This window comes from Neomonachus schauinslandi, chromosome 4 (genome assembly GCF_002201575.2).
Source record: "Neomonachus schauinslandi chromosome 4, ASM220157v2, whole genome shotgun sequence".
Classification (NCBI taxonomy): Eukaryota; Metazoa; Chordata; class Mammalia; order Carnivora; family Phocidae; genus Neomonachus; species Neomonachus schauinslandi.
The window spans coordinates 128,025,539-128,097,627 of record NC_058406.1 but is presented as its reverse complement, the minus strand read 5'-3'; the positions used below and the strand labels follow the sequence as shown (position 1 = coordinate 128,097,627).

At 37.9% G+C, this 72,089-nt stretch overlaps 1 protein-coding gene across 1 annotated transcript; it reads left to right on the top strand.

Moving 5' to 3' along the window:
• Nucleotides 1–14,275: 14,275 nt before the first annotated feature.
• On the top strand, nucleotides 14,276–66,719 carry TRPA1 (transient receptor potential cation channel subfamily A member 1). The gene is made up of 27 exons (XM_021688375.1): nucleotides 14,276–14,386; nucleotides 20,214–20,373; nucleotides 22,987–23,162; nucleotides 28,224–28,331; nucleotides 31,649–31,757; nucleotides 31,930–32,075; nucleotides 32,492–32,628; nucleotides 35,319–35,367; nucleotides 37,311–37,410; nucleotides 38,069–38,169; nucleotides 39,167–39,336; nucleotides 39,422–39,586; nucleotides 41,405–41,519; nucleotides 42,399–42,565; nucleotides 43,941–44,034; nucleotides 47,613–47,672; nucleotides 48,611–48,709; nucleotides 51,401–51,471; nucleotides 51,993–52,155; nucleotides 52,950–53,039; nucleotides 54,561–54,730; nucleotides 56,494–56,623; nucleotides 57,021–57,203; nucleotides 60,107–60,175; nucleotides 64,055–64,165; nucleotides 65,767–65,864; nucleotides 66,509–66,719. The coding sequence occupies exons 1-27, from the start codon at nucleotides 14,276–14,278 to the stop codon at nucleotides 66,717–66,719; spliced, it is 3,363 nt and encodes a 1,120-aa protein (XP_021544050.1).
• Nucleotides 66,720–72,089: the final 5,370 nt, after the last annotated feature.

Below are 72,089 nucleotides of genomic sequence, written 5' to 3'. Positions count from 1 at the left end.
CTTGGGCAGGCAATCTGCCTGGAAGCATTTATTGAGCACAGTGAGGATGAATCAGACTATCAGGTCTCATTGTTTACAGATAAAAATAACTTCCATGAGTAGAGCAATAGAGGGAGTATTTGAGACTTGGTGATGCATAGAGATCATTAAATGTTAGAACTGACAACCAAAGATGCTACAGAATCTCTATCTGTGGCAGTCCTTAAAAGCCCTATACATTGACTTGGGAAAGTCACTCCACCATTCCATGACTTTATTGCCTGATTTGTAAAATGGACAAAATAAAGGACCTACTTCATAAGTTGTCATGAGAATTCACTGAAGTAATAAATGTGAAGCACTTAAATGAGATAATAAGTATAAAACCTGGCTCACTGTGTTCATTAATAAATGTTACTATCAATTTAGTAAACAGTGTCCAGTAATTATTGTAAGTATCTTGGTGACTCTGGAATAAAGAAGCATAAAGCATTATTTCCCTTTTATTACAATGACTCAATTAAAGAATCACTCTATAGTCATTTCCCCAAAGGCTCATCTTATTCCCAAGAACCACAAAGAAGCACCTTTGACTTTTGAAAAGTCCCAAGGTTTAATGTTTCTCCACCTGAATGGCTCATAAATGTTTTGTCTTGCATTGTGCTCCTAATGCAGTCTCCTATTACTGATCATCAGCATAATAAATAAGCATTTTGTAATGGTGCTCAAAAACCCCAGATGATTATGCTGCACTTTACAGTTTAATCAACATTTTCTCATACACTGCCTAATTTGCTTGTAACAACCCTAAGGAGGCTGGTTTTACTATTTCCATTTTGTGCATGAGAGATGAGAAATTCAGAGAAATTACATGACCAACCTAAGGTCACAAAATTGCCAGATGGCCAGTTGGGACTCAAACCTTGGTTTTCTTACTTCAAATTCCATGTCATTGCATGAACTTTGGGTCTCTTGGCCTGGAAAAGATCGGTTTAGCAGAGCATTTGTGGAATCTTGTGTGAGTAGATGGTACTTTGGGCATGGGTTTGCTGATTTCCTACTGGGATGACAACCAACATTTGTAGTGTCCTCTATATTAGTCCATAGCTGTTTTACTTTCCATTATGGAATTACTGCATTTACTTCATCCCTGGTGAGTCCACAGAAAAACAAAACCAAAAATAACCAAATGTAAAAGGCAGGTTATTTATTTGGTTTTTTTTTTGTAAGAACTCATCATATTGTAAGTTTAAAATAAATACAGGTCATTCACCACTTAATTAAGTTTTTGAGCTTCGCATAGAATATATAGAGAAAAGCGTGCTCCATCTCAGTTTTTAAGAGTATGTGATTGTATAACCAAATACATTTTATAGGTCAATTCCACACTTTTATTTCTTTGAGACTTTGTTATTTCAGATAATGCAGTATTGCATTCTCAGTTTTGAGAGATTTTCCATTCTACCAACTCCAGTTTTGCTAATTTCTATAAGCTATTTTTTTTTATCCTTCAGAGATCTGGTATTGCATTGAAATGTCTGTTGTTAAAATGTTTATCTTTGATAATAAATAATAACTAAAGCATATTATTGGCTATAAGGATTTGAAAAAAATAATTTTTGATTCTGCATACCTTGAAATTTTGTTGTCATAAGTTCCAGAAGTCATCATTCTTGCTAATAGCATGATCTTCTATCATTTTTATATTGAACTTAAAAAAAAATATTGTAAGTTACAACACTCAGCATGACACTTTAGTAATAATAATCACATGCATTATCATCATCAAATTTCCCAGCAAATTTAAGCAGAGATGAAAGTCTTCCATATGGAGACAGGCCAGGGTTGGAACTACAGTAATTCTGTATAGAAATAATCTCTTTTATGTTCAAAGCATAATCATTCATTTTAAAATTTGTCCAATATCATTGTGATAAATATCAAAACCCCTTCCTATCTATAATTGAATCACTTAAACACTAAACTAAGCTGTACTATTATTTATCATAACAAATGTGATGTTATTTCCAAAGTTTTATTAAAATGCTTAGTATTAACCAATAAATTTAAATGTTCATACTGCTGTTAGCAAGGTCACCAGTGAGAATCTAGTTTCCACACTGAAAAATTACCCTTTGATTCTCATTTTACCATTTGCAGATTTTGCAAAATTAAATTTTTCTAACATTTTGAAATCTCTCATCTCATGGCCTTCTGGATGGCAGGATTTTTTCTCTCTCTCCTCTCTGAACATATCTCACTTTTTCCTTTCTCTGTCTCCATCTCAAGGAAACCAGAAACCCTGAAGCCATTCTCACTCTACTTTCACACATCTCACCCTCAAATTGTCCTCCAATGTCTGTAGTGTCTATGTCCCAGACATCTAATAAATCCTGCCCCCTCTTTATTTCCATTGCCGTGACTCAGGACTTCTTCCTTCTCAACTTTATGGCCACTATGCCATCTTTACTGATTTTACTTTCTCTACTCTTATCCTGCTTGCTTTATCCCTATAATATTGTTAGAGAGACACACAAAAAAATGGTTTTATACCCTACAAAGTGGACAACCATACTACAAAAACCATCCAAGGCCCCTCATGCTCTCTTTTCCTCCTATTCCTTCACAGGAACCCATGTTCTTGAAATATGATCTTGCTCACATGCCTCTTCCTTCACCACTCCAATTTTCTCCTGGTTAGCTGCTACTCATCAAATCAGATGGGCTTTGCTTCCTTCAGAGAGCCATCTTTGACCAACCTTCCACCAAGCTGCAGTCCCAGAGCACCTGCAGAAGGGACTATCAAGAAACAAACTCCCTCTTTCTCCTCAGCACCACCTTTCCCAGCCTCCTTTGCAGTTATTACGGTCATATAACCACAAAGGACCTAGCCCAAAACAATACCCCTGGAGCTGCTCCATGCTTTTTTTGTCTTCCATGGCTGGATACAAATAAACAAGGCAACATGGGAAGCCCTGAGATGAAGATGGCAGAGTCACTATATGAGATACATGAGTCACTATCCTTGGTTTCTTAACTATCACTTGAAGAAAAGTTTCTGGCTGATTAGGAATACCTATCTTGGACTTTGATTAAAGTACCAACTTTTATTACCACAGGTAGTTTATGCTAATACACTTTGTACACTCTAGTGAAAACGTCTACTTGTCTAAGCGGGCAGCTCTCAGGGAAAGCCTAATACACTACCTATTATACTTACTACTCAATGAGTGTTTCTAAATAATAATTAAATGAGTGAATAAAAATGCTTTCGGGACAGAAAACAGAATACATCAGACGGGACATTTTTTTTTTTAAGATTTTATTTATTTATTTGACAGAGAGAGTGCATGAGCACAAGCAGGGGGAGCAGCAGGCAGAGGGAGAAGCAGGTTCCCCACTGAGCAAAGAGCCCAATGTGGGACTCGATCCCAGGACCCTGGGATCATGACCTGAGCCGAAGGTAGATGCTTAACCAACTGAGCCACCCAGGCGTCCCCAGATGGGACATCTTTAATCAAGTTGTCATAGTTGATGTGCAAAGTTAACTTAATTTTTAAATATTACAGCTTTTTTTTTTTTAAAGATTTTATTTATTTATTTGACAGAGAGACACAGCAAGAGAGGGAACACAAGCAGGGGGAGTGGGAGAGTGAGAAGCAGGCTTCCTGCGGAGCAGGGAGCACGATGTAGGGCTTGATCCCAGGACCATGGGATCATGACCTGAGCTGAAGGCAGATGCTTAATGACTGAGCCACCCAGGCGCCCCAATATTACAGCTTTCATAAGGTAACTACAGAAATGCATTTAGAAATGCATTTTTCTTCAAATCGTATCTATGATAGACACAGATATATGCTTATAGTATGAGGTATCTATCATATTTTATTTTAGATAATTCTCCTTGGATAGGCCAGTTTTATCCCCAATTTACTGGTATGTAGCAGATTTTAACAAGTAAGTGATAATGCTACGATCTTTTATTTACTTTTCTTAATAATCTTTTATTCAGTAGGAAGATGGTAATTAGTTTTCTAAAAAAGCTGGATAATTCTCCTAAGCCTACCATTGTTAACTATTTTGATTTGTGGTACTGCATTATAAAGGGGTCATGGCAGGTGAGATAAACCTACAAGCAATAATTAGGTGATTTTTTTTCAGTAGCTAATAATCAAATTTTAAAGCTGAAATTCTGCAATCTTAGTGTTTACCCATCATTTATATAAGATAGTCTAATAAAAAGGCATAATATTGACTCTTAGAACGAACCACCCTTTGTATAATTATATGGAACTATAAAAGTGGGTGCAACCTATTGACTCTGTCAGGAAAAGAACAATTCTTTACTTGGACATTTATACTTGTGTAACATCAGAAACAGGATGTCAATTTCTGTGAATGAAGGTAAGCATAATTCTTACTATCTTGTAACTTTCATATTTTTAAAGGATAATGCATAGATTCAGATGTTAGATGAGTCGAGTATTCCCATGTAAGAAATTAGTAAAATTTTAATACTAATTATATATCTGAAATGCCAGTTTGGGTTTCAACTGAAAGGAATGTAGGCTCTCATTTTACATTTGATGTTATTTAGTTTTAATCTGACCTACTTCCCATCATGCACTGGATAAAATAAAAACTTTATTTTACAACTAATTCAATTCAAATTGTTTAAGCTATTGTCCAGAATTTGTTAAGAAGCTTAAGACTTGGGATCCTAAAAACTTTTTCTCTTCACAGACTGAGATAAGTTAATACGTCCTTGAAACAGTAAACAATATCTCTAAATACTAAAGACAGACTTTGAACTACAGACATTATTAGTGTTAGCTACTTAGGAGAAATTTGATAAAATGTTTTCATATTTTAAATACTTTAAAATTTAAATAATTTAAAATATCCTTGGACTAAAAACATTCCATATATAATAAAGTTAAGGTAAATAGCAGAGGTGCTAAAGAAAAAAGAGCTTTCTTTTGTATTCTTACTGCCCTAGTCTAAAATGATCTACATATAAATTGGTTAAGTGCATATCAAGTAAAGTTGTAACCTACAGGCCTTTTATAATCAGTAGGAAGCTTCAATTGTACTTTCAAATCCTATAAAGGAATACTACTACTATGAGAAATCTGCCATTATCTCTCATTCACTGGCAGATATCATGGCAACATTTTAAATTTTGTCTGTTGCCTCAGGTTAAATAGTTAGAAATAAAAATACACAATGGAAAGGTTAATCCCATCATAAAATTTTGGCTATCACTTCAGGTTAAATAGTTAGAAATAAAAATTCACAACATAAAGATTAATTCCATCATCTGACTAAGTTATGGAATAAAAGTTTATAAGAATACAAATAAATTTTGGGGCACCTGGGTGCTTAATCAGTCGATTAAGCGTCTGCCTTCAGCTCAGGTCATGATCCCAGGGTCCTGGGATCAAGCCCCACGTCGGGCTCCCTGCTTGGCGGGAAGCCTGCTTTTCCCTCTCCCACTCCTGCTTGTGTTCCCTTTCTTGCTATGTCTCTGTCAAATAAGTAAGTAAAATCTTTTTTTTCAAAAAAAGGAATACAAATAAATTTATATACCTAATTTTATTCCAAAATTTGAAATATTATTTGGCGTGAGCCAATTAACTTTTAGCAAGGTGTTCCTTGTCTAGAAGGCCAATTTAATTAGCTTTTTAAATATCTCACATTTTAAATAATCTTATCAGATTTGCATTTTTATTAACTGCTTCAATAATTTCTTTAGACTCTGGTTGCTAAGGGCCCTGGGAATGGTGCTGGTTTAGATCATCTATGTACAGCAATTAGTCTTCAGGGAAGTAGACAGAGCAGAATTTGCTTCAGGTTTCTCTGTAACAAAGCACACAGAGTTTCTCTGATTCCCTGGTAGAAAAGAGCATTTCATAGGTGTCCACAGTAGAGTGTGTGTGTGTTTGTGTGTGTGTGTGATTTATGTCACTATTTATCAATACTGAGCAGAGTTTTCCATGTGAGACTGGCTGTCACTCGACTAATGACACAGCCTGGTGAGTAGGAGCTCATGAATATTAGTTCCCTCCCTCCTCGCCTTACCCCGATCCTTTTCTAATGTAACTTAAACATTTCAACACATGCTCTATGAAACATTTCTCCTTTCCACACAATTTGGCAGAAACAGGGTAGAATTTTTAAAAATTATGTAAAAAATAAGAGAAAGCAATTGAAATAAGATAGTTGTCTGAGTACACATATTTATTTTCCTTTCCATCTGAAAACCTATGAAATGACAAAAAAAATTTTAATAAGGAGTAAAATACAAACAAAGGTATGAAAACAAAAAAGCAATGCCCGGTGATGCGTATTAAGGAGGGCACATATTGCACGGAGCACTGGGTGTTATACGCAAACAATGAATCATAGAGCACTACATCCAAAACTAATGATGAAGTATGGTGACTAACACTAAAAAAAAAAAAAAAAAAAAAGCAATGCCACCTACAGTCTAGAAATGTTAAAGAATTCTGGAAAGATAGAAGGTGGGCAAGATCACATCTATAGAGATACAAATAAAGGAAAACATTGTGATGGGAAAATGACAGGGGAGCCAGGCCACAGGATAAAAGAGGTGGTTTTTAAGCATTCCTCAGAGCAGTTGCTAAAGGGGGAGAAATGGTCAGAGTAAGCCTAGTCAATACATCTCCCCTCTCTAATTTGTAGTAAGCAGTGGACAGCAATGGTGTTTCCCAAAGCTGAAAGTGGAGTGTGGGCAATGCGGCCCAGGGAGGCAGAACAATGTTCAAAAAATAAAAATTTCTTCATTGGGGTGCCTGGGTGTCTCAGTCGGTTGGCTCAGGTGGTGATCTCAGGGTCCTGGGATGAGTCCTGCATAGGGCTTCCTGCTCAGCAGGGAGCCTGCTTCTCCCTCTCCCTCTGCCCCCCACCCTCACCCCTGCTTGTGCGCAATTGCTCTCTATCTACTCTCTCTCTCTCAAATAAATAAAATCTTTTAATAAATAAAAATAAAAATTTCTTCATGAAATTAAAAAAATATATTTGAATGATAGACATTACTGGAGAGCAAAATAGTGAACTGGAAGATGAAGTCAAAGAATTTTCCCGTGATACAGTGTAAAAGAAAAAATTATATATATGTGTGTGTGTATATATATATATATATATGCATACCCATATATATGTATGAGTATGAATTCATACATATAAATGAGTGACAGTAAGCTTAAGATGCAGGGAAAGATGGATCAGGAAATGTTAATATGTAGCCAGAAAAATTAAACAGAAAGAAGATATATAAACATCTACACATCCAGCTGGAAATAGACACTTAGCATCAATTCCTCCTTCTTTTGCCAAGTGTACTCCAATTGGTGTGGTGGAAATGATCCTTCCCCCATTCTCAGTCCATGCAATTCAGTTGACTCCAAGTATGACTTTGACAAAAGGCATGTAACTCAGATCTGAATAATCCGATCATTATTTTTCTGGCTATGGTGACTAAGATATTGAATTTATAACTTAATTAGAGCCAGTGGTACATCATGAAATTTTGTAGAGCTGGTAGAAAATTCAGTGATTATACCCATAGATATAAATTTGAAAGATTTCAGCCAGGTGCTGCTGTAGGTGAGCCTTCAAAGAAGTGGAGAAATCTCTTGCTCTTGATGTAAAAAAGAGAAAGAGAGGAACAGCTTAAAAAAAAGATTTTATTGGTTTATCTGAGAGAGAGAGAGAGTGAGAGAACACAAGACAGGGAAAGGAGAAGCAGACTCCCCACTGAACAGGGAGCCTGACTCAGGGCTTGATCTCAGGATCCCAGGATCATGACCTGAGCCAAGGCAGACGCTTAACTGACTGAGCCACCCAGGTGCCCCAAGAAACAGCTTTGATGACATTAAGTCCCGGATCCATCTGGGTCTTAAGCTAGTTCTACAACAGACCTTTTTAGTTTTGGAGCCAATTAATTCTAGTTTGGGTTAAGCCAGTTCTGGTTGTGTTTTTCTATTAGTTGCCATGAAAAGATGCTTAACCTATGTAGAAATAAATAATGATAGGGGCGCCTGGGTGGCTCAGTCGTTAAGCGTCTGCCTTCGGCTCAAGTCATGATCCCAGGGTCCTGGGATCAAGCCCCGCATCGGGCTCCCTGCTCAGTGGGAAGCCTGCTTCTCCCTCTCCCACTCCCACTGCTTGTGTTCCCTCTCTTGCTGTGTCTCTCTCTGTCAAATAAATAAATAAAATCTTTAAAAAAAAAAAAAAAAGAAAGAATGATAACAAAAGAGAAGAAAATTTCCCAGAGTCCAAGAAAGATAATCACTAGATTAGAAGTGACCACAGAGTACAGCACAAGATAAACAACAGAAAATCCCCACTGAGTTACATGATGGTGAAATTTCAGAACACAAAGAATATAAGTCCTAAAGGTTTCTGAGAAAAAAGTGAAGTACCAAGAAATGAATGAGAAATAGCTTGACATAAGACACTTTATCTGCAAATATTGGATGGAAAAAGGGAACAATAAAGTTAAAATTTCTGAGGGAAAATGACTTTGAAAGAGTTTTGTATCTATTAAACTGCTATCTAATAGGAAGCCAAAATAAGGAGATTTTTGGACATGCAAGGACCTAGGCATGTTACCACCAAATAATACTTTTCTGGCAAAATTACTTACATATAGAATCTAGAAAAATTAATATGAATCCAAGAAAAAGAATTACAAAGATTGTGAGAAACAACAATTTACAGTTGTCTAAATATTTTATAAAGTTTAATTTCTTAAAAATCAGAAACTAAAATACTGGGTGTATTAATATGGATAGAAGAGACACTCAGGGAGGAGAGAAATGCAAGCATGCTAAGCTTATTATATTGTAAATGGGGAAGATATAGACAATCATTAACTTTTGAGGTTAACAAAAATCTTAAGTCATTTAAACAAGTAACAACAATATGATATTTTGATGACTTCTCATCAGAAACAATGGAGGACAGAATAATATTTGAAGTCCTTAAAAAAAAAATAACTGTTAAACAGAAGTTCTCCATCCAGCAAAAGTGTGCCTTAACATATTTTTCAAGCAGAACTGCCTTACAAAAAATTCCAAAAAAGTCCTCCAGATTGAAAAGAGAGGACACTATACAGTAACTCAAATCTATAGGAAGAAATGAGTAGTGGATATGGTAAATACAACACTATATTTTGGAGTGCATAACATAAGAAAATAACATTTTAAAAACCTACCAATAAATGAGAATGGTTTTCTAAAAGAATTGTTGGACACAAAAGAAGGCAGTAAAGAAAGAACAGATGGTAGAAAAAGATAGGAGACGTAGAAAACAAGTAACAAAATATAAATATCATAGCAACAATTACATTAAATGTCAAAGGCTAAACATTAATTAAAAGGCAGAGACTATCAAGCTGGATAAAAGAGCAATATCTAATTCTACTATATACAGGAAACACACTTTAAAGACACAAATAGGTTAAAAGTAAAAGGATGGAAAAAGATTTACTATGGAAACAATAAATATGTGATATCTGCAATAGCTATCTCAGACAAAATCGACTTTAACAGGAAATATTACTAAAGACAAAAAAATCTTGGAATGATAAAGGAAAAATACAACAGGAAACCAATAATTACAAATATGCATACATCTAAGAACAGAAAATCCCCAAAATGAAGTAAATACTGAACAGAATGAAGAGACTAGACAATTTAACAATTATAATTGAAATGTTAATACGCCTCTCTCAGTATCTGATAGAAGAATAGACAGAAAATCACTAAGAATATAGAAGGCTTGAGCAGCACTATTAACTAACTGGACCTAATAACCTATTGAGAAATTTGACCAAACCACAGAAGAATACACTTTCTTTTCAAGTGATAATCTCCAGGATAGACCACATGACAGTCATAAAACATGTTTCAACAAGTCTACATTTGAATTTAGACAGACTACAATCATACAAAGTATGTTTCCTGACCACAACCAGATTGGATTAGAATTCAACAACTGAAAGAAATTTGGGGAAACCCCACATATTTGGAAATTAAACATTATGCTTCCAAAAAATAACTTATGAGTAAAAGCAGCAGCTACAAATGAAAACAACAACAAATTAGAGTTTATGGGATGCCACTAACACAATGTTTAAAAGTATCTTGTAGCTTTAAATGCTTACAGTAGAAGGATGAAAGATCTAAAATCAATAACCTAAGGTTACATACCAAGGAAGTAGAGAAAGAAGAGCATATCAAACCCAAAGTAATTAGGAAGAAAAATCAGAGAAAAAAAAACAATGAAAACAATGAAACCTAAAGTAGAAAGACAACAGAGAAAAACCAATAAAATTAAAAACTGGTTCTTTGTAAATATCAAGAAATTTGATAAACCATTAGCCAGGAAAGAGAGATGACACGAATTATCAAAATCAGGAATGAAAGAGGGGACATTACTGCAGGTCCTATAAGAATTAAAAGGATTATAAGGGAATTTTATGAATAAACTTATGCCAAAAATAGACAAATTAGATGAATAGATAAATTTATTGAAAGGTACAAATTACCCAAATTTACTCAAGAAAAGTATAAATTCAGAAAAGACCTATAAAAAGATAAGAAAAGTGAATTGGTAATTAAATATATTCCCAGAAAGAAAACAGAAAGCCCAGACAACCCAATTTATCAGGCTGCACTGGTGACTTGTAACAGAAATCTTAGAAAGAAATAACAATATTATGTGTACTACTTCAGGAAATAGAAGGGAACAGTTCTCAACTCCATCAGTGAGGCCACTTACACTGATACCAAAGCCATACAGAGACATTACACAGAAGAAAAGCTACAGACCAATATTCTTCATGAATGTAAACACCAAAATCCTTAACAAAATATTAGCAAACTGAATTCAGCAATATATAAAATGTTGACTTAATATTAGAAAATCAATTAATGTAAAATAATAGAATAAATGAGAAAAAGCACACAATCACCTCAATAGCTGTAGAGAAAGCATCAGATAAAATTTAACACCCCCTCATGATTAAAAACTCTTAACAAAGTCATCATGGAAGATATGTTCCTCAACCTAATAATAGGTAATTATGAAAATTCTAATATTAACATCATACTCAATGGTGAAAAACAATGCATTTCCCCTAAGACTGGGAAAGAGGCAAGATGCCCACTCTCTGGACATCTATTCAACAATGTGCTGGAGCTTCTAACCAGTGCATTATGGTGGAAAAAAAGAAGTTAAAGGCATATAGTTGGGAAAGAAAGAAGCAAACTGTCCTATTAGAGCAAAAGACATGATCTTATATGTATAAGTTTCTAAGAAATCCAGAAAAAAAAAACTATTAAAGTTAATGAGCAAGATTAACAAGGTTATAGGTTATAAGAGCAATATAAAAATTCAAATTTTATTTTTATATTTATTTTTTAAAGATTTATTTATTTGACACAGAGAGAGACACAGTGAGAGAGGGAACACAAGCAGGGGGAGTGGGAGAGGGAGAAGCAGGCTTCCCGCTGAGCAGGGAGCCCTATGTGGGGCTCGATCCCAGGATCCTGGGATCATGACCTGAGCCGAAGGCAGATGCTTAACCGATTGAGCCACCCAGGTACCCCTATCTTTATACTTTAACAACAGATAATCTGAAAGTGAAATTAAGAAAACAATTCTGTTCAAAATACCTTAAAACTAATAAAATTCTTAGGAATACATTTAACAACAACAAAGTATATGACCTGTCCATGGAAAACTGTAAAACCCTGCTGAGAGAAATCAAGAAACATCTACATAATAGAGAAAAATGCCATGTTTCTGGATTAGGAGACTTGATATTGTTAAGATGGCACTTCTGCCAAACTGATATATAGACTAAATGCAATTCCTCTCAAAATCCTTGCAAGCTTTTCCATGGAAATTGACAAGCTGATCCTAAAATTTATAGTGCAAAGAACTTAGAATAGCCAAACCAATTTGGAAAAAGAAGAACAAATTTGGAGGATTTACACTATCTGATTTCAAAATTTACCATGAAGCTACAAAATCAAGACTGTGTGGTATTGACTTACTTATGCACAGACTTATCAATCAATGGAATCGAATATGAAGTCTAGAAACAAACCCATATATTTATGGTCATTTGATTTTTGACCATGGTCCCAAGGCAAGTCTATGAAGAAAGCATAGTTTTATTTAACAAATGGTAACAAGTGAATATCCATATGCAATAAAAATGAACTTATACCTCTACCTCACACCCTTACAAAAATTAACTCAAAATGAACGTAAGAGAATAAAATCATAAGCCTTTTTATTGTGAACATAAGCAAAAATTGCTGTATATGACACCCAAAGCACAATCCATAAAAACTAATTAGACGCTTACCAAAATTAAGTTTCACTTCTCAAAAGACACCATTAAGAAAATAAAGAGAAGCCACAGACTGCAAAAATTTGTGAATCATTCATCTGACACAAGACTTGCATCCAGAATAAAGAACTCTTACAACCTAATATTAAGAAGACAACTCAATTTAAATAAGCAAAATAATTTAGTAAGCATTTTGTTAAGAAGATGTATGAATGGCTAATAAGAAACAAGAAACAAAAAACAGTATCATTAGCCATTAGGGAAATGCCAATTAAAACCATAATGATATACCACTATATACACACTAGAATGATTATAATCAAAAAGATTGCTGACACCAAGTTTTTGTGAGGATACAGAGAAACTGGAATCCTCATACAGTGCTGGTGGCCATGTAAAATGGCCCAGCAACTTTGGAAAATGGTTTGGCAGTTTCATACAAAGCCAAACACATACTTACCATATGACCCAGCAATTCACTGCCAGGTATTTAACCAAGAGAAATGAAAATACGTGTCCACAGAAAGATTTGTATGAAAAACTTCATAGCAGCATTACTTATGATAAACTAAAATTAAAAATAATCCAAATACACATCAACTGGTAAACGGTGATAAACTTCAGTATTATCCTTCTAGGGAATTCCATTCCATGGGTGGAATTGATGGCAATCTGCAAAATCTATTGATAGATTTTTTTTTGGGGGGGGAGCTTCCATAGTCCCAAAATATAATCATGCCACATTACCTGCCCTTATGTTCAACCCAGTAGCCCCTAGGTCAAGTAGTCCACAAACCTTTATTTAGCACAGGATGTATGCCAGGTCCTGGAGCCATGAGGGTCTTAAAACAGGTGCTGGAGATTGCCAGGTGATTATGACCATCCAGGGCCTTAAAGAAGCACACAGATTGTCCCAACAACAGACCGCTGAAGCTAAGTTTTGGCCTGTGCAAAGTGTAATCAGTTTTTGAAAGAAGTTTTTTTTCTTTCTAACCTTGTAGCCTAAACATAGTTGCTACAGTTTCAAAGCCTCCACTGAATGAAAAGAGAGAAGCAGCCTCTTCAGCTGAGAGGAGACACCTTCCACTCCACAACTTACACCCATGCTGTTGATTAATAGATGCAGGGCAGGCCCATGAAGATAAGCCTTTCACAAACAAAGCTGAGGGTAAACAAGCCGGCCGCAGTCAATATGATTTAACCTTTAACCTAACAGTCATTTTTTTAGCCATTCTGAAACACCAAATCGTGAGATTAGTATTGGCATCCACAGGAAATGGGACCTGAGGTTCAAAGGGACCTGATCTAGTTGCTCAAATCAGTGCTAGGATTTAATCTCTCTCCCTATTCTTCTGGAAAGAGAAGTTTTCATTAAAATCTTATTTCCAACTCAAAGAGTCTAAAATGAAAAGGGAAATCCAACCTCAGAAGCTTTTGGGGGGGGGGAAAATCCTAAAAAAGAAAAATCTTCCCAACGGACTCAGTTATTCTCTCATTCTCAATTCCCCCCTCCCTTCCCTCCCCTCCCCTCCACCGCCCGCCCCGGTCCTGCAGGTGGGCGGTTCTTACTGTTTTTATTATAAAAGATTCCAGAGTCCTTGGATCCACCCAGACCTGACACCTTGACTCAGGGGGTGCGCAGCCGAGCCAGGCAAGTCGCGCGTGCTCTGGGCCCGAAGCGGCGAACGGGGGACGGTCTCGGCGCGGCCACGAGGTCTGCGTCCCTGCCTCCTCCCCGCGCCCCTCTTGCTTCCTACGCTGCCTCCAGCCCCGGACGCGGAACCCCTTCCAGAAGTTCTCTCGGCCTGGGGGAGAGCGAGTTGCCGGCAGCTCTCCGCGCTCCCTCGCCTCAGGTGCCCGCGCTCGTGGGGAGCAGCTGGTGCAGGTGGCGTCGGGGTGCGGTCGATGAGGCGCAGCCTGAGGAAGATGCTGAGCCTTGGGGAGCAGGAGGAGCCCCAGGGCGCAGTCTACCAGGGCGTGGAGAACGACATGGACGACTCCAAGGACTCGCTTAAGGTACCCCGGGCGATGGGCGGTGGGGACGGGTCCGGAGCCCGGGCGGGGGCGGCAGTGCCGGCTGCTCGCCGGCAGCCCCGGGACGGGAGGACGCCGGGCACTGGGGACCTTCTCAGAATTGGGGGGGGGGGGTGGCGGTGGGCGCGAGGGGCCGCGTTAGTGAGGCGCCCCAGCAGCGCCTGCTGTGTCCTTTCTGTTTGCCTGTGGGTTTGCTCAACCTGCCCTTACCCCTGCGGGGGCACCTGCAGTCTGAGGAGACTTACCCCAGAGTACTGGGACTGGCGGGACTGGCGAGTTCCTCCAGGGAGGGGGGCGTCAGGAAGGACTGTGGAAGAGGAGGCCCTCTGACGTTGGCTAGGTGGTCTTCGCGAGGCGCCGAGGGCTAGGGTGGGCTTGAGTCGTTTGAGCGGTTCCTGGGACACCCTGGCGTCCGGAGAGGCACAGTGGCCCCAGAGGGCACGGTCAGGGCACAGAGGCTGTTGAGGGCTCAGCAAACCCGCCCCTGGCTTTTCTCACACGGTCAGCGGGAGGAAGGGTCTCTTTTTAAACGTTAAAATATCACGTCTTTCCAACCTCCCCCCTCCCCCCCCCTCAAATCCATTTCCTGAAGTGGAATCAAGTTAACAGTGCCTCATGTATTTTCCAGAGCGCGGGGGAGGGGGAGTTTGCACAAATACACGTGACTTACAAAATTATATTTTAGAGTACTTTAAAATTCACCTGGAGATGTACCTCACTCTTTTTTGCAGCTTTATAGTATTCCCTTGTGTGAATGTATCATGATTTACCTAATTAGTTCAGCATGAGTAGACACTTAGGTTGTTTTTATTTTGCTATCACACATGTGATTGTGTTTGTGAATGTGAGTACAGCTGATTCTGTTAGTATATTAGTGAATATGTATGCATGTCAAAGTCTTAGCAGGACCAAGAGGTATGTACAGCTTTAATTTTGATAGAAATCACCAGATTGACCTCTAAATAGGTTGCACAAATTGACACTGTTGCCAGTAGTGTGAGTCAGGCATGTGTAGTAAATCACACAAACTGACAAACCAGACTTCTATTTGCGCATACAGATTAAACACTGGCTTTTTTTTTTTTCCCTCCCCCTTAATAATAGCATATTAACTAGGGTCTTTTGGCTTAATCCAAAGAACTGAGATCATGAGTTGACTTCAAGTGCCAGGATAGTGTCTTTGGAATTAATATTATGGACTGTAAGAAAATTTTACATTTCAAAAATCTCATCAGAAATACTTCACTTACCGGGGCGCCTGGGTGGCTCAGTCGGTTAAGCGACTGCCTTCGGCTCGGGTCATGATCCTGGAGTCCCAGGATCGAGTCCCGCATCGGGCTCCCTGCTCGGCAGGGAGTCTGCTTCTCCCTCTGACCCTCCTCCCTCTCATGCTCTCTGTCTCTCATTCTCTCTCTCTCAAATAAATAAATAAATAAATCTTTAAAAAAAAAAATACTTCACTTACCAATGTGGTTTTGTTTTCAAGAGATATTTGCTGAAGGATTTCTGTAACACAGAGTCTCAAACTTTGTTTTTAATTGTCTTCATTTAGTTTTATGGCCTAAGTCAAGTAGAGCTATTTGTTATTTAAGGCTTTTAGAAGCTACAATAGAGCTTGTAGTTGGAAGGGTTTATGTATTTTATTACCTACAGTAATTATAGATCATTCTGTAGGAATGTCAGTGGTGAGACTAATTACAAATCAGTACCATAATACTGTGGAGAGTTCTGATTCTAAGGATTTCCTGATTAAAAACATATGGTATATAGTATTTTCTCCAGCATACACACACCATGTCAGGAATACTAACAAAATCAAAGAATGAAAGAAACCTTAGAAGATGAGAAATGTGGAAAAAGAACCATCTGACTGAGGCCTTTACCTTTTTCCATGACTTTCTTTCAAGAGTTAATACTTTAGCATTTGACTCTTCATTTGTTACAATCTTTCACCTAGCTTCCCTCTTTTTTTTTTTACCTCCTTACTGCTTATATGTATTTCATTAAAGCAACCTAGAACAAATGTATTTGATATGTTTTAAAGTGCTTAGAATTAGCTTCTTTAAAAGTGATCTAGTCTGTTATGTTCTGTATCTAGTCATATAGTTTGGAATCCAAAAGAATCTGAAGTAACCCTGTGACAATAAAAAACTATATTGAATGAATATATAATAATTTTGTCTAAATGACATCCTTGGATTACTTTCAGAACTTTAAGAAGTCTCTTCAAGGGGCGCCTGGGTGGCTCAGTCATTAAGCGTCTGCCTTCAGCTCAGGTCATGATCTCAGGGTCCTGGGATCAAGCCCCGCATTGGGTTCCCTGCTTGCCAGGAAGCCTGCTTCTCCCTCTCCCACTCCCCCTGCTGTGTTCCTGCTCTTGCTGTCTCTCTGTCAAATAAATAAATAAAAATCTTTAAAAAAAAAAAAAAAAAAAATCTCTTCAAAATCTGACTTAACATGTCATGTACTGAATTCAGACTGTTTAACACATCCGATGAGCTTATATAAAGTACTTAGAGGCTCTTTTGTCATTGTGAATTCAGCAGTACCTTATGAGCATCTGAACCTAGTACTTGTTCTCAAGAGTGTGTAATTGGGTTTGTGTTGACAGCATATCACTGAACAGACCTGTAAATTGTTCTCTCTGGCACTGTGGGGTGGGCAGTGTAATCCCTTTCTTATCACTGGGAGAACATCAAATTCAAGTGCTAAAATACTTCCAAATGTAATTAGACACTTTCTTTGATAGAGTGAGACATTGAGAAATAGCTTATTTCTGTAAGAACCTCTTTTTTTTTTTTTATTTTTATTTGACAGAGAGCGAGAGAGTGAGAGCAGGAACACAAGCAGGGGGAGTGGGAGAGGGAGAAGCAGGCTTCCTGCTGAGCAGGGAGCCCGATGTGGGACTCGATCCCAGGACCCTGGGATCATGACCTGAGCTGAAGGCAGACGCTTAACGACTAAGCCACCCAGGCGCCCAAGAACCTCATTTTTAATTTATTACTGAATCTGTTTAAGTTTGGAAATGGTTGCATGCTCATTGTTCTATCCTTCATTCACTAAAATTATGTGTAGTTACAAAGAATTTTGTAGTTGAAAAGTGATACATGTGTATTTAAAGACTCATAGAAAAATGATTTCTTTGGTACTATTCTGTGATAACAGCAAAAACCAAAGTTCAAACTTCTAAGGGATTTTGTTTTATTTATTTCAACCTGGTATTTATTGAATGAATCCTTTTTGTTGTTGAGTAAATCCTAATATGCTCCATGTTTATTAACTATATTAAAACACATTAAGTACTTTAACACTTAATTTTATTTCATATGTGTCAAACATGACCAGTCACAGCCAAAGGTAGAATTAAAGCAAGTACCTGGATCATTTGTTTGGAGGAGGTTTCTGTATTTTCAGGAAGTAGTTATTTTACGGTGGTTTCTATGAAAAGCTACTGTCTTGTAAAATGTTTTTGTTTCATGTAATGAAATATTTGATAAGAAATACCTTCAGAAAAAAATCAGATGTATTATTTGGTCACATACTTGCAAAGCTGGGGGCAACACTGAGAAATAATTTTAGTCTGTATATTAGCATAGCCCTGGAATGATGTTCCATTCCTTTTTCCCACTGATTTTTAAAAAGGTAGTCTGGGGAAATTCTAGTGTGTCCATATGGCCCAACTGTTGCTCTGTAAGAGCTCTGGATTTTCCTTATTTCTCTCTTTCCTTCACTCTCTCTTTTTGGAAAACCTATTTACATATACAAGTATCATGCAAAACAAGTATCCAAATGTGTAGCACATATTTCAGCACAGTGTGAGGAATGAATTAGAGAGTGTTTCTCAAACTTTTTCTGTGTCTTAGAATCCCTTTAAACTTAAAATTGGTGATTCCAAAGAATGCTTGTTTATGGGGTTAAAGCTAGAGACAGAAAGGCTAGGCTAGAGAATGGCATCTTGTAGCTCTCGTGAAAGCCTCAAGGAGGAGGGTGAATTTAGGAGGGCATCAGGAAGGTGGATTGGAAAGGAAAGAGAGCAGGGCACACTTCATTCAGGTAGACAGCCTGGTATAGCTCAAGCTAAGCACTACATGAACATGGCACAGCATGGTGCTAGAAGAGGCTGGCTTCTGGAATAGAACACTTGTGTGCAATTCAGGGACATGTCAGAGTTTGGCTACAGCCTCAGTTTTGGCCCAAACTCTGCAATTCAGCTTTGGCTTTGCCTTTGGCAATCAAATATCAAAATATCTAATTCAATGCCATTTCTGGTGTCTTTGGACTAGTGTGTTATCAGTGATACCGTCTTATCTAAACAATATAAAAATGTTAGCAATAGAATAAGGTATGTTGTTCATATTTGTTGATAATACCTAAATACTCCCTTTCAAATATAAGGAATTCTAGAAGCAACTTTTGAATAACACTCTTGTCAGTCAATTGAAGTGTAATTAATAAATATGATTATAATTACTTTGAAGATTTTTTTTTTTCTTTTTAAAGATTTTATTTGAGAGCGAGAATGAGAGAGCGCACGAGAGTGGGGTGAGGGGCAGAGGGAGAAGCAGACTCCCCCCTGAGCAGGGAGTCCAATGAGGGGCTTGATCCCTGGACTCTGGGATCATGACCTGAGCCGAAGGCAGACGCTTAAGTGACTGAGCCACCCAGGTGCCCCCAATTTTGAAAAGTCTTAATTTTTTGTATAAAACAGATACTAAGAATTTTCAAGTAGGGAACTAGAATAGATTATCAGTTAATATAGATACTAAAAGAGAATACTTAATTTTTAGAAAAACAGTATACTTTTGATCTAAAATGTTTATGAAAATTTAAATGATGCAAGGCAGGATAATAGAAGCAAGTTCATCACATGAAGATTTTTATAAAATTTTGTTTGCAATAGTAACATTAATATCAAATAAAATTATTTTTAAAGATTTATTTAATTTTTAGTAAGTTTATTCTGTTTAGGCCATGAGACTTTCTAGAAAAAGTTCTGTTTGGGAATTTTTCATATCTTGTGAGAATGAATCAAAAGCAAAATGTCAATATTGTCACCACAAAATTTTACAAGGAAAAGACACAATGTCATTTATGATAAATCATCCTCAGTCCAGTCATAATAAAGAATATAAAAAGCATGAGGAAGAAAAGAGAGTATTAGAGAAAAATAAGGTATTCAAAAAAAGCTCTCACTTCTCCCCTGACATCAGTGGAAATGAGCATGTGTTTGGAGCTACACTTTCACAGGCCAGTGACAACAGCCAACTGTGCCAAAAACTTACTGAACTGGCTTTCCAAAGGCTATTCTTATGGTTTAAAATATTTTAGTCTGTCACACAACTCATTCTATGATAATGGTTTTTACCTCCGCTTCAGTTTCTCTCGTATGTTGGTTTTTCCATCATTGACCAGTCAGCCAAAATACATATTCCATGCATCTCCTGTTCAAGTTCTGACTTTGCCATTTACTGGGTGCCTTTGGGCAAATTGTGTAACCTCTCCGTGTCCTTGTGTCCTAGTCCTATTTACTTTATCATAAGCATGATAAATAGTTTTGGATGATAGTAACCTTTTAACAATTAACTTGTATTGAGGTGACTGGGCAGCTCAGTTGGTTAAGCGTCTGACTCTTGATTTTGGTTCAAGTCATGATCTCAGGGTTGTGGTATTGAGTCCCCACATTGGGCTCCACCCTCACCAGATTCTCTCTCTCTCCTTCTCCCTCTGCCCCTCCCAACTTAAAAATTACCTTATATTATTAAGTTTTACATATGCTCGTTGGAGGTAACAATTTTTTATATACTTCCAGGTGGTTTTTGAAGGAAGTACATGTAGATTTAAAAACCTTATGAAGAAACGAAAGAAATTAAGCAAATATGATGATATGAATGCATCCCCTTTGCACCATGCTGCGGAAGAAGGTCAAGTGGAGCTGTTGGAGATGATCATCAATGACTCCTCTTTCGAAGGTCACAGGATGTTACAATGAGTGCATTATAAGTCCATCATCCCATTAGATTCATTGGGAAGAGTGGTATGAAGTAATTTTGAAGGGCAGATTAGTTCCAGATTATAAAGGGCTTGAATATCTCACTCAGGAGTGTGACTTTTCCCTTCAGGCCAGTTTCCACTGAAATACTGCAAAGGATGGTTCAGGGATTTGGGACATTGCACAACATGCAGAGATTTTGTTTATATACATTTTATGTATTCTTCTTTACTATTTCCACTGAGGTCATTCTGTACTTAAATTGCATCATTGAACAAAATCAAGGCTCCTATCCAGTTTCGTGCACACACAGCCATGTTTGAGAAACTCAGCTGTAGTCACATAAGGAAGGGCGATGCCACAGATTTAAGCAGTGAGATATTGTGATAAGACCTTTATTATTTAAGATGATTCCATCAGTATTGTGGGAGATGGATTGGAAGTGGAAGCCCAGTTGAAAAGCTACTTTAGTAGCAAAGAGTCCATGAGGGTTTTGAGATTGCAATAGGGAGAAAGGGAGAGAATCAAGAGCTATTTTGCATGTAGAATGGACAGTGCTTGATAAGAGATTGAGTGTGAGGAGTAAGCAGGAAGCAGTTGAACTGACTTTGAGATTTCTAATTTAGGAGATTAGGCTAATAGTGTAGCTATCCAGAAAAGAAGGCATATAAAAAGAACAGAAGAAAAGTGAGAGTGAGGTGTGAATAATAATGAATTTGGTTTGGTCATACTAAGTCTGAAAGGTCCAGAGGACCTCTACTTGGAAATATCCAGTAGACTAGTAGACTAATAGCTAGTGTTCTAGTAGACTAGAACTCTAGAAGGAAGAGAGCTGCCCCCACAGGGCCATTGTTCATAGAAAGTATCTGAAGCTATGGAAGTACATGGAAATCCTTTAGGGGACCGTGAAATTGACAGCAAAGGTAGCTTAAGGGTAAGGCACTGACATTAAGGATCAGATGGCAGAGGAAAAGCCGGCAAGAGAGTGGTGAAGAAGGCGGTGGATAAGAGATTGATGGTATAGAAGCCCGGGGAAGAGTTATCAGATAGATGCATAATAAGGGTAACTGCACCCAAGAGCTCAAGTAGGAAGATCACAATAACCCTTGTGTTAAAGGGCCTCACTGACCTTTGTAAAAATGATTTCTGAAAACTGATAGAGATAAAAGTCAAATTCAAGTTATTTAATTAGTGAACGGGAATTTATTATTGTAGGCCCCTGCTTAAGTTTGGTGCTGAATGAAATGCTTGGAGTGACTTGATCAGACAGAATGGTCAAAGGATGTGTATGAGTATGAGAGAGTGGGAGTGTGTGTGTGTGGGGGGGGTGTATTGCTGAGAATGAGGTACTTGGATGAATGAAAGGAGAGTGGAAAGATAAATTTTAAAAGGAGGAAAATGGTCAGGTGGCGCCTGGGTGGCTCAGTCGTTTAGCATCTGCCTTCAGCTCAGGTCATGATCCCAGGGTCTTGGGATCGAGCCTCGCATCAGGCTTCCTACTCAGCGGTAAACCTTCTTCTCCCTCTCCCACTCCCTGCTTGTGTTCCCTCTCTCACTGTGTCTCTCTCTGTCAAATAAACAAAATCTTTAAAAAAAAAAAAAGGAAAATGGGCAGTGTGCCTGCGGCATGGTTGCACATGGTCCCCAAATCCTATTCATGACTAAATACTTCCCCCTCCTCAGACATAATAATATCCTGCCACTGATTAAAAAGGCTGATAAAGCAGTCATGTATATTTTAGAATAGATATAAGACACTGCTGTATAAAAGGTTATATTCTTATGCTGAGCTCACAGGGTAAATAGTACAATATGGTGCTTTATAGAAAGAAGTGGAAACTGTGTAGCAGTAGGGGCACCAGCTCTAATTCCAGTCTTAATGGTTTATTAGTGGTGTGTCTTTTTTCTCATTAACATTTTTTTGAACCATTGCTATGGGCCACTATACTAAGATCTTTGAAGACATGATTTGATATTCTCCCCCCCCCCACCCGAAGCGTTGTGAAGTATTTATGTATTTTAAGCTTTCCCCTCCCTCTCCCCCACCCCTTCCTACCAGATTTGAATATAATAACGCTGAGGTTCAAAGAGTAAGGCAGTTTTCAGAACTCCATACTGCTTGTGTAACACTGGCAAAGCTTTGAACCTCTAGGCCTCATTTTTCTTTATTTTTCTGAAAAAACTGGTCATGGTTCCTTGTGGGCTGTTGAAGGGTTGAGTGCAATAATGGTCGTATGGAACTTAGTGTTTCTGGCATATAGTTACGGCTTTTACATAAGCTCAGTATTTTATAACTATCCTCAAAGTCATAGTGCAGATAAAAACATAGAGCAACAGGAGAGTCTGTTTCTTGTGGATGCTATAGACAGACATCTAACTCATTTGACAAAGTCCGTGCCGTACTTCAGCATATCCCCTGTAGGTGTCCATTAGACATTTCCTGAGAACTGAAGCTATATTTTAATGTTTTTATAAAGAAGGTGAAGCCTATGTCCGCAGCACTTGGCACTGAGCTTTGAAGTGAACAGGCATGCAATAGGTGTTGAATATAGTGCAAGCAAAATCTAACTCTTATTTCGGTGTATTTTTCTAGTGCTGAATGTGATGGATGATTATGGAAATACCCCTCTGCACTGGGCCGCAGAAAAAAACCAGGTTGAAAGTGTTAAGTTTCTTCTTAGTAAAGGAGCTAACCCAAACCTCCGAAACAGCAACATGATGGCACCCCTTCACATAGCTGTGCAGAGCTTGCACAACGAGGTGATGAAGGTAAGGCTGCTCCCTGCTCCCCATCATAGCATGGGCCAGGACTCAGGTCCAGTGGTCTCTGCCTGAGCCACTGAGCCAGAGTGGCCAACCTAGCCTACCAGGATGGACGAAATATAGTGATTATAACATTGGTTTTGCTTTTGACCAACCAATGATGATTGATGATGATAGTCTTATCTTTAAGACTAGAGATAGAAGATTTCTTATAGGGCGCCTGGGTGGCTCAGTTGGTTAAGCGACTGCCTTTGGCTCAGGTCATGATCCTGGAGTCCTGGGATCGAGTCCTGCATCAGGCTCCCTGCTCGGCGGGGAGTCTGCTTCTCCCTCTGACCTTCCCCCTTCTCATGTGCTCTCTCTCTCTCTCTCACTCTCTCAAATAAATGAATAAATAAAATCTTTAAAAAAAAAATCTTATATATCAGCATTTTAAGAAAAGTTTTATATGTTTCAATTTCTTAATCCTCATTAAAAGAAACAGAACTATGTACTAAGACTATTACCACTATTTCATAGCTGACGGAACTGAGGCACAGAGAGAATGAAATAATTTGCCTAATGTCGTATAACTGGTTGAAAGCAAAAATTAGGAATTTTGTTCTCATCTTTATGTTTGTGAGTTAATGCTTTACTTTTTTTTACCTGACTGATAACATGATAAAAAGGAAGATAGTGATGAATGAACGCCTCAGTGAAGACAGAAAACATAATTGTGACTTAACTATTTTTGTTAGACAACATGCCTTAGTGGATGGCATGTCTTGGCAGAAGACATAATGATACTTTTGGGGGAATTTCTTAATTTTTTCAAGGCTTCAGAGTGTTGTCAAATAAAGGAAATGCTGGTGAATGCCAAAAGGGTGAGTTTTAGGCCAAGGCTTTTAAACTGCATTGCAGAGTCTCTCAGACATATGGGAAGACACACATGGTTACTTAAAGAGCACTGAAACTTACAAATGGATCAGGTTCCACATATTCATTTCTGAGAGAGGCAATTTGGAACTTACAATAAGTTTTCCTGAGGTAATTACATTGCAAATAATGACTTGGATATTATGCTAAGCCACATATCTTAATTAGTTCGAGTTGCTCTAACAAAATACCATAGATTGTGGGCCTAAAGCAAGAACATTTATTTTTCATGGTTCTGGAGGCTGGGAAGTCCAAAATCAAGGCACTTGCCAATTTGGTGTCTGGTGGGAGCCTGCTTCCTGTTTCACATATCTGTCATTGCACTGTGTCCTTATAAAGCAGAAGGGCGAGAGAGATTTTGGGGTTTCTTTTATATTCTTCATCACCTTCAGAAGGCCCCACCTCCCAGTACCATCACATTGGGGATTAAGATTTCAGCATGGATTTTGGAGGGACAAAATTAGCTGGCCCATCACACCATACCCAAACCTACTTTGTCTGTAAATCACCCAAAAAAATCCCAGGGGTGTTCTTGAGCTCCATGCTCCTTTAGCCCAGACACCTTCCTCTCAGCTCCCTGGGTCCTTGGTTCCTTGAAGCCAGGCATAGAGGGTGTTAGAGGGGCCTGCTTTCTGCTTTCCCACTGTAACTTGTATAGATAGAGTATAGCTCTGTCATTAATACCTAGCACATGGTATTGTAACCAAAATTCATGTGCTCCAGGAAACAAACTGAGGGTTACGGAAGGGGAGGGGGCTGGGGGGATGGGATAGCTGGGTGATGGGTATTAAGGAGGGCACGTGTTGTGATGAGTACTGGGTGTTATACACAACTAATGAATCATTTAACACTACATCAAAAACTGATGATGTATGATACAGTGGCTAACTGAACATAAAAATGAAAAAAATATTTAAAAAGATTTATTAAAAAAAAAAAAAAGTTTATGTGGTTTTCTCCGGCTCTGGCTGGTTATCTTTGAAGGAGGGACTGTGTGCAACTAATCTAAATACCTCCATTCCTCACCACTATGGCTCCTGAATAAATGAATGAGTAATGGGCATTTTGCCTGAAGGAGAAGGGATGAGCTTAAGTGTCCGCCCCTAAGAAGATGGTTCAGGACTGAAAAGGCCTTTGGCAGCAGGCTATTTGTTTTTTAAATGTCTGCATTGTTTGTGACCCAGATGCTTATTCTGTACCGTTTGCATTGGACCACTAGTGACCCTGGGGACCCCTTTCCAACCAAAGAGGCCTCTTATTTCCTCAAGGAACTCTTGTGCTTCCTCTGAAGGCTCTTTTCAGAAGCAAATGCCCATCGACTTAATTAACCTTGACTCTGAAAGTGTGATTTGGGAATTCAAAGGCAGGTAATGGTTGAAAGGCTATCTTTAATTAGGAATCAGGAATGTTAAGATTAACAAGTACAGAAAGATACCACATAGAAATAGAAAAGAAAGTTTAGAAATAAGCCCATAGCTGATTTATAAAGTAGATGGGGGGTATAACAAAGAATTTCCTGGTAACACCAGAACAAGGGGAAAAAAAAAAAGGGCAGGGTTATAAGAGATTTGAAATTAGTTGCCTCTCCTTTGCTTGACCTTACCAGCCATAACTTCATCTAAAAATATTTCTAAACCCCTCCACTTCATCGGAGATGAAGTGAATGGAAGGAGGAGGAATTTTGGGGTGTTTCTCTGTGCACTTGCAAGCCCCTCTAGGGCTGCCTCTCCCAGTTACGCCCATGGGTCCGGCCTGTACCCCACCAGCCTTTGCTGAATGTAGAATGCTTCTCCATTGTCTACTTGGCCAGCCTTCCCCCAGACCTTCTACCGCTGCCTGTATGCTTGTAAAGTAAGAAACTGTTGCATGTTCCCTCAAGTTCTTGTTACAGATACCAGTAGTGTTTCCTGGGACACTTGGCCTAGGGTTAGTGGGTGGCCTTGTTTCTCTATAGCCTGTAAGCCTTAGTCCTTAGGGCTTACCCCATAGGTATCCAGTGGTTTGACCCTCCCGTGAGGCTTCCTGGATTTTTACCAAAGGGACCACTGGAGGCCACACCTGCAAACTTCCAGACTTGCCTGGTCATGAGTGAATCTGGAGTAGGCACAGTTTAGTTGCTCTCTCTGGGATCTCTGCCACATAAAATTTTACACAGCTTTATGAAAAATTGTGCTTACGGTAGCAAGCAGTAACACCCTAATAAGTACAGTAAATCTATGATCTCTGATTCTAAGAGGGCAAAGAGAGAAAAATCTCTTACAGACTCGGTAAGTTACTTTACATGGGAATCTAGAGTTTGTTGAGAACAGAATGTGAAAGTGCCTGACGTTCAGAATGAACTTGTGTTCTCGTTTTCTTTCATCCATCAATAATCTACGTGTTCTTACATACTAAAATCTCAAGTTTGTTTGAGCAGAGCTAATTAGTAAGCCTAATTCATTTGCTGACATATCAAGGCATATTCTATTAATAATAAGGGGCTCTATGCATTTTTTTTTTTAAGTCAAGGTTTTTAGGAAACAACTTGTTTAATTTTTCTTAAGAAATTGTAAGTACATATTATAGTTTTATCATAGTCTTGTTACAAGAGAAAAGGCCTCTAGTAGGCCAATTCAAAGATTCTCTCTTGGGGGAGACATTTATATGAGATAATTATTGTTAGATTTAATATAAAATAAAGACTGGTTAAAGATCTATAGATTCTTGGCCTATAATCAGTTGGAAGCCACCAGGTGAGGGGGTGTCCTGGGCATGCTACGAAGGCTCACACGCACAAGTTGTATCTTTCCACAATGTCAGCTTTATTCAGTCATAAAGCAAAGTTAATCACAATTCTAAAGCAGGTTCAGGATTCCAAACTCAGTGACGTTTCACCATGTGATTAAACTTGGCTTCTTACACAGCCCCCGGAGCAGGACAGAAGACAAATCACACAACAAACAAGGTAACAGAAGGGTGCAGGAAGTTAACAAATCAAACTCGAAGTCTGTCTGTGGGCGCACAGTTGAGATAAGTCCGGTCCGGGTCAGCTTTCGGCACTCACTGCTTCAGATCAATCGGGCAGAGCCTTCTGCAGCAGTCTGAAGAGTCTGACCGTTTGCTGCCCAAATCCTCCCATTTCTAAAGGGATTGAATCTGTCTTGGATCTCTGCAGACCTCCTCTGGTTTTGCTCCTTATTAGTTCTGGGGTGTCAGGTGCTGGTCCCAGCGATACCTCCTAACTGCAGTACCTTAGCTGCTTGTGTCATTGCTTGACATGAGAGACTCAATTGTGATCTCTACAGAGGGGACAGGTCTTCAGTTAAATTCCATCATTGCTTAACCATTTTGTCAGGAATGCTAAGTTATTAAATCATAGAAAAAGTTTCTATTCCGGACTAAGTTTGAATTCATTGAGTTAAGCCATACCAGTGTTACATGAACTCTCTTTTCTCTGCTGAAGAAAAATAAAGTTTTTAATTGACATTTCCCAGAATACTTAGAATAGAGGTACAAGACAAATGGCTGGAGGGGAGAAAGCAGCCCTTCCCTTCCCACTCCCTCCTCCCTCTCTCCCTTCTCTCTGTCTCGCCCTTCTTCTCCTCCCTTCTTCCTCTACACTCATATTCTGAATGGCTCCACAGAAGCTGTTAGTTAACATAGTTCATTTAATACGAGTGAGAAGTGTTAAGTGAGCTGTTTATTAGTATCCACATTTCTTCTAGTTTCACAACTCCATATTGCCTTAATTGATGTGATCTAGAAATCGCTCTTTCTTTCTTTCAAGAGCACATGCATGGGCACATGGAGGGTAGGGAGGGGTAGAGGGAAAGGGAGAGAGAGGATCTTAAGTAGGCTCCATGCCCACCATGGAGCCTGACACAGGGCTTGATCTCATGACCCTGAGATCGTGACCTGAGCCAAAATCAATAGTCAATCGCTTCACCAACTGAGCCACCCAGGTGCCCCCAAATCACCATTATTTCATCTTTTTTGAGAAAGGTATGTAGTAACTACTAAGTACGATGTTTGTGCCAGATTCTGTGGGAGAGGGATGAGAAAAGATGAATAAGGACATGGTCCCTAGCATCCAGGAGCTTATAATCTAATGGAAGACAAATTCTTTTTGGAAACTTGAAAGCTAACTGACTGTTATTCCCCTCTTTTGTGTAGGTCTTGACTGAACACAGCAGTACAGATATTAATTTGGAAGGAGAAAATGGAAACACAGCTGTGATAATCGCATGTTCCAAAGACAACAGTGAAGCACTGCAAATCTTGGTTTGTATTTTAACCATTTTTCCCCATTTTCTTTCCTTCTTTAGGGTAACATGAATCATTGTTATTTATAGCAGCTCTTGATTTCTCAGCAAAATATAAACTGCAGAAAATGTCAGAAAAAAATAGTTTTTTGTGTTTCTGTATTTGTATACTCTCCTTAAATCGATCTGAGGTTGCTTACAGAAGACTCACAGGAAAACATTAAAGAATATGTGAAGAGAACCAAGTGAAAAGGAAGTATAGACAGCAAAAATGAAGGTGAAGCTGCTGGTTAGGCTAGACTACAGAATGTGAAGTAGAGTAGCTTGGATGTTAGTAAAAGTGGACCATAGTTTTTACTCTGAGCTTCTGAATAGTCTGAGGAGAGATAAACATAGTCAACTGCAAACTTACTGTTGGGCTCATGAAATAAAAGCCAAGAGACACAGCTATTCATGTTCCCAGGACTAGAAGTTGCTGCCATGGATTCTCAGAAAGGGAGCCCTATGTGACATAATGACCAAGGTCTTTGGCCATAGCCCTAAAAGTAGGGCCAGCCCTCTCTCTGGTGGGATTTCCTGGGGTGGTCCACTGAATCTGGAGATGCCCACCTAAAATGACTGACTCTTACCCTACATACTGTCCCTTTTGAGTGTGGTGTTAGAACTCCAGAAAATAGCTTTCTTTCAACTATCCCTTAATCACGTGCATGTTGCTCAGGCCAGGGTATATATTTTTGCCACTTGATTTTTTTTTTCCTCCACTATCCCAGAGAGTAGGAAAATAAAAATAATTTTAGAAATCTTCCTGAATATTTAAGTTTACAAATAGGTTCTAACATGTTAATTAGATGTTTTGGAGAAAAAATACATATTCCTATAAACTGTCATGATTGGACCAAAACGAGGATAAAAATAAATGAATTAGCACTCAAACTAAGAGTCTAGAAAAAGAGCTTCAAATAAAACAAAAGAAAATTGTAATAAAGGAATAGTAAAGTTGTAAACAAAAATTAATGATTTTTGGATTATTTGATAAGTTGTTTCTTTGAAAAAGAAGATAAAATAGAGCTGGTATGGGCTAAGTCTAAATAAAAAAGAAAAATATAAAGTGCAAATCACAGAGGACTTTATCTGGATATGGTAGGAAATTTTAAGATGACAAAAGATCAGTATGAATAATCCTTTTCTTAAAAAATTGGAAAATCCTTTTTAAATGGATAGTTAAAAGTAATTGAAATTTAGAAATTAACCAAAAGTTAATTCTCATTTATGTATAGAACCATAAAAAATATTAAAAATGCATTATTAAGCTCTGGAGTCAGCTAATTTTACAAGCTTTTATAGATTTTACAAGTTCTTTAAAACTTTCATGGAAAAAGTTTTCAGGTAACTGTTTTGTAGCATAAGAAAAGAGTGAAAATAACCAGATTAATTTTAAAAAAACAAATATAATAATTCCAAAATTTGACAGTTTTCCTCAAAAAAATTTAGACCAATTTTACATATAAATAAACATATAGATGCAAAATCTTAAAAATACTAGCAAAATTGATTGAAATCATTAAGAGTAGCACACGGTACCACATTGGCCTTATCCAGGGAATGTAGAGATAGTTTAGTATCAGATTATAGCACATCAGTTGACCTGAGCAAACCAAGCATATGATGATATCCACTTCTTTATCTTTAAATGGATAAAAATTTATCTTTAAGGTATTCTTACAAATCTGTGAGGAAAAGACTACAGAAAATTGGCAAGGGACACATGAAGTTTAATTAATTTCTTTAATCGAAGAGAAACCTTGAAATAATGAGATTCAATTTTTTTTTTGTCTCTTAAATTGGAAGGATGAGGGGCGCCTGGGTGGCTCAGTCATTACGCGTCTGCCTTCAGCTCAGGTCATGATCCCAGGGTTCTGGGATCAAGCCCTGCATCAGGCTCCCTACTCAGTGGGAAGCCTGCTTCTCCCTCTGACCCTCCCCTTGCTTGTGTTCCCTTTCTCGCTGTGTCTCTGTCAAATAAATAAAATCTTAAAAAAAAAATTAAATTGGAAGGATGAAAAAAACTTGTTAATTTGATATTCAGGGTTAGAGAAATTTTGATGAATCAAGGAATTTTGTTCACTGTGGGTGTGAATACTTTTTAATTCTCGGAATACATTCCAAGGAGATAATTAAAGCTATTACTAATATTAATGCTAGTGGTACATATATCAGATGGAGAAAACTGGGGGGAAAAAAGTTTGTTCAGTAATAAGGATTTATTGTATAAAGTTTTGTGTATCCAAAAATGGAATATGTACTTAATAAAATCATATTTTTAAAGAATGTAAACTTTTTGAACAAAATGATCACATAGTATGCACATAATTACTTTTGAAAAGAAATAAGACAAAAAAGATTGTCTCTTAAAATGTAAACCAACACTGTCCCTCAAAAGTGAGATTATAGGTAATATTTGCTTCTTTAAATTTTTTTTTTTTTTTAAAGATTTTATTTATTTATTTGAGAGAGAGAGACTGAGAGAGAGAGAGCATGAAAGGGGGGAGGGTCGGAGGGAGAAGCAGACTCCCTGCCGAGCAGGGAGCCTGATGCGGGACTCGATCCAGGGACTCCAGGATCATGACCTGAGCCGAAGGCAGTCGCTTAACCAACTGAGCCACCCAGGCGCCCGGTAATATTTGCTTCTTCACAGCTTCCTGCTTTTTCAGATTCTTTCCTTTTGTGAAAATAAAAGGCACTTAAAACTGAAGTTCAATGATGTATAAAAAAATGATAGCTGAAAATGATGGACTCAGAGATCAAGGTAACATTCTTTTAGTAGAGAATTTCTACTATGAAAATACCTGATTTTCATTCTTTTAGTAGAGAATTTCCATTAATGAAAATACCTGATTTTCATACTTTAACAAGAGTGCTGGTCTTACCATTTATTAATTTTACATAAATGAGAGGACAGGAATCTGGGAAATACCACTTTATTTATATAAGGTATTGAGCATAGAAATAGGAGAAGTCATGATAATATTTTAAAACACTTCATTAATTCTATTGAAAAATGTGTTAGTTGGAGTATTAAGGTTGATATTTTTATGTCTACATTGTCACTTCATCTTTGGAAAATATAAAGTGTCTCTAGTTCATAATCCTAGCCTCCTTCCAAAATTACCTTCTTGCCTAGATTTCATATCCTAAGAAGCTTTTCTATATAGTGTTACCTAGGCACAGAGTAATGAAATGGTCTAGGAAAGACATTTAATTCTGGTTTATCCTTGTGATTTGGGGTTTTACTTGTGTCAGTTGACATTTTTTTGTTTGTTTGTTCTTTTCCTCCAGTTAAATAAAGGAGCTAAGCCATGTAAATCAAATAAATGGGGATGTTTCCCTATTCACCAGGCTGCGTTCTCAGGTGCCAAAAAATGCATGGAAATAATATTAAAGTTTGGTGAGTAGAGGCTTTCATACATTATATACTATAAAGAAACCTATTCTGCTGGATGCTATTTGAAAAATATTTAGTAGAGATTATACACAGGCTTTTATATAAGTCTAAATATCCTTTTTTAAAAAAATTTATTTATAATGTTTGTCCTCTTGAATTCTGTTTTCCTCTGAAGGTGAAGAACATGGATATAGCAGACAGTCTCACATTAACTTCGTGAATAATGGAAAATCTAGTCCCCTGCACATGGCTGTTCAAAGTGGTGACTTGGAGATGATTAAAATGTGCTTGGACAACGGTGCCCATTTGGAACTGATGGAAGTAATTGTTCACGTTCTACATGCTGCTTTTATTTAGGGTTGTCATAAATTAGTTTCCAAAATGCTTTATAGCTCTTTTACAGTTAATTCAGATTGCAGCAGGCATTATTTTTTGCTGCTCATGTAGAAGCAGAACAAGAGAATATCCCAGATTTCAACCTAGCCAAAGAATTTTGAGAGCTACCCAGAGCACTTGCAAACACAAATACAGGACAGGTGATGATATGGATAATGATAGTAGAGGTACTGTCAGAGCTGTCAAAAGCTCTCAGACTGCAAGTAAGCAAAATTGCTAGCATGATTCTTATATTAATGCTTGATTTTGTTGACCTGGGAAGAAAAACCTCACAGCTGAATTTAGGTCATATCCTTAAATTTGGACTTAAATATTGATTCTGATATTAAAACTCTTTACAGAATGGGAAGTGCACACCCCTTCATTTTGCTGCCACCCAGGGAGCCACTGAGATTGTTAAATTGATGATATCCTCCTATTCTGGTAGCAACGATATTGTCAACGCAGTGGATGGAAATCATGAGACACTCCTTCACAGGCAGGTTTCCTACCTATCATTGTGTGTACACATTTATAGTCTGCATGTGTTAAATTATACCCTGCAAGAAAAAGTTAACACTTAGAGTAGCAGAGATTCTATAGTTCAAAAGAAAAGAGCAGAGATAAAGATCCTGTGTTTCAACTGGAATCTCTATGTTCCTCTGGAATTAGAGTGTTAAATAGAATTTCTTAGAAGAAAATCTCCAGTGGCATGTTCTGGATCATTTCTTAGGCCAGTGGGTATAGGCTCAAGATTAACTTTCTATATGCTCAGGAGATCAATGTACATGCTTTTCTAAGCCTTTTCTTATTTGTTTCAATTCCTTATGTGTGTCTTCTCATTTTTAGTAGGGATAATGGAGCAGTTACCTCTGGATGTTCCACTTTTCCCACCTCTTTCTGCTCCCCCTCACAATTTTAATATTTTCAAACAGTTTTTAGGAAATGGTGGCCAAGCTCCAAACAAGATAAAAGTTTAACAGGAATACACATCAGAGAAAAAAAAGCATCTGAAACTGTAGGCTTACTAGATGCTAGTATGGACTGAGAAGGGAAAGTAAGGAGTAAATGCTTCCTGTGTGAGTGAAAGAAGGAGCTGAGATGAGCCTTCCCTCTCTCTGTCCTTGCCTTTCTCTCCCTCTCACAAATTGGTATTTGCAAATAAAAGATTGGTGATATGAAAATGGCTATTAAATCAGAACAAAAACAACAGAATAACCTCCAGACTGGAGATTCTCAAATACCTGCATATTAGAATCATGGGGGTAGTTTATAAAATCCCAATGCCAGCTCATAACCCAGATTACATCAGATTCTTTGGGATGGTCTCGGGAACTTTTTAAAACTCTATAAACTATTTACAGGTTTTAGCCAATTTAGAAACCCCATGATCTGGATATAGTTAAAATGTGTCCATTTGGATCACAGCTTTAATGTACAAGTATGCATAAGAAGGAATTATTTTAGAAAAATAGATCATTCACTTGACCCACATGTGTCCTCAGCCTGGTGACTACTCTAGTTGGACATACTCAACTTGGACTGGCTGTAGATTTCTTGGACCAGTTCAGTCCAATTCTGATTATCCTAATACTGATCTATAATCCTGGAATGTCCTTCTAATAGCCATTGACATTTGGAGTTTATCTTGAGCTTCAAAGGGAAGTTTGCTCTTTGGGCTAGAATTCTTTTTGTTACCATAGTGCAAAGACCCCAGTACATTGTTCTGACTGAAACAGTAAGCTTTGGAGTAAGGGGAATAGGGTGCCAGCCCTATCTGGCTATGTAATATTTGGCAAGTCGTTAACATCTCCCAGCCTCAATGTTAAGATCTACTGAGAATTTGCATTTTTAGCGAACTCCCAGCTGGTGCCAGTGCTGGTCTATGGTCCACACTTTGAGCAGCAAATCTCTAAACTGGGGAGATAGAAGAATAAATTAAATAGGGCCTTAATGTTTTATTCATTTCCTATAATTGCTAAACCTATTTCATGTAATTTATTTATTTATTTATTTTAAAGATTTTATTTATTTGACAGAGACAGAGATAGCGAGAGTAGGAACACCAGCAGCGGGAGTGGGAGAGGGAGAAGCAGGCTTCCCCTCAAGGAGGGAGCCCGATGTGGGACTCGATCCCAGGACCCTGGGATCATGACCTGAGCCGAAGGCAGACGCTTAATGACTGAGCCACCCAGGCGCCCTATTTCATGTAATTTAAATGTAATACAACCTCTTGTGAATTTGGGGTGAAAATTGATAAGCTGATTCTGAAATTTATATACAAAAGGCTAAGAATAGCTGAGATAATCTTAAATAGGAACAAAGAATAAAGATCTGCAATAGGAAACAAAGTATTTTTTTTAAGCATTTTATTTGACAGAGAGAGAGACAGGGAGAGAGGGAACACAAGCAGGGGGAGTGGGAGAAGGAGAAGCAGGCTTCCTGTGGAGCAGCGAGCCCGATACGGGGCTCGATCCCAGGACCCTGGGACCATGACCTGAGCCGAAGGCAGATGCCTAACGACTGAGCCACCCAGGCGCCTGAAACAAAGTTTTCAATCATTAGTATTAACATTTGTTACAGAGGTGCTTTAATATAGGTTGAAAGTTTTTACTGGCTTTATTAATATTATCCTTATGACTGGCTGTGAAATAATACAAAAGTGACTTCAGTTCTCCCCAAAATTTGTCTTTGGCTTCATGAAACCTTAGGAAAGCTAATGCTGCCTTGTTAACTTTTGGCAAAGAAAGGGCATCTTGAACACTGCAGATGAATTTTAGGTGCATCTTGCATGCAACTCTTTTTATTCCCCATGATCGCAGTGATAACAAACCTGTTCTTTTGTTTTGTTTTAAGCTCTTAGGACAGATGTCACTACTCACTTCACATCTTCATGATGATTTTACAAGGAGAAAATCATTTAACTAAAAGATGAGGAGGAAAACCTTGTGATGTATTTGAACTATTACTATTACTCTGAAAATATGGTCCTCATCACAACCAATTATTTTTTAATAAAATTTTATATTTCAGATTATACAAAATTAAAAATTCTGAAAGGTTATTGATTGCCTAGCATTTTATTATGTTGTTAAATGGTCATTTAAATTGACTTTATGAGTGCAATATAGTAGCTTATTATATTTATATCAGCAGTACCTTAACATGTGTGTCACTTTCTTTTTGCAGAGCCTCACTATTTGATCACCATGAACTAGCAGACTACTTAATTTCAGTGGTAACTATTCCATGGACAGTTTTTTATTTTATTACTATTTCTAGTTGAAAAATCGTAAAGTTACATAATATAAATTTTCAAAATAAGCCAAGTTTTTTTTTTTTTAAGATTTTATTTATTCGAGAGACAGAGATAGAGGGAGAGGGAGAGGGAGAAGCAGACTCTCCGCTGAGCCAGGAGCCCGATGTAGGGCTCGATCCCAGGACCCTGGGATCATGATCCGAGCTGAAGGCAGATGCTTAACCATCTGAGCCAGGTGCCCCAAAATAAGCCAAGTTTTAATTTGTTGCTTCTCAACAAAAAAGGTTACAAAAAGATGATTGACACATTTACAAATAGGATATAATGTGAATGAATACATTCAGGCCAGACGTCATTGCCATGCAGTTGGTCAGAAGTACCGAAGTGTGCTTTTGATACCTGGATCCACGTTTTTAGTGTTGGGAGTTGGTGGGTACATGGCAGGGACAGTTCTGTGAACCAGTCCTAGAAGAGGGTTAGGCTTTGCAACCCTGCTGACTCTTCCATGCACGAGAAGCTTCGAGGTAGAAGCAGGACAAGTAGCACATGTCGCTTCCACCATTCACTGTAAGCTTCTACCCCAGCTGCCTCAGTGAAAACAGTGAAAAACTGAGAAATTAAAAATATTGTCCAAAGCTTGTTACAAGTGAAAGCACACAATCTTTTTCATTCGAAGAAGTGTACTCAGTTGGCTTTTGAGTTAAATTTTAACAAGTCATTTATACAGATAAATATATGGTGTATTTATTTAAGCCCCACCATATCAACAATGAATGTAATTCCATTTGTAATGTTTATTGTGGGTTTGTTGTCAATAGCAACATTGAAATTGTGATGTTTACATAGAGGAATCCTGGAAAGATTCATTATATGCCGTAGTTTTGTCATGCATGGTTTCCTGCAAATGCAGCCATGTCTTCACCTGGCAAGAGAACTGTGGCAGAACCTCACTAACCAACATGAGATTTTCAAAGGGGACACTGGTGCTGTTGTCCTCTGTATTTGCTGGGTCCGCCCAAAAACAGGGAAATATTCACAGTCGGAGTTTAAGCTATTTTTATTACCTGTCCAAAAGATAGAATTCAGGGGGCGCCTGGGTGGCTCAGTCATTAGGTGTCTGCCTTTGGCTCGGGTCAGGATCCCAGGGTCCTGGGATCGAGCCCCGCATCGGGCTCCCTGCTCCGCGGGAATCCTGCTTCTCCCTCTTCCACTCCCCCTGCTTGTGGTCCCTCTCTCGCTGTCTTGCTCTCTGTCAAATAAATAAAATCTTAAAAACAAAAACAAAAAAAACCAAAAGATAGAATTCTTTCCATGAACTTTTTTAAGCCTTTGTTTTTGGTCATGTAAAATATTATAACCATAACACGTCATGATAAGTACTTTATCATTTAAAATATATATGATTTTTAAATATAAATTTTCTCAAATATTTGGCTAAAATTTTACTTTAGGATCTGAGTTAGTTCAGTTATTTAAGTTCATCTATTTCAGATGAAGTAGATTTTTTTAAAAAGTGAACAACTTCTTGTGAAAGTTTTAAAAATCACATATGCAATAAATTTGGAAGGTTTTTGTATTATGGATATTTAAAAATCTTTTCTTACGCTGAGAACTAAACTATTGCTATAGACCAGAGGATTTTATTTTTATGATTTACATAGTAACACTGATCTATTGCCAGACGTCAAACAAAAAGTTAGCATGTGAGGATAATTTTTGTTGTTGAAATTGTAAAAGAATGTCTTGATTTCTGATATTACAACATATGAATTATAGGGAAATTCCAAGTAGTTCTGTAGTTATGTGCTTGAGTGCTAGCCATATTATGGATGCTCTATTTTAATGAATTAACATTATTTACAGATTGCAATGTAAGCTAATTTGTTCATAAGCTCTTTGTTGAATAACTTGTTTTATTTTAGGGAGCAGATATTAATAGCACTGATTTGGAAGGACGTTCTCCACTTATATTAGCAACTGCTTCTGCATCTTGGAATATTGTAAATTTACTACTCTCTAAAGGTACTACGAAGGGCCTCGCCAAGCTTTTAGAACTACTACTCAATTAGATATTAAACATTTATTGGCCATTTATTGTGTGCCAGGCATCAGGCCAGGTGCTGTGAATACAAAGATAAATAGAATACTTTCCCTGTCTAGAAAAATTTTCAGTCCAGTAAGGGTGTGGTATTTAAAAAGATAATTTCAGAACAATAATAGACAACACTTACAAAGCAAGTATTTTATTGCAGGTACACTGCTGAACATTTTATGTACATTCTCTCAATGATTAATCCTGTGATGTAGGTACTGTAACTGTCCCTATTGTAGGTACTAACCTGATGTGAAGATTACAGAGAAGAGAGCTACTGTCCCTTCTTTTTTCTTGCTATCTAATCTGTCCATCTTTATATTTTATGCTTTAAAAGCTAAGATCTCATGTATTAACTTAACAAATCATATATTCTCTACTCCCCCTACACACACACACACACACACACACATACACACTAAGGTAAACCCATTTTAAATACAGTTTTCTTGTCTAAATAAAGTTTCCTGTAAGTTAATGGTTGACAAAGTTTTAAGTAAAAAAAACTTATTTTCTTAAATTGAAAATCCACCATAGGTAATGCTTTAAATAAATAAGTAGAAGTTATATTTATATTGTGTTTTATAGGTGCCCGTGTAGACATAAAAGATCATCTTGGACGTAATTTTTTGCATTTAACTGTACAGCAACCTCATGGATTAAAAAATCTGCAACCTGAGTTTATGCAGGTAATATATGTATATGTACATGGATTTCCATAAACTGAGTTGGGTTCAATAGAGAGTACAGTGATTTTGCTTATTATGATTTTTATTATTATGAAGGCTGATTCTGGAATTTAAAAATTATGTTAAAATAAAGATGCCATATTTGAATATTTATTTACAAGACAGTGGTGATGATTATGATAATGATAATACATTTCACTGGGATTGAATTTTCCAAGTTACCAAGGGTTCCCATATATCCCCATCTATAATGAGTCAGCTTACCATCACTCTTTGAACCATTATGAATTGCATATCAGTGGAAAAGCCAGGTACTTGAGTAAATTAGCAATATTTCAACATCAATTAAGAAAAATCGTTCAACATATTTGACGACAGGTTGAAATGTGATCTCCATATTTATATTCACCAGCTCATACTTACTGAGTGACTATTAGGTGTATCTGAAGTTCATCATATTTTTGTAATAAGTAGATTTTAATATTGTCAAAGTCTTTAATAAAGAATAAAAATACTTTAAATATTTTAAAAATAGAAATTTATTGATTGGATTAAGTGCTTATTTGCTCTTTGCTTTTTATTTAATATTCATATAAAAACAAAGTAAATCTAATTTCAGCATCTCATCCCTTTTGCCTAACAGAACACGTTAGCATTAAGCTCTTAAGTCTTATTTGGGGGAAAAATGTAAAAGGTGGGCTGAAGTGGGTGGCCTGTAGCAAAATACGTTTAGAAAACGCTCGGTCGAACATGTTAAGTACATTTCTTATTCTTAGGATTTCTCAGACCCCTTAATACAGTACTATACATTTTAGAAGACAGCATACACCATCATCCATATTTATGTTACTCCAGTACCTTTAAGTTATTTATATTTTTGCCCTCAAGGTATACATATTGATCCTTATTGGGAAATACTGTCCTACAGAATAGTTTGAAAAATACTATATTAGCATGAGAACAGAACCATATTTAGAATATTCATTTTTTTCCATAGATGCAACATATTAAAAAGCTGGTAATGGATGAAGATGATGACGGGTGTACCCCTCTACATTATGCATGCAGACATGGGATTCCTGTCTCTGTAAATAACCTACTCGACTTTAATGTATCCATTCATTCCAAAAGCAAAGATAAGAAATCACCCTTACATTTTGCAGCCAGGTAAGGGTCAGTTTATGTGACATGTGAGCATATCTTCTCTCTGTTTAATATTTGCTTTGAAAACATGAAACCTAATTTTTTCAAGTTACGGGAGAATCAACACCTGTCAGAGGCTTCTGCAAGACATGAGTGACACGAGGCTTTTGAATGAAGGTGATCTTCATGGAATGACACCTCTCCACCTGGCAGCAAAAAATGGGCATGATAAAGTAGTTCAACTTCTTCTGAAAAAAGGTGCATTATTTCTCAGGTGAGGATATGTGATCAGAATATTTATATATTCTTTTTAATTGGCCATTTTCTGGCTTTTTTTCTATCCTATTTTTAATTATGATAGTTAACTTTCTATCTCACGAAGTACTTTTATCCATCTTATATTTAATCCTCCAAACATTTCTCAAATATTGAAAGGGACATCAGTGTTATTTCTAATTGACAGATAAAGATGTCACGATTTATAAAGTTGAAGACTTCATTTGAGGTCACAGAATAAGTGGCTTTGTGTGAAGTAGTTCTCAGAACCTTTGAAATACAGTTCTTCATATTTTGCTTCATCATGCTACCATCCTTTTATGCAGATACATGTGCACAGACACATCCCATACAAATTCAGACTTTTTAATTCAGTCTGATGAATGATGGACATGAAAAGTTGCTTTTACACTGCAACACCAGACATGAAGAATTCCTGAATTTCATTATACTTAAAGGAAGTCTAACACAAGGAGCAAAGACAAAATTATTAAGCATTTAAAAATGTAGTATTATTAAATGACATCTTTGTAAAAAAAAAAAAAAAAGTTTTATAGAGGTTTGGTGAGCTATTTTCTAATTTTACCAGCACAGAAGCAAAGAACTCATTAGGTTAATGTTCAAAAGGCTAATGTTCAATTTTTTATCAGAGCACCAGTCATGCGAAGTAGGGTTGCAGCTGCAAAAGGAATGCTTTGCTCAGTTCCTTCCTCTAAAGGGACACCAGGCAATGGACATGCAAAGGAGATCCCAAATGGATCCAGGCCAGAGACTTGTTGCTTTTAATTACATCATAATAACTGAAATGGTGAGGTTGCCTTTGCATCCTAAAATAGTTGTTCACTAGCACTGAAATTGTGTCAGGATCTCATGCTTTTTTTTTTTTTCTATCTCTGATTTGGAAAAATGACAAGCCTTGATTGTATTTACATCTTGAATTTCTGGAGAAAGGACAAACATTTTCTAAAGGGATTAAGAAAGCATCTTTCAGGGGAGCCTGGGTAGCTCAGTCATTAAGCGTCTGCCTTCAGCTCAGGTCATGATAGTCCCCACATCAGGCTCCCTGCTCCGTGTGGAGCCTGCTTCTCCCTCTCCCACTCCCCCTGCTTGTGTTCCTGCTCTTACTATCTCTCTGTCAAATAAATAAAATCTTTAAAAAAAAAAAACAGAGCACAAGAGGAATGCTCTCTTCAGACCCAAACTCTTAGAAGAATAAGTAGCATTAAGCTAAACATCTTAAGACCAACTGTTGTAAGATATTATCATTAGCAATACCTAGTGGCCATGAAGACTAATACTACCATCATGGAATTTTTTTTTTAAGATTTTACTTTTAAGCAATCTCTACACCTTCTGTGGGGCTCGAACTCACAACCCTGAAATCAGGAGACGGGTGCTCTACTGACTGAGCCAGCCAGGCACCCACCCCCCATCAAGGAAAATTTTTGATATGATATTCAATTAAAGAATAAAATAAGATTTAAAACTGTGTATAAGTACATTACAGCCTTGAAAAAAATATGTACGACACAGACATGCTAACTCTGGTTTTACCCACCCCCAGATGGTTGATAATATGTTTATTTACTTTTATGTTAATCTACTAAATTAAAAAATATGTGTGAATCACATTCTAGGAAGGTTATTTAAGACCATTAGGCTTGAAATTAGCTCATTTGTTAGAAATCTGTAATATTTAGTTGCTAGAACTCATTTTGTTGTTGTTGTCATCCGACTCACCTTTCCAATGGGCAGCATCCCTTCCCACGATTCATCTGTGAAGTGAATGCACAGCTTTTTCTTAACTCTTTAACAGTGACCACAATGGCTGGACTGCTTTGCATCATGCTTCCTTAGGCGGGTACACTCAGACCATGAAGGTCATTCTTGACACTAACTTGAAGTGCACAGATCAGCTAGATGAAGAAGGGGTATGTACTGTGTTCCTCATACCTACCCAGTGTCTTGGCATAGAAGCTTCCAAAATTGCAAGAAAGCCTCCTTCTTAGCCACTCTCTTTCCTTCCTTGCTGCATTTATACTCTTTTTTGGGTTCTTACTCTGCAGGGGAAAAGAATAAGGAGAATGCCAACGGGGTGGATGCATGTTGAGAACACCTCTTAAGTCTCATAGAGACTCTACAGGCCCATGTAGATAGATGAAACAATTTTCACTACTCCCTGGTGAACCAAGAAAAATGAAGAGGTTAGGGATAAGTTTTCATAAAACTAAGTGTACTGGATTTCAGGACTATCCTTTATTCTGCTATGATGTTCTCCCTCTTTTTATGGAGTGTATTAAAATAAATGCATATTCTTTCATGAAGTGATAGAGGGTTGTCACTGCTTTTTGAAATGTCTCTATGTGGCAGAATTAAAGACTGGCAACCTTCTAGCAACTTTTTTTTAATTTCACAAGCCTGTGAAAACCCCAAATCTGGAAATCATTGCTCTAAGACAATAAATCTCTTAGAAGAATTCTGTGTTCAATCCAATATCCTTACCCTGAAAGTTTGTCATTTATCCTTGTGGAATCATCCCACAGCAAAAACAAAATAAAATGAACCACTATGAATTCCATATATACACACACAGCACCCCTCTCCCTCTCCCCGCCCCCACACGATGTTCGAACTATAAATTCATTATGCAAAGCCTGATTCTTAACACTGGCTTTGAATTTTATGATTTTGGTATTAAATAGTTAAGTTTGTTAATTTATTTTAAGCAGTCCAACAATGAAAGCAGAGAAATAGCCAAAGGATGAACAGCCATTGTTACTGGATTTTCTGTGTTGTATTTTTTCTAAAAGAACACTGCGCTTCACTTTGCTGCGAGGGAAGGCCATGCCAAAGCTGTTGCACTTCTTCTGAGCTCCGATGCTGACATTGTTCTGAACAAGCAGCAGGCCTCCTTTTTGCATGTTGCAATTCACAATAAGCGGAAGGAGGTGGTTCTTACAACCATCAAGAACAAAAGGTATGCTGTCTCCCTATCCCACTGTCATTTAGTGTCCTCTGACGTGTGGGATGATAGATAACCTGAGAGGAAACAGGAAAAGAATAAGTTTCAGCTGTTAACCAACATTCCTTAAACATCACTTGTTTACATAAAATATTCAACTCTTTGGGTAGCAACAAACATGTTACTTAACCTCTCTAGTTTTTGGTTTCCATCTGTAAATTATGGGAGCATAGATCGCCTTCATAACACCCATGTAAGACGCATGGGCTTCAGACATGTGTCGTCTAGTCATTGTCTAGCACATTCTGCCCTGATCTGCCTGAATCTGCCCAACATTCTCTTGTTAACAGAAATGTCAAACCTGGATGTTGGTGAAAATAATCTCCAGGGTATATCCATGCTGTTATTAGGGCCATCTATTGGAATTTCTCTTAACACATGATCTTTTGTGATTGTGGATTTTTAAACCATACTCTAAGGAGTTTTAATGATGAAGTTGGAGGGTAGTTTGTCCTACTTTTTGTACATAAACTTTTTGTATAATCACAGAAATGCTCAAGGGGCCAGTGTCACCCAGTCATGGACACACAGACGAGCCATGTCCTATTCAAGACAGATCAAGCCTGTGTTTTGATCTCAAGATCCCCCTGCTGATCATTTCTTTGAAACACTAGCCAGTGCAAGTGTGCAACTGGAAGTTTTCTACTTATTATGTAGATATTCTAGATGAATTTTACTGATAGGGTTAACAGAAAATTTGGATACTTTTTAGAAGTAGTCTCTTATGACATAGATCGGATCTTGGAGGTAAATGTCTCTTCTTTACTTCCTGTTGGGGATTTATTTCCCCCTTGGTATCATAAGTATCTTCTTGTTCTGTCCAACTGGATGGTGATGAAGAAAGGAGCAGGCTACACAATCTTCTGGCAGAATCCATGCTTATTAATGTATTTGACACATGTTGTTTTGTAGTTTAATGCAACACATGGTGTATACATGGATTAAATGTTAAATGTTGTGTGTCCAGTACTATGTTGTTATTGTATATACATGAATGTGACTATCTCTACTCAACATGACCAGCTCATACTATTTCATGATTTCAGGATGAAAAGAAGGTAATAACTTACCTTCTTTAGAAGGCATTTAGAGAAAGAGAATAGTGATTATAACAGCCATCCTGGAATTTGCCCACATTTCTAATTTCCATTAATGGACAAGGATCCTATTAATGGATTGATACTGATTCACATATTGGTTCCACTGGAACAAATTCAGGTTTCTTCTAAAGATATAATCTTGAATCTCAACTGGTAGCTTTGTTGATTAGAACAGAAAGACTAAGACCTTGTGTTTGTTTTATTATTATCACCATTGTTATTTTTTACAGATGGGAAGAATGCCTTAAGGTTTTTAGTCATTATTCTCCAAGCAATAAATGTCCAGTCATGGAAATGGTAGAATACCTCCCTGAATGCATGAAAGTAAGCCCTCCAGATAGAACTGCTTCTGGGTATATGCTTGGCATGTAATATAATATGAAGATTTATTGTTGTAATCACAATGTAAAGAATAGTAATTTTCATTTTTAAAGTAAAGTTTCTAGTTTCCCATAGGCAATCAATCAGGGAAGTTAGCCAACAAGTATTTAATAAGGACCTACTTGGATTAAAGAATGCTGTTAGGTGTTGGGTTAGGAAAATATAGGCAACAGATTTTTTTATTCACATGATCCAAGTCTAGAACAGAGACTACTAATGGTGGTTACTGGCTGAATAAAGCTCTAGGTGGTTCTTTGGAGCCATTCATGTTATTATTTCAAATCTACAGTAGTTGTTAACATTTAACACCAGGATGCGTCCCTTAAGGATCCAGATATCTGGCTTTCTGTAAAATCAGATCTGGTTACTGGGCCTCCTGCTCACGAGGAAGGAACTGCTGGGCTACTAGCAGCTGCTTCCTTTAGATGGGGCAAACACTACTCCCATTTGGTACACCTCTTCCTTTTGTATACTGCATCTAATGCCTACTGTTGGTTGCCATGTATTGTTATTCTGGTGCAACTGCTGTCCTTGTAGTAGAGAGATATTTCTCTATTTCTGCCTCTACCCAAACTGTGAAGACAGAAGCCAGCCCAGGGAGAGCCCACATTTCAGAAACAATGGCAAAGAGCTCTTAAGGCTGGCACAGTTTATTCATTTACACTACGTACCTGGCCTCTAAGGACCTCCAAATGTGTAATTCTCTGCTGGATTAAGCATATACCCAGCGTGTGACTGGACTCCTACAACAAGAGAAACACCCACGAACTGTTGAGGATTTGAGTGTATAAGGATGCAGATAAGAGACCTCCTTGGGAAGGTTGAGGTTTGAAGATTGGGACAGATATAGAATAATCAAAAAGAGAGGAAGGATGTCAAGTGTCATTCATAGGGAAAAAATATATTCAAATACTGGAGGAGGCAGTGAGACATAGTGACACAGGGGCCGTAGGGTCAGGTTCAGAGCCTGATCGTCCTGGGATTTAGTCCTGGCTCTGCCTCATGCTGTGCTGCTTTAGGCAAGTCATTTCACCTCTCTCAGCTTCATTTTCTGCTTTTTTTATTTTTTAAAGATTTTATTTGAGAGACAGAGCATGGGCATGGGGGAGAGGCAAAGGGAGAGGGAGAAGCAGATTCCACATTGAGCAGGGAGCCCAGTGATGTGATGATGCAGGGGATCCCAGGACCCTGGGATCATGACCTGAGCCAAAGACATTTGCTTAACCGACTAAGCCACCCAGATGCCCCCATTTCTGCTTTCTTTACCTCTAAAGAAGTGTTGCTGATCCTGATCTCGCAAAGTGATTACAAAAATTAGACGTAAAATATATGAAGTATTCAGGATGGTGCTTGGCTTATATTATACATCCTACTATTTTTATACTTCTGTGGTTATTAGTACTATAGCTACTCACACGTACTATTTTTATTTATTCAATAAGCACTTAGTTTGTGCTAAGTGCTGTACATGCATTTTTTTTATTTACAATAGAAATTGGAGCCAGGCCAGTCCATAAATTAGCATTTCAGGTGCTTAAATTTCATCAGAGGGCATATAAATATTCAGGATTGAAAATGATCTCAGAGGGGCGCCTGGGTGGCTCAGTTGGTTAAGCGACTGCCTTCGGCTCAGGTCATGATCCTGGAGTCCCTGGATCGAGTCCCGCAACGGGCTTCCTGCTCGGCAGGGAGTCTGCTTCTCCTTCTGACCCTCCCCTCTCTCATGTGCTCTCTCTCATTCTCTCTCTCTCAAGTAAATAAATAAAATCTTTAAAAAAAAAAAAAAAGAAAATGATCTCAGAATTTCTTACTTAGTAAATCCTTGGAATCTGTCCTAATGAATAATCAGAGGTACAGATTTATATACAGTAATATGTCTGCAGCATTATTAATAATAGTAAAAAAATATGTTAGAAATATTCACATATGGAAAACATGGGATAGAACTGAAGAAATTATACCAAAATGTTGATAAGAATTATCACAATTGAGAGACTATGGACTCTGAGAAACAAACTGAGGGTTCTAGAGGGGAGGGGGGTGGGAGGATGGGTTAGCCTGGTGGTGGGTATTAAAGAGGGCACGTTCTGCATGGAGCACTGGGTGTTATACGCAGACAATGAATCATGGAACACTACATCAAAAACTAATGATGTAATGTATGGTGATTAACATAACAATAAAAATGGAAAAAAATTATCACAATTGGATTATGATTAGTTTTTTATACTATATATTTTCTAGTTAGTTTTCTGTAATTTCCTTGTATTTTAGTATTGTGAATTTTTCCTTAAATAGGGTAACTTGGTTTTTCAGTTTAGCCTCACGTGACACATTTGAATAATTTACATAATCCCTCCCCCAGGTACCCTCCCCGCCCCCCCCCAAGCCCCGGGCATCCTAGCTTTATTTTGCCTGTGCTGATGATTATAAAATTCTCAGTCTAAGACTGGCTTCTCTGGTTCTGCTTTGCACAGCACTACTGACTAGCTTTGTCTTTATTTTTTTTAATGATGCCTTTTATGACCCTTAGTATCACTGCCTGGTCACCAACAGAGATCGAACTTTTTTAAGTCCCCTGGTGCTTGAGGACAGCAGTGCCCTCCCAGTGGGGCCTGGGTCCCTGTTTCTCCCCTGCAGAGTGCTGTCCAGTCGTCCACCATTGTGTCTTGCAGGTGGGGTTGACCCAGATGCCCAGGAGTTTTGGGGTACACACTGGTGGGGTCATCTGAGACTTTGTGTCCAGACTCTGTTCCAGGAGGGCAATCTGACTGAGAAGTATTTTTTTCTCAGGATGATGAATTTGGGCCACCAGAAAGGTGCCAGCACACAGATTGGGGGTGACTGAAATTGTTTATGTTAATAGGTACCCCATAAAAATATTTGTCCCTACACACCCTAGAGGTGTGGCTCTAATGATCCCTTAAGCATTCTCTCCTTGTCTTAAGCATCTAGAGGGCCTTCAGTATTGCTGCGTATAACACGTATTCCCCACTGTGCTGTCCATGCTGCTTTGGATGAATACTTGGTCAGTGTTGCTCAGCAAGTGAGATACAGAAACCAACACAGTACTCCATGCTTGAGCAATATGGAAGATGACACCTAGACCAAAGAAAGACCCCAGTGCTCAGCCATGAGATCACAATTAGAGACAATAAATTATCACTATAAGATGCTGAGCAAAGGCATCCTTTATATATTCTCTAGAAGCCCAGGACATCAAATCTTAGGCCAAACTAATGAAATATTTCTTACTCAAATTTTAGTAAATGTAATTTCATTCTTAAGCATGTGGTACATTTTCTGAATCACTTGGTATTTCTGAGGCATGCAGTGATAGTTGAAACACTTTATATTTTAGACTTTATTCCTTAATGACATGGATTATAGTTTATCTTTGAGGTACTAGAAATAAAGGGAGAGGAAAGGAATATCTTGGGTATAATTTTAGAAAGGGAATCAAATCCTGTCTCTTATGTAGTCTTCTGACTAATATCTTAGCCACTTTTTCTTTCTTAAAGGTCCTTTTAGATTGCTGCATAATACCCTCCACAGGAGACAAGTCTTGCCCAGACTACCATGTAAGTTTATTTTATCATGATAATTTGAAGTTTATTCTAATTCTTTAATGAATATTAAAAACAATGTTACTAGAGTTCCATGATCTCAGAAGATGGCAATTATTGTCTTCATTTGTCATATTATTATATCATCTACTTGTGAGAGGATTTTTCTTCCATTTTCTCCCAATATTTTAATTGTTTCTAATAGCATTATTTAGGGTTGTTTCTAGTCTTCATATTTTTTTTTTTAAAGATTTTATTTATTTGACAGAGAGGGAGATAGCGAGAGCAGGAACACAAGCAGGGGGAGTGGGAGAGGGAGAAGCAGACTTCCCGCCACGCAGGGAGCCCGACGCGGGACTCCATCCCGGGACCCTGGCATCATGACCTGAGCTGAAGGCAGACGCTTAACGACTGAGCCACCCAGGCGCCCCATAGCCTTCATATTTTCTTTAGTAGTACTGCCTGAAGAATGAAGTTCCAAAGATCTAAGTGATCTTTTGAGAGTTCATCTTCTTCCATGACTATGGGTTACAGAAGGTTAGGTAATAGCCTCCTGAGATATTTTTTAAATTTTTAAAAAAAGATTTATTTCTTTATTTGAGAGAGAACACGAGAGCATGAATGGGGCAGGGAGGGGCAGAGGGAATGGAAGTGGCAGATTCCCCGCTGAGCGGGGAGCCCACCTCGGGGCTCAATCCCAGGACCCTGAGATCATGACCTGAGCCGAAGGCAGAGGCTTAACCAACTGAGCCACCCAGGTGCCCCTAATATAAAAATATTTATTTTTTGAAATTAAGATGAAATAATCTACATTTCTTCAGACAAAAATGACTCAATTTTATTTGAACTACTTAATTTTCAGCAGAATGATAGCCTTGCATATTTGATTTATCAAGACCTATTTTGGGGTATATACTAGACTGTTAATTTTTTCAAAATTTTATCTCCTACAGATCGAGTACAATTTCACATATCTTCAGTGTCCATTAGAATTTACCAAGAAAGTAACACCTGCACAGGATGTTACATATGAGCCTCTTACAACCCTCAATGTAAGTCTGGTATTTTCATTATCCACGTTGTTTCTACATGGGTTCTATAATGTTTTGGTGCAATAGTTCCAGGAAGGGGCCTGGAAAGAATTCCACATTAATAGTTTTAGGTCTCTGTCCTCCATGTGTCCTAACCCTTTATTTTTTAGGGAAGAAAACAGTCATTTTCTATAGTTGCTATGATTTGATCTGCCCTAAAGTTCCACACTCTTGACCACTTTAGTCCTAATGGTCATGTTAAACCTGCCCCAACCCAGAATCCAATAAACCATGGACAACATGGGCTGACAATCAGCACTTGCTCTCCACCTCCGTCCACCTAAATATAAACCTATATATTTAAGAGTTTCCTCCATGCAAAACCACGGGAAAATTCAAGGCTGACATTTTACAATCATAGCTTCCAAGTCAGCTAACCACTGGGCTCCACAGTAAACTCTGACCTTTCAGAACCTTAGATCCTTCTGGAGGAGTGATCCCAATCTGAAAGCAGGCCCAGCATGCACAGTGTGGACCCAAATTGCCCAAGAGACTTAAGACCAAATCAGCTCTTATTCCAAAGAGTACTTTTACATTTCCAGCAGATGGGACAATAAAAACCATGCCAAGATGATCCACTGCAGTCTTAATCAGGGGTCTCAAACTCAAATAGCTACAGAGGAAATAGGTAACAGATGGTCTAAAAGGAGATCGGCTACTAGCATCAACAAGTTAGTGCCGTCTGGGAAGGGCAGCCCAGCCTTATAAACACTGGCAACAAATTAACACTGTGTGCAAGCAAAAGAAAACCTATTTGAGGGTTGTATTTCCAAATGTGGCCTAGGGCCTAGATATGTGTTAATATGGTAACCACTAGCCATATGTGACTACTTAAAACTGATTAAAATTAAGTAAAGTTAAAAGTTCATTTCTTCATTTGCAGTAACCACATTTCAAGCACTCAATAGACAATGTGCCTTGTGGCTTTCCTATTGAACACAAATACAGGACATTTCCATCACTGCAGAAAGTTCTATTGGACAGCACTGGTCTAGACCAATTGGGAATTTTCATTCACTTTAAATGAATTCATTTCTCTGCATGGAAGCCTTGGGTACAGATCATGGTATCAACCATCACCTAAGTGATATCTAGAAGGCTTACTAAGTACTTGGAGTAGGAAGGATGCAGAGCCCCATGGACTTTATGCCCACAAGGCTGGCAGTGGAAACGACTCTCACATTGGTTTTATGCAAAGCATTTTAGTTCTGCTGGAGTATGTTATGTTTTGCAGTTGTTATTATAGTTCAGGCTCAATAGCCAAATGACCTAAAAGTAACTATACTACAGCTATACTTAGAATTTTTGTGGATGTATGTGGAAGTTTTTAAATTGTAATTTAAAGAATAGGCAATACTTCTATCAGGGTATGTCAGGAATGAGAATAGGAGGAAACAAAATCTTTGTAGATTCTAAAAAGTAATAGATTTAATAAAATATAGATTCAGGCAGGACAGAAACCAGTCCCTTGGGCATCTCCCTACAAAGTTAGAACATTCCACACCTCTCTTTCCTCCTCAGGGAGAAGCTAGGAGTTGGGAATTTTCTCTTGATCTCACTGCTTTGTGCTGGGAGAGGGACTGTGGCAAGTAAATGCCATGGATTTTCCTGCTGTCTTTGATGTGGTTCTTCTTGGCTTGGGCTTGCTTGGGGTGCAGGAACCTCTTAACTGGCTTCTGTATTTCTCACAAAGGCAGTTTCCAGGTATTGCTATTAAGTTGATGTCTCTTCTCTCCATGGGTATAGGAGGGCCTGGGACTTCCTGTTCCATCTTGCTGACATCATTTCCTATATGTATTTTTTTTTTTTTAATATTTATTTATTTGACAGCGAGAAAGAGCAAGAGAGGGGACACCAGCAGGGGGAGTGGGAGAGGGAGAAGCAGGCTTCCGGCTGAGCAGGGAGCCCAATGCAGGGCTCAATCCCAGGACCCTGGGATCATAACCTGAGCCAAAGGCAGACGCTTAATGACTGAGCCACCCAGGCGCCCTCCTATTTATGTATTTCTTGAATAATTAAAAATTAATTTGGGGGCACCTGGTTGGCTTAGCCGGTTAAGCGTCTGACTCTTGATTTTGGCTCAGGTCATGATCTCAGGGTTGTGAGATGGAGCCCCAAGTCAGGCTCCATACTGTGTGTGGAGTCCATTTACGATTCTTTCTCTCCCTCTTCCTCCTTCCCCTCACTAAAAAAAAAAAATTTGAAATAAATACTCATAGTTCCCAATAATTCACGAAAACCTAATAATCTACAAGCTAATTTAATGACTATTTATGTGTACTATTCAAAATTCTTCTAGAGAGATAAGCCTGAGTTTCTTCAAGTAAAGAACAAGGGTGTAGAGCTTCCTTATTTATCTTTAATATCCTTTCCAGTTGTAATTTTGTATAAGATTAAAATGCTTATTCTATGTCAACTAGTGAGAAATTGAAAGAGACAAACTGAATCAAATAACTGCATGTGTATAAAATGATTCTCTCTAGCTTGTTTTTGAAAATATACATTCTTGCTGTAATTTTTGATTTTTCGAACTTTCATAAGGAAGTGTTACTTTTACAATATTAAAATAAATTTATAAAACCAGCAAACAGCTTAGTTTGTACTTACTAGTTTAATAGGATTTATTTTTATTGATCTTTCCTTATTTCTCAGGTAATGGTACAACATAACCGCATAGAACTTCTCAACCATCCTGTGTGTAAAGAATACTTACTTATGAAATGGTGGGTATTAAGTAGTATTTCTTTTTAATGCCCCCATTAAGTTTGTTTAAAGCCTTCTAATTAATTGTTTAGATTTTATTATTTTAATGTTTTACACTTTGAAAAAGACGTGTTGAAGGCAAATTTTGGTACTAAAATGTTGTTGTTCATCTTTGACATTAAATGAAATATTTGGGGGGTGGAAATTCTCATATAAGACATGAAGAAGCACTCCTCCTGGGCCTTGCATTTTAGTGGACGGTGAAGTGAAAGGGGTACCTGAGAAGAGCAATCAACGTGGAAGTCAGAAAATAGGAGCTAAAGTCTCTGTTCTTCCATTACTTGGTGAGAGATTTTACGTAAATCATGATTTTCTGGGAAGTTGAGATTCCTTTCCCGAAAATGAAAAAAGGTGAATTTGAAGATCTTGGTTCTAAAGTTCAATGGATTTACCAAATAGATTTCTGAGAGAGATTATAACTACTTTTTCCACTTTTTATCTTATGCATTTTTTTTGTTGAAATTGTGATTTATTTTTGTAGGTTGGCTTATGGGTTTAGAGCCCATGTTATGAACTTAGGATCTTACTGCATTGGTCTCCTGCCTATGACATTTCTTGTTATCAGTATAAAGCCAGGTATGGCTTTCAACTCAACTGGAATCATCAATGGAACTAGTGATCATTCAGAAATCTTAGACACCAAGGTATTTTCAATTGGTCTTTATATTTCAACTTTTTAAAATAAAATTATTATCAAAAGTGTGGTTTTTTCCTTAGAAATACTAACCCCATAATAAATCTGAAATATGAGGACTTTATTATAAATAGACTGTAGAATTCATATATGAACAATTTCTCCCAAAATCCTTTGTGGAATGAGAGGGACTATAAGTAAATAGGTCAATAAATGAGTTTGTAAATTAATTTAAAGAGAATTGACATGTATGAGATACTAGTTTTAATGCTGGAGTTTAAAACTTTAAAATAGGTCTACAAGAAAGCAGATTTGTGGCTGTCAGGGATTTTGGGGGAAAAGAAGTGTTTCTTAGTGGATACAGGGTTTGTGTTTGGGGATGATGAAAAATTACGGAGCTAGATGATGAGGGATGGTGGTGGTAGTTTCCTTCATGTCACAAAATTATACATTTTGAAATGTAAATATACATGTAAAATGTAAAACTTTGAAAATGGTAAATTTTATGTTTATGTGTATTTTACCATAGTAAAAATTTTTTTTATAGAGGTCTACAGATTTCATATTCTTTTAGAAATCGTTTGGTAATTTTTGAACCTCTCTTAGAAAGGACATTATGAAATGGATATGAGTTGTCTTTATATTGGTATCACAGTAATTTTCTGTTTAAATCAAATATAAACAGTATGTAGGAATGAAACAGAAGAAAAACGAAATATTTAATAGTGGAAATTATGAAGACGCTTAAGTGTTGTTTTATTTGATATCCTTCATAATGGTTTGTTTTGTATTTTTCTGTTTCAGAATTCATATTTTATAAAAGTTTGCATGATTTTAGTTTTTTTATCAAGTATATTTGGATATTGCAAAGAAGTGGTCCAAATTTTCCAACAGGTACACAATACATTTTGTATCTCTAAAGTTGCAAATATTTTAATATGCAGAACATAAATTGCTGAACTATTATTGAAGCAATATATATCAGAATAAAATCACATAACTTGACAAATGTATAGATTGGAAATACCAAGCATAAACTTTTCAAACTGTAGAAATCACATGATTTTAGATAAGACTCCTGCATTGAATGGTGCGTATTTGATAAATCTGAAGTAAGGATGTTCCCGTTGTACTAGTCCATATGGGTCTGCTTGGCTACAAATGAACTTATGAATGACTTTTCTGTATTTTCTCTGATATCAGTTAGATATTTTGCTAACATAATAGATTTTGAATTTGATACTTTTAGTAACAATTTATAAAGAACTTACTTGGTCCATGACTCCATTTCAAATGGGTTTTTCTTTGAATTGCTTTCTTAATTAGAATGCTTTTCTTTATTGGATAAAATTTCAAGTTATAAAAAAATTTGAGAACACTTTATAGTGTAATTTTTACTTCATACCTTATTTTTTGTTTTAATGGGTGGACCAAGTTCAGATCAGACTCAAGAATTACGTGAGTTATCTACAGGTCCTTACTTTGGCTAATAAATGGCATCAATCTTTTCTCAGTGTGGAGGTTTAAAGTCTTTTATTCACTTTTTGGGGTTTTTTTGTGCATCTTTTTATAAGATATATATCTTGTATACAATACCTCATTTTATGTGAAAATTTACTTTGTTACATAAGCACATTGATATGTGCATTAAAGAATGTTAATGATAGTTACAATGCTTCACATTTGTTTGATATACATTGCAAGTACTTATGTGTGTGTGTGTATGTAGTTGCAGTAAATTGTCACAATTCTGAGAATTAGACTATATTGTTCCATTGTAGCTTAAATGATTTAGGGCATATTATTTAATCTTGTCATAATTTTCATTTTTTTTTTTTTACAGATTATAACCTAAACTATAAAGTTATATGATTTCTCTAACAGAGTTGGTCTCCACATTTTTTTATTGATACTAAAATCATCACCTCTATAGGAAATTTAATGTCCAAAACATGAAATCTTTAAGAGTAGGAAATGACGTCAAATTTTTGCAGTCATTAAGTCTTAGCACAGGCCTCAAACCTCCTTGGAAGCAGCTTTAGTTTATTTGTATCCTGAGAAATTCACATGTATGTCCTTACACAGGCATAAAGGAATTAATTAAACCAACCGGCAGCTCCCCAGGAATTTCCTTAAGAAGGAATGGGCTCTACAGAAAAAGCCCAGGAAATTGTAGAATTTCCTTAGGTATCAGATTCCCAAAGTGTGCCAGGTCAACAGAAAAGGCTGGGCCACCTTCAATACTGGTCCATATCCAGGGCTCTGAGTTCAGTCGAGGATGGCAGAAGCTGGCTCCTCGGTCCTAAACCTCTCCAACTGCAGTGTCACAAAAATGTTGCGTGCGTGTGTGTGTGTGTGTAAGATGCCAGGTCTTGGCCTCTACATGTGGTAATTCTGAATTCTTTTCAACCCCAGAAGAGGAACTATATTTTGGATCATGCCAATGCAGTTGAATGGATTATCTATACAACAAGCATCATTTTTGTGTCACCCTTATTCATTGGTATACCAGCTTCTGTGCAGTGGCAATGTGGAGCGGTTGCTATATACTTCTACTGGATGAACTTCTTATTATATCTGCAGAGGTAAAGCCAGCTTGAATGATTTCTATATCCCTTAGGTATTTTTAACATTAAAAGAACTATTTTAAGTACCATAAATTTATAATTGGCCCATTCCTTTTCCAATTGTTTTAGACTGTGCAGATACATTTTATATACTATTAAGGAAAAGGTGAGAGAGGTTTGGAGCTCAGAGTATAGACCAAGAATTCTTAACCTTGGCACTACTGAAATTTGTGGCTAGGTATTTTTTTGATGTGGGGGGGGCTGCCCTGTGCATTGAAGAACATGTAGCAGCATCCCTGGCCTCTACCGACTAGATAACCAGTAGCAACACCCCCACCATGTGACAACAAAAAATGTATCCAGATATTGTCAAATATCTTCTGAGTGGCAAAATAGTCTGCGGTCAAGAATCACTGGTCTAGACAAATCTAGGTTAAATGTGGGGTTTAAATCGGAATAAAAGTATTGGCTATTCTTGGCTTTGGTATTATTTGCTAAGCATTTACTTTAGATTAAAACAAAATGAAGAGGGCGCCTGGGTGGCTCAGTCGGTTAAGCGACTGCCTTCGGCTCAGGTCATGATCCTGGAGTCCCGGGATCGAGTCCCGCATCGGGCTCCTTGCTCGGCAGGGAGTCTGCTTCTCCCTCTCCTCCTCCTCCCTCTCATGCTCTTTATCTCTCATTCTTTCTCTCTCAAATAAATAAATAAAATCTTTAAAAAAAAAAAAAACAACAACAACAAAAAAAAAAAAACAAAATGAAGAGATAGGTATGGGAAATAATAGTGATATAAGAGACAAGTTCAAAAAACCTAATTCTAGAGGGGGAAAAAAGGACTAAGCTCTCTTACCTCCCACAATTGCCAATGTTGAGATAAAGTTATTTCATAAAATCTTTACAATAAGAGATAGATATTACTCACAGTATATAAAAGAAGAAAATGAAGGGCTGAGCTAAGTAACTTTCCCAGGATCTCAGCTAGCAAGCGGACATTTTACCCACATCTTTCTAACTCCAGGGACCATGCTTTTCCTACCATATCATCTGCATCACTGTTTACAAGCACAATGTTGTGGGGTTGAGCCCAGCCCCTTGGAAAGGACATGGTGTGGTGGGAAGAACAGTGGTCTGGAAGTCAAGAGGCTCCAAGGCAAGTCCAGGTACCGCCACTCCTTTGGCTTTGCCATTATCAGCGACCTTAGCGAGTTCCTGGACATCTTTTGGGAACTTAGTTTCTCTAAAGTCCCTTTCAGCTTTAAAGTCTCATGATTCCCCCTTTAACAAGCTGTCTTTGTCAAAGGAAATGTCCACATTGGTGGCTAGATGACACATCCACTATCTGCCTAGCCATTTCACAATTTTGGTTTCTGGGAGAGAAAAAGGAAACCTCAGGAGGCCATGTAAATCATATGGGTGTGCCCTTCAGGTCTAGGAGCTCATTTAGAATCTCCACTGGATGCATCACATAAATCATCTTTAGGATCCCTTTATCAAGCTTTGGTAGCACTTTCTATGATCCTGGGAAGATTTTTCTCTCCTACTTTGTTTGAAGTGATACCTAGTGGTCAAGTAGTAAAACAAAGATAAACACTAACAGGAAGGAAAAAGAAAACCGTTTGACAGTTTGAAGATAAGACTACTATTCATGATTTCTCATGTCTCCTTTTTGAAAGTAACTGGCCTCAGTTACTCATCTATGAAACATTGTACCTAATGCATGATGAATATTAACACTTTGACCAGAAAAGTAAATACATATTTTAATTGTTAAATTTTCCTAGATTTGAAAATTGTGGAATTTTCATCGTTATGTTAGAGGTAATTATGAAAACTTTGTTGAGGTCTACGGTCGTGTTTGTCTTCCTTCTTCTGGCTTTTGGCCTCAGCTTTTACGTCCTCCTGAGTTTGCAGGTGAGGCAGCTACATTAGTAGTTGATTTTGTTGATGTGAATATTGGGAATACATATTTATACTTAAATCTGAATGGCTTAGAAAATTAATAGTAACATAATTTTTTATCTGATAAAGTTGCCTTCAGATGATTTTTATTGAAGGAAAAAATATCGCCTAACTCAATGACTTTCTTCCATTGTCAAAATGTTTATATATATAATGCATGATGATTTGTTATAGATGCAGGAAAGATCTTGATGACTTTATTGCCAGTTTATTAGTTCTTATCACTTTCAGTAGCTATAGTCCTGTGACTTAAAAAAAGTAAGTAAGATTTTATCATTTTACTCTTCAGGAAGTATTTTTTCATTACGTGCATTTTGCATTTCACTTTTACCTTACCATCTTTTCTCAGGATGCATTCAGCTCTCCATTGCTCTCTATAATCCAGACCTTCAGCATGATGCTAGGAGATATTAATTATCGCGATGCCTTCCTAGAACCGTTTTTGAGAAACAAATTGGCATATCCAGTTCTGTCCTTTATACAGATTATTGCCTTTACCATGTTTGTCCCAATTGTACTCATGAATTTACTTGTAAGTAATTTATCCTTATATTTTCTGTTTGTTGATCATTTGGAGCATTTAGCAATGAAAATTATTCTTAGCCTCCTTCATCTCCCTTCATGAAAGTCAAAAGGGACTATTATAAAATCCATTCATTCAACATTCATTTAGTGCCGGGGGTGTGCCAGGCACAGCATGAGGCCCAGGGGATGCCAGGATGCATTCACTTGGCAGATACGAAGAATCTAGACACTGATCCAGGTGCTGGGAAACGGTGGTGAATAGAGCAATACCCAATCCTTACATTATAAATTAGTCATGAAGTAGTAAATAAATAAGTATGTAATACAATGTCATGGGGATGATAAATGCTATGAGGAACTACAAAACTGAAGAATAAGGAAATAAAGATGAATGGTGTGTGCTGCTCTGGAGTTGGGGTAGGGGGTCAGAGGTTGGGCAGAGATCTTGGTGGAATGAAGGATTAAAACCTCATCTCTGCCTTTAAATTTCTCATTGACCAGAGATTCAAGTGGGGAAGAGCCTCTCAGGCACGCGGACACCTGTGGCATTCAGGTGCCATCTCTAAACCAGTTACAGGCTAACATCCCCAGCAGACATGAACACGCCCTGCACAGAGAACCTGCTCCAGCCATGAGCATCTTAGCCAATGCAGGCAGAAGTACATCCCAGGTCCATGGAATACCCGAGCTGACATTACAGTGCATTTTTTTCCCCCCTTATTCATTTATGTAAACATGCACACATTCAATACACTTTTACTGAGTCTGACTATGCACCAGGAATTGTGCTATACAGTGTTTCTGGAAAGAAAAGAAAAGATCGACTACTTAATGTTTTGATTCACTTACTTGATGCAACTCCAGAGTTTTATTTTGATGACCTAGAAAAATAAAGGACAACACGAAGAATAATGAAGAATGACATAAAGCCCACATTTTTCCCTTAGAATCCCTTATGTTTTAGAAGATAATTATCTAGAAGAGGATTTGGCCTAGCAGTAGTATACATTGGTGCCATCTCTACCTGCACGTCCTAGAAGAAAATCAAACCCAACAGAGCCAAGACTGTCAATGTTTTCTTTCCTTCAAACTCTGCCGATGCCTCTCAGTAGCACCTTCCTGGTCATCTCAGATCATTGGAAGATACTTTAGATTCAGCTCTGCCCTTTCCTCACTTCTTCAGTAAATATTTGCCTCTTATGCCTACTTCCAGTTGGCTTACACCCTCATGGTTCCTCATCCATATTGCTGCAGTAGCCCAAAGACGCTATCTTGTCTCACTTCTCTAATCCTTCCTGCAAATTGTCACCACAGTGATGTTCTAAGGGAAAGCTGAACCTGTCAGTGACTTTTGCATCCCTTTTTTTTTTTACCCCCCTGGGACTCTTCATTTCAGTCTAAATCCATCAGCATGGCACACAAGGTCTTCATGATCTGGATCTTACCCAGATCTCACTCAGATCTCACCCAGCTCTCCACTGTTGGCAGGATTTACTCAGACATGCACCATGAATGTTCATGGAGTGTGCCAGACTTTTCTTTGTACCTCCTGGGCTCCACACGAGCTGCTCCTTTTCCTGGACGGCCCTCCCACTTTGGGTTAACTCTTTCTAAGCTTTCAACACTCAGCTCAAGCATCATCTCTCCTAGTTAGACTTTCTTAACCAACACCTCCCCGCCATCACCTTAGTCTGAATCAGATGTCCCTTCCTGTGTTTTCATAATTTTGAGGACACAAATCAGAAAAAGATAATAAAACCTACTTTCTAGGTTGTTATGAAGATGAAATGAGTTAATACAGGGCACTTGAAACAGTGCTTGGCACATGATAAGCATCAAATAAATGTTACCTGTGATTAAATATTAGTAATTTATTCTATGACTCAAGATCAGATATCTTTAGATCCTAGGCAAGTATCTTAAATGTGTGAGGCAGCCAGTATGAGACAGGTGGTTTTGATGGAGGCTGATATAAAAACTGAGAGAATGCCCACTGAAAGGCTTCCAAATTTAAAATAAAAAACATTATCCTGTCAAATAAAGCCTACTTGTTGACTATACATGTTTCTCAGTGCTAGTCTGCACACCCTGGAATATACTCTTTCAGTGCTCATTCACTCAGTAGCTATTTTGTGTACCTACTATATGCCCTGTATGATTCTAAGCACTGGGCATATAGTGGTGACTTGGACAGACCGAGCCCTTCTCTCATGTAGTTTACTTGACTTTGAGTTTTTGAGAGCACCAGCATCCAGAAGGCTGGTTCAGCATAGGCAGGTACTGATTGTCTAATGAAATAGGCGGCAGCTAATGTAAGTAAGTGAATTTAATTTGGATTGAGTGGAACTGAGCTGACGGGTTCCCCTCACCTAATTCTATGAAGCCATGGAGTTCTAGACAGAGTTACTGTTTGTTTTTGTTTGTTACCAAAGCCACACCCCCCCCCTTGCAGTGTACCCTTTCCTGCCAAACCTATGTAAGGTAGACATTTCTGCTTCGCCTCAGTTTGCTATTTAACTTTTCCATGTTGTCAGGTCACTCTTGTTTATCTTAGATGCCAAACTCCTGCAGTTTGCAACCACGTTGCATGGCTTACCCCAGTGGCATTTGATATTCTATCACCCCTATCATCTGCAAAAATAACAAATTTTTATTTTAATTAAAATGAATTTGATTAATTGCTGTGTCCTAATTTTTTAGGATAACACTTAATGAATCCATCAGCGTGGCTACCATTGTGACAAAGGTATATAGGCTTTGCAGTTTGCTGCAAGATGTGTTAGTCCTGTGTGCTGAGGCCACTACCAGGCAATTTACATGCTCACTCCCTCACTCCAGCCAAAGAGATCTTAATGCATTTTGAGGTGAGCCATCAAGCTGGTAATGACTTGGTGCTGTGTTGTACTTCAGATTGGTTTGGCAGTTGGTGACATTGCAGAGGTCCAGAAGCATGCATTGTTGAAGAGGATTGCTATGCAGGTAAGTACTGTATTTATTTAAAACTTCCTGAAATTAGCACCATCGTGAGTATTCATGTATGAGAATAGCTGATTTCTGTGATCAGTTATTTAAAACCGACATTTCGTTAGGGCTGAGAAGCACCACACCTTATAGTGCCTGTCATGCACATTCCCTGGTATACCTGCTGTAGTCGAAGGATCAGAAATGAGGAAGAAATTTTCAGAACAGTATCGGCAGAGGAACGGAGAAATTATCTGGGCCTCTTTTAATGTCAACATGTGGCCAACCAGGTAGCTAGCTGCTAAATAAGAATATGACAGGTGTGAGGTATTCTGTCTTGTCACAGCCCCGCTGTTCCAAGGAGCTCCTGATATTCTGGCCATAGCCTTGCAAGCTTCCCACATCATGTGTTATATTGAAGTGTTCACTGCATCCATGAGATTTTGTCCCTTTGTCACATCCGTTACATTTTTCTAAATAATTCGATGTAAAATTTGCTCAACTCAGAGGCTTCCGGATAGGTCCTTGGCTGTTGAATCTTGTGAGGTGGTCTCCTATTACACAATGCAAAACGATTTCTATGCTCTTATTTGCATTGTCTTTAAATTTCAAATTTGAATGGGAATACTTGATGCTTCAAAAATATCTGATGACCAGTTGAACATACACATTCAGAAACTTAAGCCAGTTCAAGAGAAAGACAAATTCATGATAAGATTTAACTTTATCCTCTTCACTTTTCTTTGTCACGCTGCTTTCTTCTCTCTTACTCATTCAGCTATCCATTAGCATATGTTTATTTCTGAAAAATGCTCCAGTACATGGTATGTGTGGAGCACAATACAACTTAGCATGAGAGAACACAGAACCCCAGCATAAACTCACCCAGTTACTTACTGACTTTAATAAGTAAAATCAATCTAATTAGCACATCAACTGAACATTCAGAGTATAAAATATCAAAATCAACTTAGAACTATCCTTAAACTCTCTTTTCTGTGACTAAGCTGTACGTTATACAGAGAGGGCTTGGCACATTTAAAGAACAAATATATATAAATTAAATGGTTAAAATGTTAGGTACAGAAAATGAATGCAAACACAGTTAAGGAAATGCTACATGAAAAGTTGGCATGTGAGCCAGACAATGAAAGATAGGATTTAGAGGAGCAGCGAGGCCAATCCAGAAGGGCCGTACCCGGCAGGAGCAAAGGGCTGAAGGCAGAATGAGAAGTGGCTAAGGAGAGGTGAAGGGCCACCTGGCCTGGAAGGATGGTTCCTTAGGAGGCACTAAGGCAGCTCAAGACGATTGAGGGCTTTATTAAAAAACAGCACAAGAAAACCTTAGCTTTTTTTTTTTTTAAGATTTTATTTTTGAGTAATCTCTGCATCCAACCTGGGGTTCGAACTCACAACCCTGAGATATAGAGTCTCGATCTCCTGACTGAGCCAGCCGGGCACCCCCGAAAACCTTACCTTTGAAAGAAAGGGCAGTAAATGGTGGAAGTGCTTCAAGTTATTTTGTTAGTGAGTGGGACATTACTATCAGCTCTTCCAAAGAATGAGAACAAGATGAAAGTGGTATATAAGATGATCTGTTGTTACCTCGACTTAGTGGAGAAAGATTAGAGGAAGGAAGAGCTAACTGACCAGTTACTACTGTAACAAAAATGGAGTGCGGGACTCGAGGGAGGTGGGTGAGGAGAGGAAAAGCGATGTATAAACCTCTTCGCAGGCATGTCATCAGTGCTTCATAACAACTCTTGAAAAGATCAAGGAAAGTAAATAAAAAGAACGATGTAAGCAACAGCCCTACATAAGACTTCTGGGGGAAGCCCACTAAACTACAGTGTCAGTCCAGTTGATATGAAAAGCACGATTCTGGGATGCCTGGGTGGCTCAGTTGGTTAAGCGACTGCCTTCGGCTCAGGTCATGATCCTGGAATCCTGGGATCGAGTCCCGCATCGGGCTCCCTGCTGAGCAGGGAGTCTGCTTCTCCCTCTGACCCTCCCCTCTCTCATGTGTGTGCTCTCTCTCACTCATTCTCTCTCTCAAATAAATAAAATCTTAAAAAAAAAAAAAAAAAGAAAAGCACGATTCTATACTAGATTTGATCTCTTCCCTGAAACACGACGGCACAAGGGCCTATAAAGGAAACAGGCAAAGCAAGTGCTCCTGTGTTATCTGTGCCTTGTTTTGGATCACGAAGAGCACGGACTAGAAACCCAAGAAGCCATTCTCTTATTTCCCCTAAGTTGTTGTTTAAGCAAATCTCTACAACCATGTACAACTCTCTCTGTCAGACATACAACTTGAGTCTGAGGCCACATCAGAACCAGAGCATAAGGGGACGGCAGCAGCCCTTTCACAGAGGGACATTTAGTCTTCTTTCAGACCCTTATAAGTGGGGACAGAGAGGTCCCTGGGACAGTGCCTGCTGGGAGCTGTAACAGTTACTCAAAGACACGAGTCATGAGTATTTTGAGGAGCTTGGAGCTCTTTAGTTTTCAACATGAGTATCCCCACTTCCGGTTCAGGCTGGCAGCTGTAGACCCCACACATGGACAGACATCTGCACATCACAAAAGGAGAGCCACAGAGCTCTCTTACCTTCAACATGGGAAACCCAGCAGGTGGAGGTGCAGATGAGCCCTTAGCCCAGAGGAGCCATGCCCAGTGGGTCCCAGCAGACCCACCAAGGTTGGACTTGAAGCTCTGCTTGCCTTCCTCCCCAGGACCATACTGGAGCAAGGAAATCTGGCAGGTCCTATGTAGAAAATGGACAGGGTTAAGACACACCATGTGCTTTGTCTGTTGGCAGGCAGTAGACTTGAATAAATATTTTTCAATCACGTAAGTGAATGATAACATATGACCTCTGAAAAAAATGTGTATTGCAAGAGGAAAGGAATATTGCCCTTAAGACCCAAGGGAAAAAGGAACCTTGGAAATTATTTATTATAGAAACCCAAAGAAAATATCTAATTGGTGTTGTGAATAAAATACAAGAAAATATAGCTGTTCTTGAAACTGGAACTAGTACATAGCATGTTAAGTGGTGGTAAGTGTTATAAAAATAGGGAAGCAAGATACAGAGCGTGTTGTGTGAGAGAAAGGCTGACATTTTAAACAGGTGGTCAGGGAAGTTCTTACCATCTCACCATTTGTGGGTGTGAACGACTGAAATGCCCATGTATGAAAATGCCTATGGTCTTAGCAAACTCACCTACATGGTGATTACAATAAACCCATCTAAACAACAGACACAAAGGACTATTAAAAAAAAAGTGGAAGAGAGAATTTGGCAAACAGAAAACTAAATATCAACTCAAGGTAAATCTGTTAAATGAGACAAAAGATTGTATCTCTGAAAACAGAAATTAGACTCAAGATATGTCACGGATAAACCATTTTGCACCCGACAGCACAGTGTGAAAAGTCGATGAAGTACTACCCTCCGATGTGCCAGTTGCGGTCCTTTCGCTGGTTCCTGTCGTGGTCCTCCATCTAAGCATGGCTTCCTCCCCTGTCGCAGGTGTGCATCATGTCCGCCGCACAGCCTGGCTGCGTGCATCTTGTCGTACGATGCCCCAGAGTATGGGCAGAGTCGTTGCCGTCTGATGTGCCCACTGTCAGCCACGGTCCCTGAACAGTGAACATCTGCTCACTTACACTGAATTCCTTCAGTAAAGAGTTTGCCCCAGCTGCAGACTGCTGCCCCTGTCTTGTCAGTGGATGAGCTGAGAGACGGCAAACCTGGCCAGCCCAGCTGCTTGTGTATAAAGCAGGACACAGGAATCAGTTTTCAGTTTGCTGTACTAACAGCAGTTGCTTTTGTGTGGTGTAAACATTCCAGATGCTTATTAATGATTCCTCTCAATAAATCCAAACTTTAGGTGGAACTTCATACCAGCTTAGAGAAGAAGCTGCCCCTCTGGTTCCTACGCAAAGTAGATCAGAAATCCATCATTGTGTATCCCAACAGACCCAGATGTACAGGGTTATTAGTAAGTACATGTGAAAAATATCAGCATAAATCACGCGATACCGTTTGACATTCATTCATTGTGTTATCCCTAAAGGTACCCTTTTATAGACTTTGAGTCACTGTACCTGTGGAAAAGAAGTAATTGTGATTTAAAAAAGGAAGTGCATGATTAACCCACAGTGAGAACGTGATGGGCAGTGTGAGGGAGGCATTTGTCCTACTGGCTCATTCATAACATTTGTGTTAAATGTGTACCACATCCCTGTGAGAGTGGATGGGTGGTTGGGTGGATCAGCTGTACCCTATATCTTTCTTACAGTGTACCTTTTTGTTTTTCCTAGTCACATGCCACTTACATATATGTGAAAAAAATGTCTATGTGCAAAAATAGAGCACATAGGTACATATACACATGCACGCACGTGCATTGGGAATGTACATTATAGAAAATGTGCTAAGTGTCGAAGACTAAGCAAGCCACTGCATTATAATGGAAAAGGGACCATATTAAGAGAAGCTAATCCTGATTAGCATCAGGATGCTAATCCTGATCATGCCTGGGCTTCCTCATCTCTCTATGAATATTCTGAGTTCTTTGCGCGTTAATTTTTCATTGTGTAGTCATGAAATGATAAAGTCAGTCTGAGTATCAGCCTAGGCTTTATTCTAACTACACCATTTCCCTGTTCAATTTCATTCATATCCATGGTTGCAACTACTCCTAAAATACAGAAGGCTCAGCAATTGATTCTCTAGCCTAGAGCTCTCTTTGAGGTCCAGACTCCTATGTCCAGCTCTCTACCTGACATCTTTACTGGTATGTCTCAAAGTACCTCAAATTCGGCATATTCAAAACAAACTCATGCAAAAGAAACTCACAATTTTCACTCCTCCCATGTTTCACTCCCCCTGCAGGGAAAGAATGAAAAAGCCTCTTCTCCAAAGTTTCTTAATGTCAACACCATTTGCTTGTGCAAGATGTCATCCTTGATGTCTCCTTTTCCCCACTCCTGACCCCTCACACCCAGTCACTCCCAAGTTTGGTTGATTAGGCTTCCTGGATGGCCTGTGTGTGCTGCCATCTTCTTTTGCCTGGACTCCTAAAATTGCCTCATTTCCGGTCATTTCATATCTGCCCTTGACACATTCGTCTACCAATGGTTTAAAAGACACTAAATTTTAAAAATATATATTAAAATAGCATTTCAGAAATGTCCTCATGGGAAACTCAGTTGTGTTGCATAATGGTGCAGTTTTAGAGAACAACTAATCCTATATGGAATACCACCACTTATAATGAACATTTTTCATGAGAAAATATATGATTCAGTTATACCTTTTCATAAACAGTCTTCCACTCCAGTTTTCTCCTTCTATATTATCTGTACATCTTGTACCTCATTATAATATGCATGATTCATTTTATAGCTCTTTATAGGTCTGTTTCTGTCAACAAATTGTGAGCTCCTTGAGGGAGCTCAAGCTCAAGCTCAATAGCTATATCTTAGCTATTTGTGGTGCTAGCATGTCTGGTTCAGTAGCTGAATCATGGGCACACATTCAAGAAATAGTTCCTGAATTGAGTTCAACCTGAGTAACTGTTCATCTTTTATCCCACAGCATATATTTCATTTTATTTTTTACATCAAAGAAACAAGACAGGAAATTCCAAATGTTGACACATCTCTAGAAATAGAAATATTGAAGCAGAAATATAGGTATGTGTTTTTCTTTATATCTGTATTTGAGAAACTTAAAACTTTTAAATAATGTATAGTGTAAGGTTATATTGTATATTTGTGTTTATCTCATATTAAGTCATGCTTTAGTTGACTGATGTCATAGTATATTGAGAATCATGAGAAATTTTTTAGACCCAACAACTTATTTGCTGCAATTCACCAATCAGTTCTGCCAGTCAGTATCTTAAACTGCATTTCCATGAGCCATATGAATTCATACATCAAAGCTTTGAAAGATTTTCAGGATTCCTAGAGAAGCTATGCTGTGTCCAGTGGTTAAGCATGAGGGCTTTAGAGTTAATTTACCTGAGTTTAAAGCCCTATTCAACTGCTTACTAACTCTATGACCTTGGGCAAGCCAGTCAATCTTTCTGTGCAAGAACATTTTAATCTTTAAAATAAGAACAAAAATAAACTGGCCAAGAACTAACAGTACAACCTTAAGAAGAACACTTGAACTTAAAAAATGTGTATTGCTTAGAAGGGTTATGACTACCATGAAGCTAAGACCTGACACAGCCCATCTGATATAGAACACTTCTCGTAATCTAGGCCTCTCTGCACTCAAGGACTGAAAAGATCATTGACAATAAATTCATGAGACATATATATCCTTTTAGGCTGAAGGATCTCACTTCTCTTCTGGAAAAACAGCATGAGCTTATTAAACTCATCATTCAGAAGATGGAAATCATCTCTGAGACAGAGGATGAAGATAATCATAATTTTTTTCAAGACAGGTTTAAAAAAGAATGGTTAGAACAAAGGAATAGCAAGTGGAAATCTGTGTTGAAAGTAGTAAAGACAAAGACACACAGCCCTTCACATTAGCCTGCAGTAGGTCTTCCTGTGGGGGTGGGGTGGGGGGGCAGTTTGCATGACCCTGCTGGGTCCAATTTCCAGTTTGACAAAAGTGAGGAAAAGGCAGAAATATGATTCTGATTTCACTACATGTGAAAGGATGGTTCCTATATTCTTTGTAAAAGTATGTCTTTCTATTTATATTTTATGCCAGTTAGTATGTATAAAGAATATCCTTGCTACTAAATTCAAGTTGCACTTCTCATTATCTGAATGGGTAGAAAACTAATTTGTTAAACACACATTTTAATGAGAAGGACTAGTAAATGTAACTGTTAAGCTAGAATACAAATGTCAATACTGGATTCCTGCTTGATAATTATATAATATGTAATGTATTAGACAATAAAGTATTATATTAGGTTATACCATTTGGTATGCTTTTTTTGTGTGTGTTGGAAGAACCTGTGGGTAGAACACTGTGTACTCTGCTCCAACTATAATTGCCACACCCTTCTTGCTGCTAAACACCTGACGTCACTTTGAGTTGAGACCCAAATTAATAGACCTTATTATATGCATGAATTTTACTATAGATATAGATAGTATATGTTTCTATTTTTGGTTTGCTAATAACTGTAATAAACGTAAAACCTATATAGTCACCCCACTGATTATTGTGTGAGCTTTTTACTATGTTTAGTTTTTTGAGATTTGTAAAAATGCTTCCATCATATATGGAACCAGAGAAAGACACTACAAAAAAAGAGAACTACAGGCCAATATTTCTAAAGAACCAGATCCTCAACAAAATGTTAGCAAGCTGAATCCAACAATACATTTTAAAAAATCATACACCACAATCAAATGGGATTTATTGCCAGGATGCAAGGGTGGTTCAATATTTGTCAAACAATCAACATGATCTGTCACTTCAGTAAGAGAAAGGATTAAAAAAAAGACACCTTCAATAGGTGCCGAGAAAGTATTTCACAAAGTACAACATCAATTCATAATAAAAACTCTGGAAAGTAGGTCTGGGGGAACATATCTCAACATAATAAAGAACTTATATGAAAAAGCCACAGCCAACATCATAGTCCATGGTGAAAAACTGAGAGATTTTCCCCTAAGGTCAGGAAGAAGACAAAGATACCCACTCTTACACTTTTATTCAGCATAGTACTGGGAGTCTTAGCCACAACAATTAGACTACATACAGAAATAAAAGGCATCCAAATGGGTAAGGAAGAAATATAATTCTATTTGCAGATTATATGATACTATATATAGAAAACCCTAAAGACTCCATCGAAAATTACTAGAACTGATAAATGAATTCAGTGAAGTCGCATGGTACAAAATCAATGTACAGAAATCTGCTGCATTCCTATACATTAATAACGAAGCAACAGAAAATGAAATTGAGAAAACAACCTCACTTACAATTGCACCTAAAACAATACATTTTCTAGGAATAAATTTAACCAAAGAGGTGAAAGACCTGTACTCTGAGGACTATAAAATATTGATGAAAGAAATTCAAGATGGTGCAGAAAAAAAAAATAGACATTTCCATGTTCATGGGTTGGAAGAACAAATATTGTTAAAATGTCCATACTACCCAAAGCAATCTACAGATTTAATGCAATCCCTATCAAAATACCAACAGCATTTTTCAATTCTAAAATTTGTATGTAACCACAAAAGACCTCGGATAGCCAAAGCAATCTTGAAAAAGACAAAACTGGAAGTATCACAATTCCAGATTTCAAGTTTATTACAAAGCAGCAGTAATTAAAAAACACTATGGTACACGCACAAAAATAGACCCATAGATCAATGGGCTGGAACAGAAAACCCAGAAATAGACCCACAATTACATAGTCAACTATTATCTTCACCAAAGGAGAAATGAATGTACAATGGGAAAAAGTCTCTTCAAAAAATGGTGTTGGGAAAACGGGGCAAGAACATGCAAAAGAATGAAACTGGACCACTTTCTTTCACCATACACAAAAATAAACTCAAAATGGAATAAAGATTTAAATGTGAGACCTGAAACCATAAAAACCCTAGAAGAGAGCACAAGCAGTAATTTCTCTGACATTGGCCATAGCAACATTTTTGAGATATATCTCCTGAGGCAAGCAAAATAAAGCAAAAATAAACTATTTGGACTTCATCAAAATAAAAGTTTCTGCACAGAAAGCAAACAATTGTTTCCCGTATTGCTTAGAAGGGTTATGACTACCATGAAGCTATGACCTGACACAGCCCATCTGATACAGAACACTTCTCGTAATCTAGAAATCAAGAAAACTAAAAGGCAACCTACAGAATGGGAGAAGATATTTGCAAATGACATATCCAATAAAGGGTTAATATCCAAAATATATAAAATATATAAAGAACTGATACAACTCAACACCCCAAAAGCAAATAATCCAGTTTAAAAATGGGCGGAAGTTATGAACAGACATTTCTCTAAAGAAGACATACAAATGGCCAAAACACACATGCAAAGATGCTCAACGTCACAAATCATCAGGGAAATGCAAATCAAAACTGCAATGAGATATTACCTTACACCTGTCAGAATGACTAAAATCAAAAACACAAGAAACAAGTGTTGGCAAGGAGGTGGATAAAACAGAACCCTTACACACTACTGGTGGGAATTTAAATTGATGCAACCACTGTGGAAAACAGTATGTATTTTCCTCCAAAAATTAAAAATAGAAATACTATATGATCCAGTAATTTCACGATTGGGTATTTATCCAAAGAATACAGAAACACTAAATACAAAAAGATATATGCATCTTATGTTTATTGCAACGTTATTTATAATAGCAAAACTATGGAAGCAGCCCAGGTATCTATCAATAGATGAATGGATAAAGAAGATGTGGTATATATATATACAATGGACTATTGTATAGTCCACAAAAAATAATGAAATCTTGCCATTTGCAACAACATGGATAGAGCTAGAGAATATAATTCTAAGCGAAATAAGTCAGAGAAAGACAAATACATGATCTCACTCATATGTGCAATTTAAGAAACAAATGAGCAAAGGAAAAAGACAAACCAAGAAGCAGACTCTTAACTATAGAGAACAAACTGATGGGAAGGTGGGTGGGAGGATGGGTGAAATAGGGGGTGGGAAATAAAGAATACACTTATCATGATGAAAAAAAAATTCTTCCATCACATATGCCCTCTTTTCTTTTGATGTCCCCCACAAAGTATGAATCAGTCACATACATCATTATTGATCTTTTCAAGGTCCTTATTTTTATTTTCCCCTTCACCCTAATTCTCATGTTTATTCCCTCACTTGCCCCAGGAGATACCCACTCATGAATGTCTTTGGCCATGTGTGTATCCTTGCATTACACTGGCCAGTGTTGGTTCATGTGTGTTTTTGTTTACATAGGTGTTATTATGCCAGGGTTCATGTTCTCCTTACTTCTTTCCACTTAATGTGTGTATAAGATACAACTGTGGTACCCTCTGTCCACCTAGTGCAAGGATTCTGACAGATGTTACTATAATTTTGTGGACCCCATTGCATGGACTCATCTCTTCTCCACAGGTGGGTGTCTTGGTGGCCTCCATCTCCTGCTATCATACACATTCTCGACCACACACTCAACACAAACAGAGTGCTGAGTGGCAATATGTAATATGAGGAAACCATTTTTTCATTCATGGTCCAACAGAATTCATACCCTAGAGACAATATTGTATGTTCCTTAATCTTTGATTCAGACAAGATCTTTATCCTTTATTTTCCTTAAAACAGAAAGGCTGGAAATTCACAGTATAGGAACAATCACCAGAATGTCCTAGTCATGAAAACAAATGGTCTTCTCACAGTCTTCCCACTCCTCACACTTTGTAGAGCATTGCACATATTCATTTAACATTTATTGAACACCAAGAATGTAAGAATATGTGCAATATTGTACTACACCTGTTGTGGGGGAATATGGAAATAAATAGGTTATCTAACCTGCTCTGAAGATTACAATTTAATAAATCATTTAATTTTCTGAAATTCTCCCCTCCTTTTTCCCCCAAAAACTGAATTCTGCTTTTTCCACGATTTTTCTTACTGTTCCTCCTCTGCTTCCCACTGACTTCTCTCTACTGCCTGCTAGCTAGATGTTTACACCCCTGAGGTCTGTCCTTGACCCTCTTCTCTTGCATACTCATCTCTTTGCTGTCTTGCCATTATCACAACTTCACTTACCTTTGTAACTGACTACTTGATATAATCTCTCCTGCCCCTCCCCCCCAAAGTCCAGTTCTGCATTTCCGTAGTTCTTCAAATTAAATACCCATAAATATGAATGGGGGAGTGCAAACTGGTTCCCCCAGGTTTCCTATTTCCTATCAATGTTACCAACATTCCTCGGGGTCCTAGACTTGAAACCGACATATTGCATTGCTTAATCTTTCTAAAGTACAGCTCTCAGCCTTCACATCCATGCTATAAAGCTTTAAAGACTTTCTTTTTCTTTCACAAGCAACCTTATCATCCTAACTTGACTCTTCAGTCTAATTTAGCCTTATCTGCATTTCATCCAAACCAGATCACTATTTCATCCAAACACATCATGGCCTCCCACTTCCCTGCCTCTCACTAGGCTCTCTTCCACCCAGAATGTCCTCCCTCCAGCTCTTCTCAAGCTCAGTTTAAGTGGCACCTGCATCTTGAAGTCTTCCCTAATGACCTAACTGATGATGCTCCCCGCCTCCTCTGAACTGGTAACACTGCATTTCTCCTCTGCCAATTCCGCCTGTTTGGTTTGACTGTGACTCTCTTTCCAGTAGTGTCCATCTAGTGGGAAATAGAGTCCATCTCAAGTTCATCTTTGAGACTATTATCATCAGTCTCAAGTGGCCCAAAGAATTACACCTTGTTTTTTTTTTTTCATCCTTTGTAGCTCCTGGCCCATGTCCTTGCACATAACAGATATCAATGAATATGCACATATAAATAATAAAAATCAGTGAAAACAATAAATATCACAGGCCTAAAAGATACTGCAAGAAAACTGGTTCAATCTGCCTCAGAAAAGAAGTTTAGTGTCCCTATTCTGTTGACCCTTTGCCCTACAAAAGTTGAATAATATGGCTCTAACTGGCAGACAAGACATTCAAATACCACTTTTCTGCCTTTTCTCCTGTTTCTGTCTCTGTTGTTGTTGTCATGGTTTTTGACTATGGTTAGTAGTGGGTGAAGTCTGTGCTTTGCAATAAGACAACCTGAGCCTTCATACTGACCCTAATTCCTGTTGACGAGTGACTCTGGATATGTTTCCACATCTCTAAAATGGTGATCAGAGCATAAATTGCTATGGTGTTGGTAGGATTGGAAAATAC

What these genes read in the sequence shown, in the direction of transcription:
- TRPA1 (XM_021688375.1), top strand. Translation starts at nt 14,276, where the DNA reads ATGAGGCGCAGCCTGAGGAAGATGCTGAGCCTTGGGGAGCAGGAGGAG. An exon ending in ACAACCATCAAGAACAAAAG is followed by an intron (nt 42,566 to 43,940) that starts GTATGCTGTCTC and finishes TATTTTTTACAG; the next exon opens with ATGGGAAGAATGCCTTAAGG. An exon ending in ATATTGAAGCAGAAATATAG is followed by an intron (nt 65,865 to 66,508) that starts GTATGTGTTTTT and finishes ATATCCTTTTAG; the next exon opens with GCTGAAGGATCTCACTTCTC.